The following is a 72,089-nucleotide window of genomic DNA, read 5'->3' on the forward strand; positions in this document are numbered from 1 at the left end:
CTCAAGCCAATGAAGATTAAAGATGAGAGCTTTTGTATAGAAGTGACAGAACAAAATTCATTAGGATTTACAGAAAGGTGAGAAATTGAGGGGGGGAAAATAAGAAATTAAGGAAAAGTAAAGTAGGAGACATTCCTGAAAGTTGGAAGGATTCCCGAAAGAGAAAAATGCCCCCTCCAAATCCTTCACATGCAGAAACTGGACAGAGGCTGTGGCAATCTCTGTCAAGGTTGTTTAATTCTCTGGGATACCATGAGCCAAGCCAGTGGAGGTCAGACACTGTCTCTGCCAGTTCCCATCCCAACTATGTGCTGCCCATGTACAGCCAGGGCTTACTGAAGGCCGCCACTGTCCATCTCTGTCTTGTGCTTTATTAGCTGGTGACCTTGACTGTCTACAAGCTACTAGTCAGGGGCTGGCACTGCTATCTCTGACCTTGCAGGTGTCCCGAATGCTGATAAATATACTAAGCTGTCTTTTCTCTCACAGCTACCAAGCAGTATCTGGATTCATAGAGCTCTTGTCTCTAAGATGGCCTGTGGTCTCTTCCTGGAGCAGGTGGAGGCCTTGTGTTAGAAGCCATCCTTTCTTACAACTCTGTTACAACTAGCTGCATTAGACACAGGCCTATGTGAAGAGACAAATATATAAATACACACACACACACACACACACACACACACAAGAGAGACACAGACACAGACACACACACACACACACACACACACACACACACATACACACACACACACCCTTCGGGGTTTGAGGAAGAGGGGAGGAAGCTGTTCTGCTGTCATGGGCCCAACATCCCTTCCCTCCTCTGCCCTGCCCCATTTGATGATCCTTACCTGTCATCTTCAGTGCTCTAAACATTGCTGTTTTAACCTTTAATCTTCCTTTTAACCCCGACTTCTGTACTCACTGCAACATATGTAAGTTGTACTTTTGACCACAGGCCCTTTTTCACTCTTAACCTAGAGAGAACTAGCTCCCACATCAGCTGCTAGTTATCTGCTTCTCCTCCTACTTCCTACGGTGACTTCTCAACCCCTTTGTAATGTCACATTTCAAGACTTGTTTCACACAGACTAAAGCTAAGTCCTCCAAATGGCCTACAATGGCACCTTTCTGGAAATACTTTCTCCTCGTGCCAATCAGTTGACTAACTTTCCTAATGGCCAAATCTATATGCATGCATCACCCTTTTGTGTCACCATGCTTTGCACCACAGCCTGGCCCAAGACACTGGAGTTGGTACTCTCTCTACTCCACCACACTCTTAATTTTTGGTTGCAGATACACACACACACACACACACACACACACACACACACACACACACTTTTGTGTTATGGGTCGTTTCTTTAGTGTAGACTAGTATTTTTTAATGTAAATTTAAATTGTATCACGTTTGTCAGCCTCCTTTGAATCACGTAAGGCTGTTTTTCTTGACTCTCTGTCAACTACTATTTACTTATATTCCTGACTGATTTCGGCCATTTTTTTTCCCTCCTTCCTTGCTTCTTACAATCTTTGTTACTTTCTTTGGCTTTTCCTGGGAATTCTTATTCTTTTATATATTGTATGCTTTATTTGCCATAACATTTCTATTTCGATGGGAGTACATCTTTTTTTTTTTCTTTTTTTCAGAGCTGGGGACCGAACCCAGGGCCTTGCGCTTGCTAGGCAAGCGCTCTACCACTGAGCTAAATCCCCAACCCCTCGATGGGAGTACATCTTGTTTAGACAGTTTTCTACTTTTCCTGACATTTTTTGTGAGTGTATTTTGCTTTACTTTACAGGAGTTTTGTTTTGTATTAACTAAGCATTTACGCTGAGTATTTTTTTTTAAGATTTATTTATTGTGTATGGAGCTCTGTCTGCATGTACACTTGCACACCAGAAGAGGGCATCAGATCCCATTACAGATGGTTGTGAGCCACCACGTGGTTGCTGGGAATTGAACTCAAGACCTCTGGAAGAGCAGTCAGTGCTCTTGACCGCTGAGCCATCTCTCTAGCCCCTATATTGAGTATTTTAAATCAGTTCCCTTCAAATTCAGTGATGAGTTGTACTAAATTTTCCCCTTTAGCTTCAAAATCTGAACTTTTGAAATTGACACTGTCTTTTCCTTTCGATTCTCAAATAAGTTTCTATACATATATATTATACTTATATATAATATATATATATATATATTAGGAAAGGCCACCTAAAGTAACAATCTCATTCCAATCTATATGCCTATTTCTTTTCTTTCATACATATCAAAAACTCTTCATACTATATCAAGTCCAAGTGGTAAAGACGCAGGCATTCTTGCCGGGTCCCAGTCTTAAGGAGAAGAGATTGGTTTTTGCTCCTAGCCACAGTGTTATCTGTAGACCTTTGTGGCACACAGGAGTACATAGCATGTGTGTCAGGTAAGTTTCCGTCGCTATGATGAAACACCATGACCAAAAGCAACTTGGGAGGAAAGGGTTTATTTGGCTCACGTGTCTATATCCTAGTTCATCCTCAGAGGAAGTCAGGGAAGAAAGTCAAACCCAGCAGGAAACTGGAAGTAGGAGCTGATGCAGAAACCATGAAGGGGTGCTGCTTACTGGCTTGCCCCTCAAGACTTGCTATCAGCCTGCATTCTAATAGAGCCAAGGACCACCAGCCCAGGGATGTCCCCACCCACGATAGGGCTCTCCCCCATTAAGCACTAAGAAAATGCCCTCCAGCCATGGTTCCCAACCTGTTGGTCTCATACCAGACATCCTGCATTTCAGATATTTACATCAAAATTCATAAAAGTAGCAAATTTGTGATTATGAAGTAGCAACAAAATAATTTTATGGTTGGGGTCACCACATGAGGAAGAACATGAGTGTTAAAAGGGTCACCTCATTGGAAAAGAGGAAAACCACTGCCCTACGGGCTTTCCTGGAGGAGGCATTTTTTCTAGTTGAGGGAGTCCCTCCTCTCAGATGACGTCAGCATTGATCAAACTATCATAATCCAGCCAGGATACTGTTCATGCATGCATGTACGCATTTGTGCGTGTGGAGACCAGAGGACAGTCTCGGGTGTTGCTCCTCAAACTCTGTCCATCTGTTTGAGACAGGGTCTCTTACTGGCCTGGAACAGAGCACACAGGCTAGGTTGGCAAGCCAGTCATTCCAAGGGCTCTGCTTGTCTCCCCGGGCTCTGGGATTACTAGTACCCGCCATCACTGCTGACTTTTTGGACGTGAGATTCGATTCAAAACACCCCAAGGGTTGCAGAAGAGGAAGAAAGGGAATAACTCCTATTAGGTACAAAGTGCTTTTGGATGGATGTGTTCTAGAATCGGTAGTTCTAGATGTTCAGGATGTTCAGGAATCAAATCCAGGTCCTCAAGCTTATGAGACAGACACTTTACCATCTGAGCCATCTCCCCAGCCCTTTTGTAGATCATCTCGACCACCTCCAAGTTCCCTTTTACTCCAAGTCTGGAAGATTCTATCATAAAGGGCTGTCATCCTGTGATTCTCCCTATGTCAACTTATATGACTTCCTCTTTACTGGCTATACTGATTGACCTCATTGCATTTGATTTAGTCTCTTCCCTCTCCCCACCCCTTCACTGTGGTGTGTTTGCAAGCACACATGTGCCATGGCATAGGTCAGAGGACAGACAACGAGTGGGGTCCATTTCTCCCTCTACCATTTGGGTCACAGGAATTAAAGTCAGGTCTTCAGGCATGGCAACAAATGTCTTTGCCAGCTGAGCCATCTTGCCGGCCCCTACTTTATAAAGTCCTAATTCACTTAAAATTCACCCACTTAAAGTGTATACACTATGCTTCAGTGTATTTACAAGGTTTTGAGGCACCAATGTCAATTCTAGAACATGTCCATCGTCCAAAAAGAACTTTGTACCCAACAGTAGTTCTCCCTTTCTCCCTCCTGCCCAGCCCTTGGCAAGTTCTGATCTTTTTTCTGACTTACCTAATTTGAAATTCGATGGAACTAGAATCACAGTGGGTTGTCTCTTATAACTTATTTCTTTTATTTAGGAAAGTGTTTTCAACACATGTGTGTTATAGCTATAGAAGTATTTCAATCTTCCATAAAATGATAAATTATTTTATATGAATGTCACATTTTATCTATTAGTTTGTGGGCTTTTGACTTGTTCCTGCTTTTTAACTTCTATAAATATTGCTGTAACAAATAATCCTGTACATGTTTTTGTCTTTTCTTTTGAGGTGTAAGTGTGTGTGTGTGTGTGGTGTGTGTGGTGTAAGTGTGTGTGGTGTGTGTGGTGTAAGTGTGTGTGGTGTATGTGTGTGTGGTATATGTATGTGTGTGTGTGGTGTGTGTGTGTGGTGTGTGTGGTGTATGTGTGTGTGTAGTGTATGTGTATGTGGTATATGTATGTGTGTGTGTGGTGTGTGGTGTATATGTGTGTGTAGTGTATGTGTGTGGGGTATGTGCATGTGTGTGTGTGGTGTGTGTGGTGTATGTGTGTGTGTACTGTATGTGTGTGTGGTATGTGTATGTGTGTGTGTGTGGTGTGGTGTCTGTGATGTGTGGTGTGTGTGTGATGTGTGTGATGTGTGTGGTGTGTGTGTGGTGTGTGTGTGGTGTGTGTGTGGTGTGTGTGTAGGTGTGTGTGGTGTGTGTGGTGTGTGTGATGTGTGTGGTGTGTGTGTGGTGTGTGTAAGCATGTGTGTGTGTGTAAGTGTGTGTGTGGTGTGTGTGTGGTGTGTGTGTCTATGTGCGTGCATGTGTGTGTGTGTGTGAGTGTGTGTGTATAAGTATGTACATGTGTTAGTAGGGATTAAACCCAGAACCTTCTGAATGCTAAGCATTCTATCACTAAACCTCACCCTCAGCCCTTTTCATTTTTGTTTTAAAAGAGGCTCTTAATTTTCCTGTGGTTATCCTCAAACATGCCTTACTCTCTCAAGCAGCTGGGATCATAGGCAGCCTGTGCCATATCTGCCACCATTGAAGAATCTTTACCTGTTAGGTAAGCTTTAAAATATCTGAAACAAATCCTCTTCTTTGATCCTGTAATATTTTGTTGAGATTTCTGTCTATTTTCATGAATTTTTTTGATTTGTAATTTTGTTTTCTCTTTGGTACTCTATAGATACCAGATTCATAAATAAAAAGTATTCTTTCTTCTTGTTTTTCTACAAGAGACTGTAAAATTCTCTTAACTTTTCTCTAAATAGTAACTTTCTTCAGTGAAACCTGAAGGCGTCTTTTGTGGAAGCTTTTCAGTTATGCTCTGCGTCTCATCAGAGCGAATGCTTCATCTGACTTGAACTTTGGCAGTTTGTAGGTGGGAAATTAAAAACTAAAGTCATCTGTGCTACTCTTCTTTTAACCCTTTAATGGGTACAGAATCCACACTGACTGCCTCCACTTCTCTGTTGATATTAGCAACTTGTATCTTCTCTTTGGTAAATATTGATAAAGGTTTATCAATTTTACTGATTTTTTCTAAGAAATATTGGCATTGATTTTCTGTTTTTCCTTGTTTTAAACTTCACTTGTTTTTACATTTTTTTATTACTTTTATCTACTTTTAGGTTTTTCTGTTCATTTTCTAGTTTGTTTTTTTTTTTTTTTGAGGATTTTCTCTCTAATATATTTAGTGCCACAAACTTCTAAGCTCTGCTCCATAAATTGTTTTGGTTTGGCTTCCTCTCGCTGTGACAGAGCAACTTAATGACTGGGTTCATTTGGCTCACGATTCCAAGTTACAGCCCTTCGTTCGTTTCATTTTGAGGGAGTCGGGAGGGGAGGCAAGAACTGAAGTAACTAAACCACGGCCATGTCAGGAGCAGAGAAAGAATTGATATATCCATGCTAGCCTGGTCTCAGCTCACTTTCTCTTCCTTTAGAGTCTAGGACCAAAACCCAAAGAATAGCGACACCCAGTTTCAGGCTGGGTCTCTCCGCGTCAGTTAACATAAGACAATCCCTCACACACGTGCCTGTCACCCAACCTTCTCTAAACAGTTTGTCACTGAGACACTCTTCCTTGGGGGGGGGGGTTCTGGATTGTGTTAAATTCACAATTAAAAGTAACTGTCATGACTTTGTTATTTTTATGCATTTTAATTCATGTTTATTTCATAAGACATCTCAATGACCCGTGGGTTATTTATAAATGTGCACCATAATTTCTATGCATTTAAATATTTCTTATTCCCTTCCCAATATTGAGTTCTAGCTTGGTTTTATTATAATTAAGTCATAGTTCACATAATCTTGACTCTTGAGTCTACTGAGGTCTGGCTTTACAATTTAGATAAGGTTTACACATGTGGCTGTTACAATGGATACTTAAATTTACATTTTGCTATTGTTTAGAGAAGCAGTATGTAAATATCAACCAGATCCTGGTGACTTGTTGTATTGTATGGTTTTGTTAATGTTACTTATCTCTGTACGTAATGGTAATTCTACTAATTACTGAAGTAGACACGCTCAAGTCATCAACTACAACTATGGATTTCTCTATTTTGTCATATTTTCATTCCCATGTGTGTTTTAAGGTCTGTTAGATGAGCTCGTGGTCAATGTTACCTTGGTCTAGCTGAAGTAGCATTTTTATAGCTGTTATACAGCGTACATAACTCATATTATATTCTAAATGTACACACCAGATTCTTAATTTTTTTAGTGGGGTTCATTTTTAAAGCAGTTTTAGAAATCCAAAAAAGCGAGTAGAAACTCGAGCTCCTGCACATCTTGCAAGAGTAGCTTCACGGCCCCTGAAGTCTGCTACGCTCTGCCCATTCCTATCTTCCTTTACCCTCAGAAATCACTAATATTTGCACCCTTTTTACAAGTGAAGGAATTGCAGTCTGATGTTAGGTAAAAAAAACTGCTGTAAAATGTACAAAAGAAATACAATATTTCAAGCTGGAAGACTATCAGTTTTTGCTGCTAAGACAAATATCTGGGAGAAACTAGCTGAAAGAATTATTTGTATTATCTCACAGTCTGGGTGATTACAGGCCAGGACAGTTGACTCTGTTGTTCCTCCTGTGCTCAGGTGCACCAGCATTGTGAAAGAGTATAGAGACGCAAAGGCACTCACCTTGAGGCGGTCACAAAGCAAAGTGTGAGTAAGCAGGCTTGCACTGGAGGGATGCCTCTGCACTTTACTCCACCCAGTCCTCCACCCTCTGCAGCGGTACCATTCCCACTCAGAATGCACCAGTCCCCCACAGTTGCTGTCCAACATGCCAAGTGTTCAAAATTATCCTCATCACATATCCAGAAGTAGCTCATCTCCAGGCATCTCTCAACTCATTCAAATTGATAATCAGCCATCACCCTAAGGCACTGAGACAAGAGCGTTACAGCCAGACTTACACAGTGAGATCCCATCTCAACACAAAATGCAAACAGAAGAGTGGCATGAAATGAAACCAAAGGTGTAGGAGAGCTCCAGATGCAGGCGATCTTGTATGTTTATGAAGAAACATCGACATCCATTAGCAAAATATGTGTTAGTTCTCCCCTAGGGCCTGTGACCTAGTCAGCCTTGAGTTCGGGACAGGTGATGGTACCGGCATACATTCCGCTTTGTGAAGCAGGCTTTCAGGCCAATCAGAAATTGGTAGGTGAGTCCTCTAGCCTGTGTGCCACTACTCTATCCCTGGGTATAATTTGCCAGGCCAATTATTAGCTCAAAGAGCACACAGATGGGTAAAGCTATTGTCTACTTTCCTCCCCAGTAACATGCACAGAACTTTCTAACCCTGTGAAACTGGGGAAACTGTCCCCTTAGCTCTTATCTTTATACCCATAGATTAGTGCCTCTTTCAACCCTCATCTAAGAAGCTTTCTTTTACCAGAGATGGTGATTAATACAGAAACTTACAACGGATCAATGTGCAGAGAATAAGAGACTCTCTACAGCACACTCCTCTGAATGGGACATCTGTATCTTGCCCACTCTCTAAGTTTCAGGGACCACCACAGGAGAGGAGGTGGAAAGACTTTAGAAGCCAGGGATAGTGGATATGTCAGTAAATAGTATTTCCCAGGATGACAGTGGCGTTGCACACATTAACTTGTAACATCTGTGACTACACACAAGACCTGCACAGGATCAAGCCAGCCAAAATCCTAACACGGATTGGGGAAGGGTTCATGAAGTCCCAACCCTAGCTCAGGAACTAGCTGGTGGCTGCTGGGAGAGGGAGAGTTTTCTTCAGGGATGCAGCCCTTGTAAGGGAACCCAAACTCCAGTACAGAGTCCTTTTTCATGCACATACAGGAAACATTAAGTGGTTTATTATTTTTTATTTTATTTTAAAGAACATACAAAGTTGAGAAAGAAATATAGAGTGGGCATAGGAGAGGAAGAGAAGGGAAGAGAATGAATGGATAGGCAATTTGATGAAAACACGATGTACTCGAGTATAAAATTCTCAATTACATGTATTTCTGCACCCCAAAATGAATACAGAGTGCAAGACTGGATGGAGAGAAGAGTATTGGTTTAGAGCCTATCACACTCCAGTGCCATTTAAATGAGACCTATGCACTGGAGCACCGATGGCTCTGAACTGTGGTCACTGTCAACAGTCTGTCTTCAAGACTGTGGGGCTCTGTCCCCACTCCAAGGTGTCAGTCAGCTGCCCCACAACTTAACTATATTCTGGCACTTCTCTGAGGAAGCACAGACTTGTTGAGGATTCACTCTGACAGAACTTCCTCCTCTGCGCAGACACCACTCAATCTCTAGCCCCACTTTCTCCCCAGGAGGGGAAGAAGTTAAGCATAGAGCTAAGAGTTCCAAAGTTCTAATCAGTGTTTGGTCTTTTAGGTGACTAGTCTCCATCCTAAAAATCTACCTAGAGGATACTCAAGAGTCACCTCATTAGAAAAAAAAGAAATCCCAAACAGATTTTAAAATTCTATGTTCAGCATCAGTTTCTGCAAAAACTGGGTGTGGCACACGACTAAAATCTCAGCACTCACGAAGTGGGAGCTGATCACCTTGGCTACATGAGAAGATAATGGCCATCTTGGGCTTCATGAGACCTGAAAAACAAAACAAACTTAAGGATCTGGTAAAAATAGTTCACCTGAAGCATCAAGAACCATGGCAAAACTGTTGTGTACAGTGAAGAAACGGACATTATTTTGGAGTAGGAATGAGTATGGCAAAAGGGGGCGTAACACCAGAGGAGAGTTTCTGTAGTAGAACAGAGTTGAGGGAGCATGCTTCTGGGACACTTCTGAGCACACCCCAGAGCCTGAAATCCGAGGCAGGATAAGCCATCTCCAGGGAATGTAACTCTCTGGCACCAAGCAGCCATTATAGTTTTAGTTTTGACACTGCCTAAAGAAGCACCCATCCCACACATCATCTTCCTTTGGAGCTCTTCAAGCAAGTACCACTGATCCCTACCCTGCAGACATCACCCTGCTTTAAAAAAATCAAAGTGTGTGTCTAGTCTAGGCTGCTGAGAGCAAGTCTGTTTCAGCCATGCGCTCGTAGCAGTTTTCAAACTTCTTCTCAGCTGCCTTTCCTACTGAAGACAGACATCTTCAGTTTCACTTGGTTTGTAGTTGACTCTCAGTCTTCATATTAAAACTAAATAGATTTAAAGGGCTAGGTTCAACAATCGGCCAGCTATTGGGTGCACGGTAGAGTTTCCAAGAACCTTAAAACAACAGGCCATTGTATCAAACTGCAGCCTAACCAGCAGCTAGGGAATAAAAGGGAAATCTTACACAGCTGCAAAGCTAATGTGCTGTGTGGCTGGGGAAGGCAGAAGGGGCTGCCTGTCTGATGGATAGAATACAAAGCCCAGTCATATATTTATAGCAAAGAAAATCTAGAAGTTGCTTCACAAGCAAGATTTAATACAAGACAATAAATTTAGGCCCAAATGGGAAGGTTGGTAAGTTTCAATATTCCCTGCCTTGTTCATAAATCACAATATTGATCACATATAAATTAATGCATGAATATATATTTGTGTATGGGGACATGTGAAACCTCATTTATTATGTGAAAGTGAAAAGAGAAAGCAACTTTCCTATGGTGAGCACCTAAATTAAGCCACTTAGCATCTTTTTAAAAATCTGGAATGAATCTTATCTTTGTGGACCTAGTGTACATGATCTGCCTTTCCCACTCTCAGTGGTGGACCAGCACTCCTGCTACAGCTGTTGCTTCGGGCCCTGGGAAAGAGAATTTAAGGTAATTCACAAAAAGAGAGGCTGCCAAGAGTTCCTGTTTCCATTATACTATATTCCTTTCCAGTAACCAATATATCCACGGAATGTTTTATTTGTCTTTCTCCCTTGCTGGATATGCTTCTGTAAAAATCCTACCCAGATACACTAAACCATCATGCAATAACAAGTGCATATTCTATAAGTGAATGTCTAATCGCTGGTTAGTCACTGGTATGTTTTAAAAGACTCAGTCCCCTTAAGACACCTGGAGGCAAATCTCAGTTGTAGTAAAGAATTAAAGAGCCACCTAACTGAAAAAGTAGGTAAGATCTCATTGAATGGGAAGAAAGAAAGAAGGAGGGAGGGAGGGAGAGGGGGAGAGAGGGAGAGAGGGAGAGAGAGAGAGAGGGAGAGAGGGAGAGAGGGAGAGAGGGAGAGAGGGAGAGAAAGAAACTTGGTTGGTTGGTAGGTATGGTGAAGGAGAAAATTTATTATAGATAAAAGGGAGACGGTAGGTAGAGGCAGGAACTTCTGGAAGAGTCCAAAGTGTAGGTGACCAGACTAAGCTGGACCATGTGGGGAGACAGAGGGGAAGGATAAGGGAAGAGGAACCAAGTACAACAGCCGGAGGCCAAAAACACAAAAGGGACCAGCAACAAAAAATGTCTAGATATTGGGAAGTCTCTGGAGGAAGGGCAGGCCAGCCTTTGGGCTGGAGAGTTCAGTGTAGAGGGGTATGCTAGCCAAATCACGTAACTGGTAGGAACTGAGAGATGCTGGGAGAACCTAGAGGACAGGTCCGTTTGATATGTTAAATAGGTACCCCAGTCCCTACCCCACCCCACCCCACCCCACCCCACCCCACCCCTGTATGAAACGTAACACACGTTTCATAAATTAAGACTTCTGTACACTCAGTCAAACCCTAGAAGTTTTCAACCATAGTACAACTTGATAACCTTTTAGAACTAGCACCGGTATACTAGATCAAAATATTCAGAATATGCCTCTTCCTGTCTTTCTGAGTGGTAGTGGTCAATATCTTTTAAAATGTGATTTCCTGATTTAGTCCAGAGCCCATTCTCCAAGAGCTGTCATTGCAGGCCTAGCCACCGACCAGCTGTTTCTTTAATACCTGTATATACAGGCGGGGTTGGGAATCCACGTCCCACAGCTACAAACGAGCATTTATGACAGCTAGAACTTGAAACCTTGGGATAACTGGGAAGGTTTTAGTACTAGCTAAAATTCTCCAGCTCTTTTGATCGGAGGAGATGGAAAGAGGTTTCTGCAAATGCTCTTGGGTCACTGAACAGTGAGTGGAAGCCATAAATTCCGCTTTCTTTAGTACTGTTGTGGTGATAGGGGCCAAGAGTACTACAGTTGTACCATAACAAACTGTAGGCAACACGATCTAGCAAATGAACCCAATACAGTGGGGAGATGAAAACACACTTCAAACCTCCAAAGAGCTAAGAGTTTTTCGTAGCAAAAGAAAAAAGAAAAAAAAAAAAGTACTTGAAAGTGGCTGGTGTGAAGCAAAATGAATCGACATTGGCTATAGGTGGAAAATGCTCTCGAATACTTAGCATGAAGAAAAAAACTGTAATTGTACGTTGCTTACGTGTCAAAACTGACAGTATTTGGGACGCACTGAAATAGGTGTTACATTAATAATGGGCCCACTAGAAACTTTAGGATTCCACTGTCGCTTGAATTCTCTCACTTAAACCACGCGGGAGGTCAAGGCTAACCTGAAAAGACCTAGCTGGTACTAAAGGGTAGGGCCAGGGTAAGGCTGTGGAAAGGGCAGGACAATCCCAACTCATTTCCTTTCAAAAGCCCCAAGGAATAACATTCAGCTCTCCGGGCACCAAACTAAGGAGCCAGCGCCGCCAGGGAAGTTAAGCCGCCCGTGCGTGGGCGGCCAACCTGAGGGAGGAGCGTCCCGGAGCGAAGCAACGAAGGCCCAGGAGCCACGCGGCTCAGGAAATCACCCCCGTGAGTGGCTAAAAGGGCACTCCGGCCCCGCCTCCGACGGCTCGCCAGCCTGAAAGGCAGTCGCTTCCGCACACCGACCAACGGCCCACGCCTTCAGCCCCAAAGCCCGGCTTCTCAGTCCGTGCCTTCCCTAACACCGCCCCGGGAGGAAAGACCCCGAACCAAGCCGCACGCGCCTGCGCAAACCTCCGCTCCGCGCTCTCCGCTCCTCCGCTCCCGCGCCTTCCTCCCGCCCCGTTCCCCAGGCACCTAGGTACGTCACAATGAGTGGCGTGTAAGTCGAACAATCACAGTTGCTGCCCTCGAGAGCACTCGGGGAAAGAGGAGGGCGGGGCGAAGGGAGGGACCGAAGGAGCCGGCTTCCAGGACTGGCTCGTTCTCGTCACCCAATCAGAACGGTCTGGGGCGCAGAGGGGCGGGGCCTGAGAAGAGGGCGGGGGTGGGGCTGAGGGAAAGGAGCGTGAAGGCTGCGGGACGAGAGGGCGGGCTCCCGGAGATTAAAAGCAGCCAATCAGAGCGCGCCGGCTTCATTCGGAGAGCGGCGTGGGGCGTCGCCGCCGCCGCGCGCGCCGGGGGCTGGTTAAGGCCATGAAACAAAAGAAACCCTGAGAGGGGAGCCGCTGCCGTCCCCACCCACCCACCTAGTTACCTACCTCGGCTCTGTCCCCAGCCCCTCCACCCCGCCCTCGCGCGCTCCGGCGGCCCTGGCGCTCCTCAGCCCAGGGCGCGGGCGCCGCCGCCGCCGCCTCCCCCGAGGAAAGGTGTTTGCGCGCTGAGCAGGGCCCGGGCCCTGTCCGCCATGGGGCTCGCCGCCCGCCGCGCCTGACGCGCCTGCCGCCGCCGCCGCCATTGACAGCGCGCCGCCGCGATGCCGAGCGGCAGCTCCGCGGCCCTGGCCCTGGCGGCGGCCCCGGCCCCCCTGCCGCAGCCGCCTCCGCTGCCGCCGCCCGCGGGAGGCCCCGAGCTCGAGGGGGACGGGCTGCTGCTGAGGGAACGCCTGGCCGCGCTAGGCCTCGACGACCCCAGCCCGGCGGAGCCCGGCGCCCCGGCGCTCAGGGCCGCGGCGGCGGCGGCGCAGTGCCAGGCCCGGCGGGCGGCCGGGCTGGCTCCGGAGGAGCCCGGCCGCCTCGCGACCTCCGAGACGGCGGAGCTGGAGCTGGAGGTGGACGAAGAGGAGGGGGAGGAAGCGGAGCTGGACGGAGAACTGCTGGAGGAGGAGGAGCTGGAGGAGGCTGAGGAGGAGGACCGGCCGTCGCTGCTGCTGCTGTCGCCGCCCGCGGCCACCGCCTCCCAGACCCAGCCGATCCCGGGCGGGCCCCTGGGGTCGGTGCTGCTGCCGGCCGCGGGTTTCGATGCCCGGGAGGCGGCGGCCGCGGCGGCGGGGGTGCTGTACGGAGGGGACGATGCCCAGGGCATGATGGCGGCGATGCTGTCCCACGCCTACGGCCCCGGCGGCGGCGGGGCCGCCGCTGCCGCCCTGAACGGAGAGCAAGCGGCCCTGCTGAGAAGGAAGAGCGTCAACACCACCGAGTGCGTCCCGGTGCCCAGTTCCGAACATGTCGCTGAGATTGTCGGACGCCAGGGTGAGTGCGCCGAGGTCTGTCTGGGCACGGCCCTGGGCGTGGGTGGGAGACGAAAAAGACGAGCGTGCGGCGGAAGAGAGAACCCGGAGAGTCCCCCAAGTCCACCGAGAAGGGGTCTGGGAAGAACCGAGGGTCTCCGAGAACGGGACGGGTCACCTTGCGAAAACCCACGCCGTTCTGCTTCTTCAGGCGGACAAGAAGTGTTAAGTTTCTTGGGTCACCCAGTCTGGTAGTGTTCACTGTAATCGGTGTATTCGTGGAACCCCGGGCTGGCGCGGCCCCAGAAACCTCAGTAAGGTGGTAAGGTCAGGTCAGAAGTTGTGGGTTACAGGATTGTTTCCGAAAGCTTCGAGATTGGAAGTTTGTGTCGCCGAGTGGCCTGTAAAAGCAATCAGCCAGCCTTAGAAGTGCTTGTGCTGATGAGAAATGGACCGACATGGAGGCATGTGCAAAGCTAATTCGGAAGGGAAGAGAGGCCTATCACTACCTCCCTGTTATTCAGAAACTTGGCTTTAGACGAGCACCCCAACTCTGTTGATCTTGGGTTCTCAGCGGACACATCTCTCTTAAAAGGCGATAGTGTCCGTCTTTTAGAACACTTTAGCTTGTACCATGAAGGGAAAACTGGGCATTTAGGTAGTTACGGAACTTTATGCATTTGTGCAGTTCTCCATAAATTTTCTTCACTTGTTAGCACACCCGTTCTGCAGACAGACTCCTCCCACATTGTTCAGACAAAGGATCTATGTCTCAGATTCCAGGAGTAGGTTTGTGAAGGTGGGGGAAGGGGATGCACAGAGTACCTCGGTATCCGACCTTTTTAGGGAAGGTTCTGTATGCCTCGGTGTAGTTTTTGCCCCTTTTTGCTACCTGCTGCTACTGCCGTAATACAACATGGTTGATACATACCTCTTGTTGAGGTCAAAGAGAGATGATGGCACTGCTGGTGGAATGAGCTCATTTTCCCAAGTGGTCTAAAGTACGAAAATACGAGATTGGTGACTTCGCATGTAAGAGGTGGCTCTCCTTGCAGGAGTTTGATAAGAAAAATCTTATTTGGAACCTGGACAGAAAAAAAAAAATAGCTTGTTTCAGACTGCTTGACTAATCAGTTTCACATGTCTCACTTGCCAGTGGTTGCTGATCAGGATAACAGATCATGAGGAAACTCTTTTATGTACATGAAATAAAAATGCATTTTATTTATAGATTCAGAATGAGGTGGCTTTTCATTTAATATCATTGAAAGAGTGCTTGATTTTGCTGGATAATGAGTTTATGAAAAGTAAGTAAGCTAAAAATTTGAGGTTGATTTATACAGAATTTCTGCTCTTTATTAAAAACTAACCAGTTAATAAAATGGCACACAAGTAGTTAACTATATAAAGGCAAACAGTCCCACACACAAGAACATGACCCATAGAGAATGCAGCTTTGCAAACAAAGATGCAATATTGAACAACATGAGGAAAGTGTGGAGGAGGTCCTGCTAGGTGGTGATTGGAAAATCACCCAAATGTCATTAGTGATTAGAATCTGGTAAACTGGGGGATGGAAATGACCTGAGAAGTGATTGTTGAGGCTGTGGAATGTAGAGATTTGAATGGCATGCTGGGAAAACAACATAACTTACTTCAGTGTTCATGTGCTTGACTGCTGAAGCAAAGGAAAAGATCGTTTGCTTGCTAGTTTTACCACATGACAGGTAGTATATCTTGGTAGATTTACTTTAACATGAACTTTTGTCCCTTACATTCTAAAGCACCTCAACTGTAAATTGGCAGTATTTATATACATTGAAGTGGCAAGCTTTTATTTTGTGCCATTGTGTGATGAATGTCTTAGTGTTTCTTCTTGGGCTGTTCTTACTGGTTAATAAGGAAGTGTGAATGCATGTCTTAGAGCATGGAGACAAGTTGCTAGCTGTCGTTGTACTTACTCTTTCCTAGAGCTGCCAGACTGTTAAAGCTCGTCACCTTCCTCTATCTTATCTTAAGGCAGAAAGTCTTGCCCTTTTCCTGTTTGGAGCCTTTCAACTAGTGGATCATTGACCCCTTTGCCATCCCCACACCCCAGCAGCATGGTAATAAACCTGTATTTGCTAACTTACAGAGAGCTAAGTGGCTTCTAATAGTCACAGTCTTTTACTGTGCAAAAACTTCTTGTTGAAAGTACCTGTCCTAAGTAAGTTTTAGAAAGTGAGTTGGGGGACAGGGCAGGGAGGTAGATCATTTTGAGTTTTTGTTTGTTTTGGAGGAGCTAAATGTTCATCCTTAAGAATTAACCATTCCTGCCTTCTCATTCATTACCTGAAGTCCTAATTCTCTATTTGACATCTCTCAATTAGTTTTGGAAATAATTATGTCACAGATGGAGGCATTCATGACTTCAGCTCTGAAGCAAAGAGTATAGGGTAACTGGAATTCTGAGTCACGCATGCAGTTCAGCAAAGCCCTTGGAGATAGCCTCTGGTTCCCTTGTCTTTCAAAAACAACATTGCTCTTACTTTGTTTTTGTCAGTGAGACAGGTTTCCATCATGTAGCCTGGCTGCTGGGCTCACAAACATGTACCTCTCTACCTGACCCCAGAAGACCCCTCTCCTTTTTTTAAAAGTGTTATGTGTCTGAGTGTTTGCCTTCATGTATGTATATGTGCCTGGTGCTCCAGAGAGGTCAGAGGAGGGGGTAAAAATGATTATAAGCCACCATATGGTGCTGGGAAACAAACCCAGATTCTCTGCAAGAGTCACAAGTGTTACTAAATGTTTGAACTATCTTTCCAACCCCATGACCTCGTTTCCTTTTTAGTTCTGTATGTGTGTATATGTATGTGAGCGCAGACACCTGCAGAAACTAGAGTCAGGTACCCCTGAAGCTGCCTGTTGTGGATGCTGGGAACTGAACTCAAGTCCTCTTAACCTCTGAGCCATCTCTTCATCCTTCCTCTCCGTGGACCAGTCTTAATAGTGATGAAGACTGGCGGGGCATTTGACCTCCTGTTTTACTACCAGGAGCATATATGACCTTTTGTGCGTTAAATTGGTCTTGTTATTGTTGTTGTGCTTTTTAAGTGTTGTATTTATCCTGAAACTAACCGGATAAATTAGGAATTAGAGATATAGTAATAATAAAAGAAATTTTAAGATATAGACATCAAAATAAGTTCAAGGCTGAGAAGATTGCTCAGTAGGTAAAATGCCTACTTCATGAGCATGAAGTTCTGAACTGAAATCCCTTGCACCCACGTAAAAAGCTAGATCTGGTGCCGTATAGCTATAAACTCAGCTCTGAGACTGACATATCAGGATCCTGGAGACTTGGCTAGCCAACTAGTCTAGCCATTGGGCTCCAGGTTCAGCAAGAGACCCTGTCTCAAAAATAGGGTGAAAAAATATAAAGGAAGACATATAACATCAACCTCCAGCCTCCACATGGGCATACACAGGTGTGCACACACTAAGAATATTGTAAGATCTCTTTTTATAAATGTAAAATATCTCAGTTTTTAAGTGTAGTGCCTGAAAGACATTAATAGTCTTGACATTAATAGGTTTGATTGAAAACAAAAGGTTGTTTTTTTTTGTTTGTTTGTTTTGTTTTGTTTTGTTTTGTTCTTTTTTTTCCGGAGCTGGGGACCGAACCCAGGGCCTTGCGCTTCCCAGGTAAGCACTCTACCAACTGAGCTAAATCCCCAGCCCCAAAACAAAAGGTTTTATTTGTTCAGTTGTTACTGTCCAGTAAGTCTAAAAAGAGAATTACAATAGAACTCTGAATCTATTTTTACTATACTATCAATTAATATTAAATGCTGTAAATTGAATTCCAGATAAATGTTCGTTTTCAACTACTTTTGATATGACTTTGATAGTATACATTTCTTTAACCTTAGGGGGTCTAGAAAAGTTTTTTTTAATTGTATATACTCTGTCAAAAAACAGTTATACCCCATTATACAGTTTACACACATCACTGTATAAACAGTCTATACTAAGAAAAATGTACATCATACAAAACTGTTAACAAGATAAGGTGAAATTGGTTTTTTGTTTTGGCCTGTGTGCAGATACTCTTATACTCTAGAGGTCACTAAGCTCTAGACCATTTAGAAAACTTCTTAATTGAACTGTTTTGTTAGCCACTCATCTCCAGTGACCTGTGTATTGGGAGTTGGGTCGGGGGTTGGGGGGGATCCCATTGTTCCAAGTTGTTAGTAGCGTTTGATTAGGAGAAACAGAATACTTGCTGGTCTTACTGTGCATAGATTTCCCATCGAGAAGTATATATTTCACTAAAGAAAGATTTTCAGAACAACACTAAAATCATGTCTTCCTTTTTCCAGAACCATGGGGAAAGGGGTTGTTTTGACTCCTTTGCTAAAGTACTACTGGATATTTTACCAATGCCATGTAGTTGTTAGACTTTTTCACACATATTGAACTTGAGGTTCTAAAAGATAGTTTGAATACTTAGTAGATCTAGGTTTAGGCCAGTTTCAAACAGTGTTATTTTTACTATTAGTAATATAACCTCAAAATGAAGATTTTGGGAAAAAAACTAAATACGTTTGCAGTTAAAAGTTTCTAGGAATATATGCCAGTGGTACAGCATTTACCTAACCATGCATGAGATGAGAAAGAAGAGATAGGATCCTGTTTTAGGAAACCCCAAAAAGGTACATAGATCATGGTTAAAACTACCATTGGTTTTTGTTTGTTTTGGATTTTATTTTTTTAAGATTTATTTATTTATTATATATAACTACACTGTATCTTTGTTCAGACACACCAGAAGAGGGCATCGGATCCCATTACAGATGGTTGTGAGCACCATGTAGTTGCTGGGATTTGAACTCAGGAATTCTGGAAGAGCAGTCAGTGCTTTTAACTGCTGAGCCATCATCTCTCCGGCCCTGTTTTCGAGTTTTAAAAGTGTTTTTTCTTTGTGATGGCTTCTCACTGTGTAGCCCTAGGCAAGCTTCCTGCCTCAGCTTTTAACTTAAGATACCACTAGTTACTATATAGAGATTTGCAAAATTCAGTGTGGTAATTACCTTTAAGCTACTTGTTTTTAGTCCAGGCTTGCTTCCAGTCAAACTCGAGATCTCTGGCCCAGCCTTAGGAGTGCTAGGATTGCAGGCACATTACCATACACAAACAATGATTTTCTAATACTAGAATTACCAAGTCCAAGTAAGTTAAATATACGCATAGAATAATGCTGTTTGAATAATTGTCCGTGACCTATTTTGGGAATTTTGTTTTACTCTTCAGTAACTATAGACTCCTTAATGTCAGTTTTTTTATTAAATATTCAGAATGTGTGGTTACTGCCTTTCTAGTAGTAGCAGAAGACTACCAGTCACTGCATGTAAGGAAAGCCTTACACACACATAGTAGCATGAAATAGTAAGACTTGGCTTTAAAGTAATAGAGAATTTGATACTGAAGCTTGCATTGCAGATGTAGTTGAAGTTAGGCATGAAGAATTTTGTCATGAACAGTGCTCCTCCCTCTTTATACCACATTTCATCTTTGCCTTCTCTAACTTAATGTTGACTTCATCATTGTTGCCTGTCACTTGGGATAAGTCCTTTACGCCTCTGTTTTTTCCTATTTGGAGAAAACCTGTTCCAGGTTCTGTTCTGACTAGCCCCAAACCTACTTTGTGCTGTGAGGGTGAAATTTGAGATGCCATTAGTGTGAATTCATTGTGCAATTTAAAGTATAGGATGACAAAATCTGTAAGAAGGAAGGTAAAATTTTTAGAACTTTTTAGTGCTCTGTATTGCCCAGGCTGGCCAAAACCTACTGGGCCTATGTACTGTTACTGCCTCCAAAGTAGCATAGACTACAAGTACCTGCCAGCTATGCCCCACTCATACAATTTTTGTAGTTAATAAGTTTCCTTTATATTCTGTGCAAATTCTAGATGAAATCTAACATTGTCATTTTAGTGTTTTACCTAAAATATACCAGATTTCTCAAACTTATAGTATGTACTTCTAGCAAAAGGTTAAGCTAGTCTTGAAGAGAATCTTTTACAGATAACCTATTCCTCCTAAAATTTGTATTGTTCTGTTTCTGAGTGGTGCTAGAGATCTAACCCAGGACCCCATTTCTGCTATACAAGGTCCCCTACCACTGAACCACATCCCTAGCCTGGTAATTCTGAGAATTCTATTAACATTTTCTAAAGGGTATAAACATAAGATATTTAGTTTGGAAATTATCTTAATATTTGAACTCAACTCTTCTCTAACATACTTAAGAGGGAATTTTAGAATCAATAGTTTAAGAGTGGGAAGATGGTCCACAAGGACCAGGGTTCATATCCTACACTGCTCAGCTCACAAATGCCTGTATTCCAGCTACAAGACATCCTGTGCCCTCTTGTTGCCTACTTGAGCATCTATATACACAAATGTGTGCAAACACTCACACAAATAATAAAATACATCAAAAAATTACTAATCTATAACTTTGAGCAGTTCTTTGGGGAGGGTTTGTCATCATTCTTTTTTTTAACTTTAGACAATTCTAACTTGTAAATGTATAAAACTAGAATATCTCGTGGGGCTCATAATCTAAACTTTTATCCAGAAAGAACCCCTAAAGTCATGTAGAAGGAAACTGGATTTCATATTACCAGTTAGATTGATTCCACATTTGACCCAACTTTGAGTTTATAATACTTTTAACATCGTTTACAATCTAAATGTTTCTCTTTTGGAGTTAGGAGTTTAATGGGTGTGTGCACATATATGCAGGTGTGCACCGTTTGCAAAAGCCAGAGAAGGATCTTTTAGGTGTCTTTCCTATTAGCTCTTCCTTTTTTTTTTTTTTTTTTTTTTTTTTTTTTTTTTTTTTTTTTTGTGAGACAAGGTCTACTGAACCTGAAGCTCCCCGTTTTGGTTAGGCTGGCAGACTCCTTAAGAGAAAGCTGAGATCCTCCTGTCTCCATGTCACAACAAAGTTATAAACATAGGGCTGCCATACCTGGCTTCTTCTGTGGATCTGGGGATTTCTTGTGGTACACATGCACACACACACACACATACACACACACAGACTGTGAGCATAGAGATACTCTCTTTTTAGACTTTCATCAGACTTTAAAGATATAATGCTGAAATCGAGTTCTTATAATGTGAAAGGAGCTTTTGAATAGTCTATTGTAAGAGAAAAAGCATTTTATATAATTAGACAGTATGGCTCTTCTTGCTAACTGTACTTACTATATTATGAAGCATGTGAAATTGGGGGGGTGATTTTTTTGGGGGTTTTGTTTTGTTTTGGAAAAGACTAAAGAACAATGAAAAGAGTGTGAAACTAAGATAGTTTGCATCTAAAATCTAACATAGCAGCTAAAATGCCCTCAATTAAGTCCTTTCCTGCCCTTCCCAAAGGACCTACTGTGAAAATGTGTGTAGGAGAAAGGTTTTAGAAAACTGGAGTGTTTGATGAATCCTTACTGTTTCAAAGCTAGCTCCAGTCTCTGGAGTTTACTCATGAATGTTGGTAAGTAGTGGAGGGATGAGGATTGGTTCTCAAGCTGAATGGTGTGTTAGGATTAGCTTTGGAAGGATGATCAGGATGAGCCTGGGGCCTTCAACAAGATCTGTGCTTTTACAAAACACTTAGCTGTAGAGCCCATGCGAGGAAGCTTTTTTAATATAATATTTTGTAGCAACTAAATGAGGGCAACTATTTTTAATACTACTAGTTCCTCTCCATGACAGAGGTAAATAGAGGCTTCATGACCTGTTTTTAAGTTCACTAATTGATTCATGATAGTTTGCCCACATAGTCTTCCATTTTCAATACTTACTAAATCTTCCTTAAGGAAAAGCTAAATAAACACATGTGAAGTATGGTCAGTATCTTATTGTTCCAGTGGTTGGTTGGTTGGTTGGTTTTTCTCTACATTGGTGTTTCAACTGCATTTATATCTATATAAGGGTATCTATAGAACAGGAATTACAGACAGCTGTGAACTGCCATGTGAGTCCTGGTTTTCTGGAAGAGCAGCCAGTGCTCTAAAACAATGGGCCATCTCTCCAGCCCCTGTTCCAGTTGTATTTTATTTGAACTAGATGGTAAATTATTTCCATGTGGTAGCTGTGACACTGAGTTAATGTATTGTTTTTGTGGGTTGTGTTTCATACTGATGTACTTCCTTGTGAAAGCCAAAGGTCAGCCATGGGTGTCGTTCCTCAGGAACAACTAGTTTATTTTGGTGTTGAAGTAGAGAGAGGGAAAGAGGAAGAGAGGGAGGGAGATTACTGAAAGAGCATCGTATCCTCTGGAATTGAATTTACAGTTAGTTGTAAAATGACTAATATGAGTGCTAGAAACCAGACTTGAGTCCTGTGGGACAGCTGTGCAATACTCTCTTCACCATGGCTGTAGCCCTCCAGTCCCCACCTTGTGTTTTGACGCAGTCTCTCATTGGCCTGGAGCTGCTTATTACGCTGGCTGGACAGCACCCCCAGGCATCTATGTGCTCTGAGATTACAAGCACACACCAGCACATCTGGCTTTATATGTAGGTTTTGAGGATTGAACTCCGTTCTCTGCATTACAAGCACTTTACCATTAGCTGTCTTCCATCACTGTGTGATAAACTTAAAGCCATACACACAATTTCTATTTTTAAAATTCCATTGTGTTAACTGAGGGGAGAATAGTATGTATGCTAGGAAGGCGTCCCAGGTTATTAAAGGAAAGATCTGAACAAAAAATGGAACAAGAACAGCATGTGGTTTCTTGAAGATCATGTGAGCTATTCAAGTTTAAACCTCTTCTTCCCATTTTTATTTAAAGAATGTATGCATAATTTTCCAGTATTTTCATAGGACTACCAAAAGTTAAAACGGGCATGGTTTTGAGATTTGTCTTTAAGGGCTTAAGTTTTCTTAACTCACTGTTGGAAAGTACAGTGAGTGTAATTTCTGAAAAACAAACTTGTTTGAAAAAAATCAAGAACACCAGATGTGCTAATGCAAATGGTTCTGGGAGGCCTTGTCTTGAATACTATCATTTTCTCCTTTTTCTCTGATTATTGTGATGGCATTTCATTTCAGATAAAGAATCTTTAACTAATCATCTTCCCCCAAATCTTTTGTACCTGCAAGATTAAGTCCCTTATCTAACATTGGAGATGTCTCCCTCCCCTTTCTTGTCACCTGAAGATATCAAAATGCTGAACTAGCTTTAATATCCCCCGGGGTACCAGTTTTCTGCTTTTGCGCTTCCTCCTTACTTGACAAAACTTTCACGCCTCTCCAAAATACCTTTGAAGTTGGCCTGTGCTTGTGTGTTGAGGACAGAGGTCGATGTTAGGTTTCTGTCTCAGTTACTCTCTACCTTATCTTTTGAGACAAGATCTCTCAGTGAACCTGAAGCTCACTGATTCATCTAGATTAGCTTGCTAGCTAGCCTCAGGGATCCTAACTAAGGTTCTAATACATGTGTAGCAAGCTTTTCACCATCCATCTCCTGACCCTTGAAGCTGCCTTTCATGTATTTTAAAGTGATAAAGCTCATCTCCTTCTGTGTACCCCCCACTGCTTTGTAAGCCTGTTCTTAAGTAACTATTAATTGCATCTCTTGGGCATGAGCTCCTTGAAATCAGAAATGACCATGTTTCTTATTTTACTGGAAGTAAGTCCTGTGCTTTTTAGGGGGGTGAGGAGGGCTTGACATTTGAATTGATAAAGTCAGTCACTAAGTGAACTTAATGTTCATTATTAGTAAAATGCTCTTGGAGCCCATGATTTAGCTAAAAACATCTTGACTGGTACAGCCCTTCAGACAGATTGAGAAGGCCAACTTTTGTTTATCTTTCACTAACTGCTCACCTTTAGAGCTGCATTAGTAAGCGTTCTTACAAATACTTGGCTTATAGTATGTTTTCTTTTCCTGTTTGATCAATAACACTATTCTATTTTCAGTGTTTTATAAATCTCCAAACCTCTCCCTAGCCAGAGGCCATTTGATTACTATTCCTAAGTTGGGTTTAAAATTCTAATGAACTGATACATCTTTCAAACGGTGGGGGCTTGGAAAAAAGGAAGGGGTGATATAATTAGCAGAATAACCCCACACATCCAAAGATTTTAACCCTAACCCACCATCACCACAAAAGAAACAATTGAAGTGTTTGTTTTACTTGGCATGTTGCAGGTGTGCTTAAGGGCATGGGCTTACCTAGGATTATCTGGTAGACCCAATTGTGTGCACATGAATCCCTAAAAGCAGAAAACTTCCCAGCTAGGTGTGAGCTCAAGCTGAGGAAGAGAGATGAGAAGCCTGACTCCTGGTTCTGAGGATGGAGAAGAGTTAAAAGCCAAGGAATGTAGATCGGTCTAGAACTACAAACGTAAATTCTGCCACCAGCCTAAATCTGCAAGGAAACATAACCCCCTTAGAGCTTCCAGAAAACAAAAACCTTGAATTTTAACCTTGTTATGAGACGTCTGTTATTAGATGGGTGGGTGGGTGGGTGGGTGGATTGGATGGGTGGGTGGGTGGGTGGATGGATGGATGGATGGATGGATGGATAGATAGATAGATAGATAGATAGATAGATAGATAGATAGATATTGTAAATGTATGTCTTTGAAAACAGCATTTAGTGGCAGCGTTGGAAAACTGTAGCAGAGCTACAGAGGCAGTACCTCAGTGGGTAAACATAAAGACCTGAATAGACCCAACACTCATCAAAAGCTTGGCTTGGCCACCAGCCTAACTAACTCCTGGCTCAGTGAACCTAGTCTTAAGGAAATAAGGTCAAAATGATAGAGCAGGACATGCGATGTACACACAACAACCATACATACAGGGACTGGGGGACTAAAGCAGGTCATAAAGAATCTGATCTGTAATTGAACTAAAAACCAATACAGGACTGTCTGTTCAAAGCTACTGCTTAGTTCTGATTGAAAGCCTTTCACGGTGTCTTATAGGGTACTAGATTAGAATATAGTACAGTCATATTCTTATGTGCTCTCACAGGGCAGAGATTATAGAGCTCTTAAAGAGCTGAGGACTGCTTGGGCTTTGTGGATGCATAATCCTTATCATTACTTTAGTTGCTTAAAACAATGCAAATTTATTATCTCAGTTTCTGTAAGTGGAAAATCTGGGTGTGGTGTCTCTTGGTTCTCTGTTTCAGAACTAACTGGCCTTAGGTCAAGGTGTTTAGCCAGAGGTATCCTCATATGGGGTACATATCCTCTCCTGCCTAAGGTTGCAGGCAGAATTTAGTTGGAAAATGGGGTCTCTATCTTTCAAGTCTCATTTCCAGAATTCAGTTCCTTGCCATCGTCACCACTTTCTTCCAGATGAGCTCATTTCTAACTTGTCTAAAACAAGATGGAAAAACTTTTCAAAACTCAAGATTAGGTCAGAACCTCCCTAGTAAACTGGATAATCTCTCCATTTAAAAGTGAACTGGGCCAGGTTTGGTGGTGCATGCCTTTAATTCCAGCATTCTGAAAGAGGTTCTAAGCCAGCCTTGTCTACATAGTGAGTTCCAGGACAGTCAGAGCTATATGAGAGCCTATGTCTCAGAAAAACAACAAAATTAAACGGATTTAAGGCATAATTATATCTCTAAAATCTCTTTCCAGGAGGACCTAAATTTGTGTTTGATTAACTCCAGGCAGTAATGTTCTCTCCTAACTGGCCTAGAACTTGCTACGTAGTCCAAGCTTGGCCTCAAACTCACAAAACTCTACCTGTCTCTGCTTCTAAATGTTGAGATTAAAGGTATGAACCATTACACATAGCCAAATCCAGAAATCTTGAGGCAGAGAATCATCAAAGAATTCCTTATTCAGTCAAAGCATGTAGCACACACCTAGTCCCAAGCACTCCAGAAGCTGAGAGTTTGAGGCTAGGCTAGGCTGGGCTGAGTACTGACTGGAATGCTCCATTAGAAACAAACAAAAAGGTCCACTTACCATGCTGCCTACAAATGCATTGGCTGTATCTTCTTTGAGGGAAGGATAAGCAACTCACAGCAGTCTCCTTTTTATTAACTAACGATTCCTTCAGTAGACATAGAAACACTGCTTTGATTCTTTATCATACACTACTTTCTCTCTGTGTGCAGGTGTCTGGGGCTTACATCAGGTATTGGGGTGTGTCTCAGGAACCATCCACCTTATATTTTGAGACCTTTAGGCCAGTCTGACTTGACTGCCCAACAGACCTGATCCATCCTCTTCTCTCTGCCTCTCCAGGCACTCGGATTAAACATGCATGCCATCATGCTTGGCTTTTTTCTGGGGATCTAACTCAGATCCTCTTGCTATATATAATAAATGCCTTGCTGACGGAGCTATTTTCCCAGCCCCTCTAATGCCTTTTTCTTCTTCTTTTTTTTAAACTGGAAAATATAGATGGGCTATCTGTTCTTTTCTACCACCATCTAAATGAACCACCCATTTAAGAACATAAGCAATCTTCATAAGTCTTGTGCTAGATATCTACTGTATCTTTCAGATAACTAGAAAAAATTGACTTTAAATTCAACTTCATAAATAATATGTAGACTCCGTTCTCTAAACGTTGGATCATATGAGCATAGAGCAGCCTTCTGTGAATGGGGTCATTAGCCCTGGTCCTCTTGGTGACCCTCCCCTTCCACTTCACACCAGTTCTTTGTTGCAAATACATCATCTCATAATTCTTGAAAGTAGAAGGTGATCTTAAATAACCAAATCTAGTGATGGTGACCCATGACAGAAAGAATAGTTTATATTGTAGCCCGTCATGCACATGTTCCACTGAAACACTGGGAATACACAGGATCAGTTTCGTTGATTAGTTTTTAAATGCTACTTACAACACAACAAAGTTTACTTCAACTCATTTGAAAACTGAGTTTCCTCTTCCTTCCAACTCCAGTCTCAACAACAGAGAGCCGCCCTTTCTTTGGAAGAGGTCTCTTAACCTTGCGAATCGAGATAGAAAGTCTTGCATATACCAAGGAGGGAGAGGACAAGTTGGAGGGTTTTAGCCCTTGCAACAATGATAGAAAGGGAAAATGGGTTCATATCCCAACGAGGTAAGCAGTAGGCTTTATTTCAGGGAATTTACTTCAAATTAAGTTGAAATTACAGCTCTGAAATTTGTTAGTACTGTAGTTCTTGAGCCATAAACTGGTCCAGGTTTCTGCCCTGTACCTACCTTCAGTAAAACTTTGATACATATTACCTTCATCTATAGCTGTATGAAAACAAATAATAGTTTATATATTTGAGAGTTGCAAAACTGAGGTTTGACTTGGAGATTATGAAATCATTTATCCTGCTGTAATTTAAAAATAATTAGCAATGCTAACCAAAGTCTTATCTAAACAAAAATATTAAAATAATATTTCATATTTATTTGATTTGCGTACACAATGAAAAGTAAGTCTCTGTCCCTCCAAGTCAGCTAGTTTTCCAAATGCATTATACTCCATTCTGCAGCTGTCTCAGCCTTACCTCATGCTTACCAACAAGTAATACAATGAGAGTGTCTTGCACTTATGTCAGTATTACCTCAGGATCACCTCTGCAAATGGAATTGTGGGTGCTAAGTTAATCTAGAGATACAAACTGCCCTCTGCAGATTGCCCACAGCTAAGTATGTGCTCTCATTCCACTTTTCCTGTGGTCGTAAAATGCTGACATTGACAGCTGTAGTTACTGACAAGGAGCTTAGTTACTGAAGAAAGAAGAATTCCATCTTCAGAGCAATGCTCCGCTGTAAGATGTTTCTTTTACTTGTTGGTCTCTTGGGGTTTCAGTTTATAGTGGAGAAATATGGGGGTGTAAGAAAAATTAGCTTATTATGAGATGAGTTGTAAGCATTTAAATTTTTTAGCTACTTCTGATGAAGTTTGCCATGCAGCAGTTATTTTTGAAATAAACCACAATTTATCAGTGCTCTGCTGCTTTTGTTTAGTGTCACCCTGTAGTTACCTTTTTAAAGTATCTGAATTTCAAACAAATTCAATCTTAAATACTCCATAAAACTCTTTCTTTACCTTGCTACCTAGAAAGAAATAATAGAACAAATGTGTTAGTTCTCCTTACATTAATGCCACCTTTGAAAACTACCTATTCAAGTAGTCCCTACCTTCACAGTGTGATTCTAGGAATCCCGTTGTTCACAACTCAGCATGAAGAAGCCATGCTGTGATAACTGAGGTTTCTTACAGTCTTACTCAAGATTGAACTGTCATAAAATTTGGAAAAAAGAGGTGCTTGCCTCTGGGTGTGTGTTTATTTTTGTTCATTTGAGGGTTGGGTAGGGGGCAGTAGCTTTAAAGGCTTCATTTTACTATCTCTTTTTTTTTTTAAACCTCCTTCCCCTGCTCTGAAAAAACCAAAGTATCTGTGGTAAGATGCCTGGCCTTTCTATATCAGAAGTGATTCAAAGCTAATCTATCCTGTCTTTCTACTGATCATGCATTAAATACCTGTTTTTTAATACCACTCATAGGGTCAAATAAGTGTTCTGTGTACCTGTAAGCTAGAACTCAGAGTTACTTAAATTACTGTCTCAATGAGGGTTTGGTTGGTTGGGGTGGGCTGTATCCTGTGTGATGTGATATGTGTGATGTGGTGGTAGGGATTGAGCCCAGGGGCCTTCTGCATGCAGGGTAAGCACTCTGGCTAAGCTATGCTTCCAGCCCTCCACAGTAGTTATATAGATAGTGTCTGATATGTCCGTGGATGCTAGTAAACATGGAAAGAGGACAAACCTAAACTCTTAGCAATGTTTTGCCCTTAACTGCCCATGTTTTTCGCTGAATGAACCATGGCTGTTACTAGGAATGAGTTGAGGATTTCTTTTTTCAGTTCGTGTGTGTGTGTGTGTGTGTGTGTGTGTGTGTGTGTGTGTGTGTGTGTGTTATATACTCGTGTGTGTGCAGGAGCCACACTGAGATACAATCTCACCTATTAGCACTGGGTGGGTGTGTGTGTGTGTGTGTGTGTGTGTGTGTGTGTGTGTGTGTGTGTTATATACTCGTGTGTGTGCAGGAGCCACACTGAGATACAATCTCACCTATTAGCACTGGGGTTACAACTGCACCTTTGGTGGCTTCTCACATGGCACGAGGGATTTGAGCCTGGTCTTCATGCTTGTGCATCAAAGGATTCTTACCCACTAAGGCAAGGCTGCTTCTTACAAAGCTGTAGCCCACAGTGTAGACTCACATAACTAAATGATATTCTTTGAGTATAGAATATGACCAGTTAGTATTTTACCTTTCAGATATTCTTAGGTATCTATGTCATTGCATGCTGTCCAATAAACATGATCTCAGTTCTTAGCCCCACCCCTACCCCCAGCACTTACTATGAGGAAGATTTGACTGTAAAGAGACAAAAAAAAAAAAAAAAAAAAATTTGCTGTGATCACGCAATTCATATTATTGCAGAGTAAAAACAAATCTAACTCATCTTTTACTCAAACATAACCAATACCCATTTTATTTTAATATAGTTGATTGTACATGTGGTCTTACCATAGCACTTAGAAAAGGTTTCATGTTTCACAGTAGTGTAAATTTTAATTGTGATTTCTTGATAGAACACCCTCCTCCTGATAGCCCTACTGTACTAAATGCTTCTCCTAAGATTCTGGTTGGGACTTACAGTTAAGAGTGAGGATTGTTTTCTCTTTACTTAACAGTATAGTTCTTAAGTTCTTGTTAAACTGTGTAACCAACAGTAAGATTTCTGAAAGTATAAAATGAAGAAAAAAAATAAGGAAAATCTTTTTGAGGAAGAGTTGTTTCACTTTGATGCTTGACTACTTTTTGTTTTCAGAGAATCTAACCCTGGGTTTCCATAGTAGTGTACCTAAGACCCACAGTGACAAGGATTAGGATCTCAGTTAGTTGGTGGTTATGATTCAGAAACTCCATGGTAGATTAACTTGCTTTAAATTTGCTGTGATATTTAAATTTTAATAGTTAAATATGCAGGAGCCTCTTGGGTTCATTCCCTAGCACTACACATCACACACACATACACACACACAAAAAAATAATAATAAAATAAAATAAAATAAAAAATACTGAGACAAATTAATTTTAAATTTTTTATTTTTAATTAAAATTAAAATTAAATTAGTTTTTAATTTTCACTACGGATGAGATTAGCAATATGGAACCAGAAGATGGAAATCTTGAAAGCTAAGGATTAAAGGGGACTTTGTGGTCCAAAATAATACATAACAAAGCCCCAATGTTCTAATACTGAAAATTAGCGTCTTCCTTTCCATTAATGTTACATGGCAACTCTGTAATATATATGAACATTCCCAGCGCTTTGGAAATTTAGAGGACAGACATAGCCATAGGAGAGAAGGCACATCATTGAGGACAAGACACCTAAACCAAAACGAGGCAGGAATTAGGAGTTGAGTAAAGCAGAGCTGGGATTCGAGAGGGAAGAGTTAAGTCATGGAAACAAGCAAGCATGGACATGCCATAGATTGAAGTATGTGACAGAGTTTAAAAGAGTGGAGGAGTGGCTGTAGAGTAAAAGTGGGAAGTCTGGGACCAGCTGAAAGACCCTACAGGAGGAAGTGACCATGTGATCCATGCTCTGTTGAGAAAGCATCATCTTACCAAAGAAAGCCGTGAGAAATAACTGGCGTAAGGGAAGGCACAGTTGGAGTTGTATATATGTATTGCCTGGGTTCAGGATTGTGTATCTAAAAAGCCTTAGTTTTAGCTTAACCATTAGTGATTTGCTGGACAAGAGAGGAAGAGAGGGCTTAAGAAAAAGGCCTGCCCAAATTGTAGCTACCATCTTCCACGCACCTCCTTTATGTATTTTAGGAAATAATTGTATGGTGTCATGAGAATCAATTTATTCTGGGAATCTGTTGCTTTCTTTGAAAACTGTAACTTCAGAGATTTAAGCCATAGTCTTGTATTTGACAGTTTGGAGACCTAGTTAAAGTTAGGGATTATGAAAAATTAAATGTATCTCCCGTGTTTTATTTTAACTTAGATACAGTTGGAGGTTAAGACCAAAGCTTCTAGTTTGGCTTTAGAGGTGATCCTCTAGCCATTTTCCATGAGTCTTCACTAATTTTTTTTAAATCAATCAAGAACTTAACAATAGGCAAAAATTAATTCTACATTACTTTTTTTAATGCTATACTTTTGTGGTTGTCTCCCTGGATATAACTAAGAGCTGAAGAAAGATAGCCACTAGCCATGAACATATTTGTCAATAGAATTTTACAAAGGAGTCATGTTAACGCAATAAAATAAATCAAGTAAAATTTGTAGAGTATGTGAAAATTAAAATTCCTGGACTATGAAAAGACTATAGATTTCAACATCACATGACCTTATCTGTGTCTCATATGTTAGTATTTTCCTTGCCACCAACATCTTTGCAAAGTAAAAGTTCAACCCTACAGATTTATAGTTTGCCTATAGACTATTTTGTACATCTTTTCAATGTGTGACTGAGAAAGAGAAATAGACTTGAGCTTTGACCTCCCAGGAGAGGTTCCCACTCTCCCAAAAGAGTGAGTGGCAGACAAGCACACCTCCATGACTAGCAGTGTTGCATTGAATTGGGGGGTGTCATCGGTTAATGTTAAATTTTATGATAAAGAAACTATTAAGAACTGTGCACTAAAGAGCTTTAGTTTACAGACTTTTCTTAGTTTGCCTTTATAGATAGTTTTAAAGTAAATACTGATTCTGAAATGTTTTCTTTTAACAGGTTGTAAAATTAAAGCACTGAGAGCCAAGACAAACACGTATATCAAGACACCTGTCCGCGGTGAAGAGCCCATTTTTGTTGTCACTGGACGGAAAGAAGATGTTGCCATGGCCAAGAGAGAAATCCTTTCGGCTGCAGAGCACTTCTCTATGATCCGTGCATCTCGGAACAAAAATGGCCCCGCGCTTGGAGGGTTATCGTGTAGTCCTAATCTGCCCGGTCAAACCACAGTCCAAGTCAGGGTCCCCTATCGTGTGGTAGGGCTAGTGGTTGGACCAAAAGGAGCAACAATTAAGAGAATTCAGCAACAGACCCACACATACATAGTTACTCCGAGCAGAGATAAGGAGCCAGTCTTTGAAGTCACAGGGATGCCGGAAAATGTTGATCGAGCACGAGAAGAAATAGAAATGCATATTGCCATGCGTACAGGGAACTATATAGAGCTCAATGAAGAAAATGATTTCCACTATAACGGTACCGATGTGAGCTTTGAAGGTGGCACTCTAGGCTCTGCGTGGCTCTCTTCCAATCCAGTTCCTCCAAGCCGAGCAAGAATGATGTCCAACTATCGAAATGATAGTTCTAGTTCTCTAGGAAGTGGTTCCACTGATTCCTATTTTGGAAGCAATAGGCTGGCTGACTTTAGTCCAACAAGCCCGTTTAGCACAGGAAACTTTTGGTTTGGAGATACACTACCGTCTGTAGGCTCAGAAGACCTTGCAGTAGACTCTCCTGCCTTTGACTCTTTACCAACATCTGCTCAAACTATCTGGACTCCATTTGAACCAGTTAACCCACTCTCTGGCTTTGGGAGTGATCCTTCTGGTAACATGAAGACTCAGCGTAGAGGAAGTCAGCCATCAACTCCTCGTCTGTCTCCTACCTTTCCTGAGAGCATAGAACACCCACTTGCTCGAAGGGTTAGGAGCGACCCACCTAGTACAGGCAACCATGTTGGCCTTCCAATATACATCCCTGCTTTTTCTAATGGTACCAATAGTTATTCCTCTTCCAATGGTGGTTCCACCTCTAGCTCACCTCCAGAATCAAGAAGAAAGCACGACTGTGTGATTTGCTTTGAGAATGAAGTTATTGCTGCCCTAGTTCCATGTGGCCACAACCTCTTCTGCATGGAATGTGCCAACAAGATCTGTGAAAAGAGAACGCCATCATGTCCAGTTTGCCAGACAGCTGTTACTCAGGCAATCCAAATTCACTCTTAACTATATATATATACATAAATACTATATCTTATATGGACTCATAAAGGCATGGGTATAATGGTATACCCCAGTAAACTTCCTAATGAATTCTTATGACTGTTATCAGGCTTTATTGGGATTAGGCTAAAGTTGTTAGTACACTTATAAAAGGCTGCTATGGTAACACTAAACCTAAGTGGTCTCTTGTCTATTAGTTTGGTTTGAATTATTAATACTATCTTGTAGACTCGGAGACATAGCTTGTATAGGAATTGTTAAAGCTGAAGTTCTACTTGGCTGTGTAACCTATGAGCAAAATGTATCCATCTGAGGTTGTAGTCAGTGGGTCCCAAAGCCTAGCCGCATTAAGAGTTTATGGAGGTGCCTGGCATCACAAATGACTGACACTCCAGCGCTGCCTTCTTCACACTGCCAGTTTTGACAAAAACAGGTTTGTTTTTTATTTTACAACAACTTCTGCCTAATTCTGCAGGATTGCAAGTAACTTTTTAAAGCATTGTGATTACTTACTAGTAATAATAGGGCTGATGGCAGTTTACTAGATCACTGGTTATAATTTGGGACAAAAACTGCTACATTGACTTTCATCTCGCCCAGAGTGCTCAAGGCTGCTGTGTTCAGTGGATCAGGAATACAATTGTCTTTGATTGTGAATTCCTACCCATTGCCTCTCTCAGTGAATGTGGAAATGGCCGCCTGGGTTTTCCCATTTCTGGATGGGCTTTGGGAAGCACCTATATTGGCTGAAAATTTGAGAATGCGAACATTCCATTCATTAGTCTGATCAAGATATTAATTAATATTTAGACTGTAGCTCAAAATGTGAAACATTTTTTGTTCAATCCATATTTGTCTTGCACATTATAAATATATTTTTATTTTTTAGTAATGTAGGGGATGGGGAGGGAGACAATAATGCCCTTGGCATGATTCATGAAAGCAGCTGTGACAACCTCCAATCAGTTTACTTCATTTCAAACCTATTTCCAATCACAAGGAAAGATTTCTTTAAGACACTTGTACATTTCACCTGTGGATGTTTTAACGTCATCCTCAGTATGTCCCCAAATTTGCTGGTATTGAGAGGATAAAACATTATACTGGTGGGTTTTTCTACTAATTATTTTTTGAAACGTTATTTTCCCAACACAAAAGAGCTTTTTTTCTCAGTATAACAAAAATTGAAATCTTATGTGTATTCAATAGTAAATAGACAAAATTTTATTTTTTATTTCCACTTGAAGAGTTACATTTCGTATAAAGTTTACAAATAACGGTTTTTATTTTGATTTTTTTCAGTATAAAAAGTTGCCTTGATGGCACATTATGATGTAATGCTAATGGCTTGTAGGATAGTTGATTGTCAGTATTGAATCCTAATCTCTAGCTGCCGTCTTGTAGATATGGACGAATGTCACCCAGCATGTGTTTCGTATTTTGTTGCATCGTACACTGCAACTAATAAGCCAAGGAATCGACATATATTAGGTGCGTGTACTATTTCTAAAAACCACAAACTAAGAATGATAAATTATCAATATAGTTTAGTATTTGCTAATTTTACTACACTCTTTTGTTATGTATATGTAGGGAAGTCATAGGGATTATAAATTCAATTTGAGTAAAGTTTAAAACCATATATTTTATGATAAAGGGCCTTTAACTTAAGATGGCCAAAGCACTGATATTATATATTTGCTGTAAAGAGAATTATAAGAGTTTTATTTTTCTGATATTAAAAGTTACTTAATAAAGACTTGTTTCCATTAACTTGAATGTATTCTCCTTGGTGTTTTTTCATATAACTGTTAGTATTTCATCTTAGACAAAGGGAACTACTTAAGAATGAAATTTTCTTACCAAATTTTCATACTTTCTAACTTATGCTCTTGGTTGTAACGTGAGAGAGTGTGTATGTGTGCGCACACATGCATGCTCCTGGTGTTCAATGTGTCATCTCCAGTCTACACTTACCTCTTCTGTTGCTGTCTACCTTACTCTTGGAGACAGGTGCTCTTACTGAACCTAGAACTCATTGATTCTGGGAGCTCGGCTCCAGGGATTCACCTGACGAGGCCTATTATCTCACTGCACCCGAGAACTGACGCTGCAGGTCTGCACTGCTGCGCGTGGCTTTCCGTAGGGTCTGCATTCATGCACAGAAGGCCCTTCACCATCGGCCATCTTCCCAGCCTGAAAGTAACTAACTTCTGAAAGACCATGGTTTGGCAAAAATATTACACCATTTGCAAAGTTGATTTGATGTTGATTGGAAGTAGATTGTTGCCATTTGGTTAAAAAGATAAGGTCATCTTTAAGACTGTTGTAAAGTGAGAGAGGCTCCAGGAACTCTTACCAAATACCAGGAATTTCTACCCCATTCTGGATAATCTGCAGTTGAACATCATGAGTTCAAACCTTGATGAGAACTTTATTTCCATTTTCACAACCTGGGCAGGAGGAGGCAAACGATTTTGCCTCCAGAGTTAGTTGAATTCTGAAGTGAGGCACTTCAAAATTCAGGATTTTATCAACAGAACTCTATGCAAAGTATGCAGCAAAAGGGAAAGACTAGAACGATTGGATTTAGAAAACAGATACAGACATGACGAACATACTAGGACCTACGTTACTTTGGTGGATTTCCCTTCAGAGCTGAACACTGTTCCTTCTGCTGCCTGTTTTCCTCTCCCTTAATTTTCTATTTTTTTTCATTCAAAAACCTTACAAACATTAGGGGTTAAGAGTAGTAAGTTACATCTTTTCCATGGCAGTATATTTCTACAATTTAATGATTGCCGTGATGTTATGACTGTGCCACACTTGAACCATTTACTGTTGGTTGGTCATTAAGTCACTACATAACGGGGCATTGGAAAGATCCCGGACATTGGAAATCTAATGAGATCACATTTGAGTATCTCTTAGGAACTTCCTATCTAAGCTAACCATATGGAATTATCAAAAGTTAGAAAGTAATTGAATTTTCCTGCCATTGAGATTTCTACTTTCCTAGTGACTTGTGATCCTCAGTTTTAAAGGATGCCATTCATGCAGTGCCAACACACTTCAGTACAGGAAAGTGGTCAGAGATTTAAAATATCAAAATGCTTTGGTCAAAAGCGGAGGTCATTAAGCAAAAGAAAATATCTAAAGGGATATTTTTAATTCCCTAGGCCTCCATGACTTTAGATCTCCATGATGTGTCCTGGAGCTACTTGTAACCTAACAACAAAAGAATTACAGAATTACTCTTCCAGCTGCCTTTGGATGCCGTTAAAAATACAAATCTTTGATATGTGACAAGTTCCTTGAATAGGGCTAAGGGTGCAGCTAAGACGCTGAACACAGCAGGCCTGGGCTGTATGAGGGCCAGGGTTAATTCCCAACATTCTCTAAAGTTTTGTATATGGATAAAATATATTTTCATATCTCCCTAGTCCTAACGTACTTTTTTTCACCTTCAAATCCACAATGCATGTGTCTGCTGAGTGCTCTATGTGTGTGTTAAGTTTGAAGCCACCACAGTCATCTTAAAGGCTAAATAGTCCTTAAAAGACAACTTAGACTGATGGAAGTTCGGTTAAATTAGGAATGTTCTTCAACCAGCTAAAAATTACTTGCCTATACTCAAAAGTGAAATTTTGAATTTCCTTATGTGATTCTGAGACTTTAAGAGAGAATAATTGCTTTAAACTGGGAATTAAATTATAGGTATTCCTATTCTAAATCCCCCAAGGATCATAACTTTTTGTGACATTTCCCAAGATGAAAGGCAGTGAGATTTTGACCTGATTTCTCCCCACAATTTTAAGGCTAGTTTGAGGTGTACTTGAGTCAGGTAAGAACTGCTGAAGTATATATGATAGCTACTGAATAGTGTAGATAAATGCGTTAGTTAGCTTATTCTAACAAATGTTTGTAAATTAGCTAAGCCGAAGTTTATTAGAGAGTGAAGTATAATTTTATGACCTCAATATATTCTTTAGCTATACCCAGTCTGCGTAAGCAATAGAGTCAGTAAGTAACTCAGACTTGGTGGGAAGTCCTTACATTCACAAGGTGAAATGTTCTGAAAGGCAGCTGAAAACCACAGGAAAGTTAGATCTGTTCCTTGTTTCATGTGAACTGCAAAAACTTGCTTTGACGGTGTTTTATGCATAATAATCATGGTGTTGGGAAATGGCACTTAAAGTTATAAGATTGTGGCTGAGCATAGCCCAGGCTACCCTCAAACTCAGAATCCCTCCTCTTGAGTACTGAGAATACAAGTATCCAACTGTCCTTTTGGTTTGGTTTCATCCAATCATGGCAATGGACACACACAATGGTAGGCAAGTGCTACCACCAAGCTGCGCCCACAGTCGTTAGAGCTGCTAACTTGATAGCCTTTGTTACGTTAAGGAATTTTGTGTATCTAAGCTACAGGAAAACCAGGATTGGACAATGACAAAGACTTGGTTATGTTTGGGTTAGATGACAACTGGTGGGTGCTTGGTGATGCCACACGTTCTTTACGTCTCTAGTGGAAATGCTGAATGGGAACTGGAAGATCTTACCTCAAAACTACACAGATCTTTTCCAGGTTATCTTTCAGAAAATGATGAAGGCTCACCGAATTCATATTTTGAGAGCTGCTCACATTTGAGAAAGCAATGTCCAAAAACATGCTTTTCCTGGGCTGTTCTCAGTGGCCTTTCTTGGCTGCATTTAAAACAGTGGTATAAGGTTTCATTCTCAAGATAAGAGACTCGAAGTGAGACCTACCTCTCTCTGGTCATATCTCTCCTAAACAGGTGGTTCCAAGTTCTTTTTATAAGATAAATCTTGGTGTCAGCTTATAATCAAGGCTAGCATAGAGTAGACAGGCCTTTCTTGTTCTTCATTTCTCTCCTTGTAAGTTCAGTTCTTGCCCCTTGTATAATCTCTCTCCAAGAAACACAGTTTTAAAACCTTCCTCAGGAGTATCATCTACAGCCATCCCTCTGCCACCACTACTTGGACACGCTTTGGTACAACCCTCCAAGAAAAAGATGGGACCACTTAGATCCATGGTTCTCAACTTTCCTAATGCTATGAATGACCCTTTAATGCAGTTTCTCCTGTTGCAGTGACCTGACCCCAACCATAAAGTTATTTTTGTTGCTATTTCATAGCTAATTTTGCTACTGTTACGAATCATAATATAAACATCTGTGGTACGCAGGGTATCTGATATCCACAGGGGTTGAGAACCACTGTCTCTGTCATTCAGAGATTTTTAATTTGAAGTTGACCAGCAAAGAGGACTGTACCACCTTTCGGAGTTCATCTGAGTTCTTAGCAGTTCCAAGTCCTAATAATTGAGCCCAGGTTGCCTCTGAGCTAGGCCCTACAAATCTCCCAAGACACAGTGATAGAATTCCATTAACTTCTAGCCTTGGGCAGCCCTTGTAATTCATTTTTTTCCTGCCTTCCTTAAGGAGGGTGCCTACTTCCCTGTCTTTGTACTTAAGTCTTGTTTTTCCCATCCATGAAAGCGAATACCTCTACGGACTGTATGGAGCTCAGAAGAATCTTAGAGCTGCTGAGAAGTAATTTGCTCCTCTACCTAGCCAGCCTCCTGGTTCTGATTCATTGTAAAGTCCAACATGGCTGAAATGTTCCTAACAAGCAGTGTAGAGACAGAGCAGAAGCCTTAAGTTAGGAACCGCCTCAAGCTCTGTGACCGCCATGATACAAAGAGAAGTTCCTTTGCGTAATCTTTTTAATCAGCCATGGTCCTAGGAGTGTGGGCGCTGTTATCTCCACTTCGCAAAGGATACAGCTGAGTGTTAAGAATTTAATTGGCTTAGGTAAACATTTAAATCCATAAAAATTAAAATCCCTCAAGTGTAAGTGCATTTTCAAAAGATTCCATTGAATCTCCTTTATTGCTAAACTAAATATTTTTTTCATTTAATTCTTAATTTTCTAATTCCTAGAAATATCAATCGAAAGATTAGCAACATACTTCAGTAAAATAGGGTTAATTTCTATTCTCAAGACACTAGTGGCCATGGAGGGTTTGGCCTACATTAAGGGACCAATTGGTTTGTGAACTCACTAGTTATTAAAGTGAAATGTCAGAATCAGCTGAAATTTTGATGGAATCGAGATTTTTTTTTTCCCCTTCATCCTAAAAGTATACAGGAGGAAATAAAGTGTGGCCTATCCAGATAACTCTGTTGTCTCTTTCCAGAGCTGTGTGAACTTCTGCTTCGGTTTTGGAGGCTTTAATATGTAGCTTGCCTCATCCTAGAGTGGAATTGACAGGCGTGAGGCTCCCAGTTTACCACTCTTGAGATGCTCCCATTTCTCCCACCTGCACACTTCAGTCCCTCCCAGGCCTTATCCCGACCCTCCTACTTCGGTCGTGTCACACCTGTGTAACTTAACTTTGTTGTGATAAGATACCTGAGATGGGGGCTTGAGAAACAACCCCACCGTTAAAAAGTGCAGGCTGCTCTTCCAGTGGCCCTGGGTTCAATTCCCAGCAACCATGTGGTGGCGCACAACCTCTTAGTATTCAACTTGCAGAGGATTCCATCTTCTATCCTCAGACAGCACCGGGGCACAGCGTGCATGTAGTGCACAGACATATTTATATGCAGGCAAAGGACCCATGCACAAAGTCTTGTTCTAAAAATAACTTGGATGGCGGAGGTTCAGTGCCAGAGGTCTCCGTCACTTGGTTCTGTGGTGAACCTGTGCTAAGGCAGAATGTCATTGGCAGATGGCACGTGGGAAATCCAGCATAGCTCATTAGTGGAGAGGAAGGGACGGCAGGAACGATGGTACTCTCAAAGTGCCGGCCGGCTCCTTCCCTCCTTTGCCTCACTTTCTAATAGACCATTCAACTCATCAATGGTTTTATCGGTTGCTAAGACCAGTGACTTTGTGTCCAGGCGCCTTCTTTGTAATATAAGTCAGCTAGAAACCAAGTCTCTGACACATAAGCCTCCAGGAACATTTTATACCCAAACTAGAGCCACATCTTGCCAAAAAGCTACTTAACGCCATCCATTGATGAGTCTGTCTTAAGTCTAATACCTTTAATGTTCCCTTGAATTCCTGCTGATTGTCCAGAAAAGCCTTAAAAAGCCTCAAGTAGTTCCTGAATTCTGCTGCTGCTGCTGCTGCTGCTGCTGCTGACCGTGCCAGGTCACATACTTACAAGGCTGTTTGTCTCCACTTCCCATTTTTTCTGGTCAAGGCCTTTCCTCAGATCCAGGTTTCAGCCTTAGCTTTACTGCTGGTTAGGGCTGGATACTCTGTCAGCAGGGGTGAGCAGGGGTGAGCAGGGGTGAGCAGGGACTCTCCCGTACAATGGGAGGGGTTGCCCAGTATCCCCTGCCTTCTGTCCACTTAATGTCAGCAACACATAGACACTGCTGACTTCTGAAACTGCTAGTTAAAGGGGAAGTTTGCCCCTTCCCAATTATGGTTGCTTGAACCAAAGAGAAAATGGAGACTTGACCTTGCCCGTTGCCCTGAACAAGTCCTAGATACTAGAGCAAGGGAGCATGGGGGAAGGTTCTCAATGAGCAAAACTGTCTGCCACTCTTAATATTTGAGTTAAGCATGCCACCAAATGTTTGATATACAGGCGCACGTCCTCAAACTCTGGAAGGGATGTAAAAGCCTGTGACAGGAAGAGAAGGTTCAAAATAATGAGCTACCCTACCATACCTGTGGGATCCTGATGCGTGGCCTTCACAGAGTTCCACACTGCTTTTCCTGGTCTGCTAGGGGCAGCTTGCCTTCTTGACAGCCTGAACCTGTAGTCCACTTTATGATCTGTCTCTTTCACATCCCAGATGCCCAAGAGCAGCTTACTGCTGGGATGCCTGGCCATGATGCCCTGGGGACGCCTTACAGCCGCCACCAAGTGCTGGGTAGAACAGATTCCGCTCAGGAGCACCAGGTTCCCCTAATCTGTCTGGTGAAAGGTGAGCCATTGCTCACAGAGCCAACAAAACTCAGGCACACACAAATGCTTTGCGTATGAACCTATTTCCCAGGCATCTGCTTTCCTTAGACCCCCAAGATTTTATTAGAAACTTGGGACACCCTGTGCTTTCTAGGAAGTCTCCTTTTTCTCTGGCTTTCCCTTTGGTCCTTTTTGAAGTAAGGAACTCAGGTCTTAAGAGCCACCACCTTTGACCTCAGTTATCCTTTGGGGCTTGAGATTCCTCTCAGCCAAGTCCTTCCTCGTGTGATTGATTCTGACATCCTCAGTTTGCTCGCCACCATCAAACGGTGAAAAGAACCTAAAGAACCCCCTAAATGTCTCACAGATGTGTATTGAGTTCGGGAGACAGTACTAAAACCATTTATTTGTACCTAAACTCTGTGGGCATATCCCCTGGGGCTTTGACGTTGAAGGTCCCCAGGTGAGTTTCTATCACCCAGCTCTTGAGGAACGAACTTTCTCTTACCTGGAAAGGCTCAAACCCAAGGCTGAGGGAGTGTGCTCAGGCTCTCACCCGCTTTACCTTTGAGACTGTGCAGTCCAATTCTCGTACGCGAGTCACCTGGGAACACTTGAGCAGACTGGCTTCCACCTTCAGAGGTCTCAGCCCTTCCCCCCCTGCACCATGACTGGGGTGAGTCACCTCTCCCAGCCTGCTTTCAGCAGAAGCCTGAAAGATCTCCGAAGGTATGTGTTTTTTAATCACTAAGAAGCGTTCTCTGAATGTTTTTCATAAAAAACTGCCTTTAATGGCTTAATCCCCCACGTACCCTCCCCAGAGTAGCCAATGCCGGAGAAGGCGTTCACGACTCTCCTGTGCTGTCCTCCAGCTGCTGGTTGTTGGGTTCATGGTGTTGCTGGGTCATGGGAGGACGCCGGCCAGCTTCACAGGGGTGGTATTTGTTTATCAAGGGCTTCTGACTGCCCAGTTCTGGAGTCAATAGATAGGTTCCTCTAGCCTCAGGTCCAGTTGCTTCTAGAAAAAAAGGGAAAATGGATCAGAAGGCTGAAGCTTTCAGTTTTGACCAGAAAGGCAGCACAAACGGAGACCCTGCCCATCAATAATCAGCAGGAGATGGTGAAGGCTAGAGACAGAGAAAGAGCCTCCTCCCTCCTCAGCTCTCGGGCTTGGAGCTCCTCTGTGTGTGTGTGTGTGTGTGTGTGTGTGTGTGTGTGTGTGTGTGTGTGTGTGTGTGTGTGTTGGGGGGAGGAGTCACATTTGAAGGTTCTCTGTCTTATTCTTTTATTCCACTCTGGGCAGTATCAAGAGGGACGTTTCTGTCAATCCCTGAGAGCAGTCACCTCACGTTAAAGATGGGACAGGGAGGAGACTTGAGAAGTTTCCAGAACTGAGATTCCAAATATGTGGTACCAGAATGCCAAGCTGAGGGCCTAATCACCCAGAGCCGACCAGCCCTCTGCCTCTGCACTCAGTCTTATTATGGGGGGGGGGGGGGGGGGGGAGGGACGACTCTGCCTGGTCCCCTTAGCAGGATGAGAATAGCGATGGTGGTGGCAGGGGAGGTCTTTTAGGGTGGTCTTAGTCCCACACCAGTAGGAAACACCCCAAGCTTTATCAACCTCAAGGCTTAACAAGGAATTTGGTCAGATGAGACACATTCTGACTAGCTGGAGCGAGGGGACAATGGGGGCATGGAACAGCTCAGACCTGGAAGGCAGACTATGTTGTCGTGGGACTTCAAACAGCTCAGGGGAGGGTGTTGCTCACATACAGGGCAGCCAGGCCAGCCAGGCCAGCCAGGCCAGCCAGGCCAGCCCTGTGCCTTTTTAGAAGAGGGACAGACTAACTAAGGAAACTTCAATCTGGAGAGTAACCAGGTAGAGACAACAGAGAAAAATGGCAGTCTTCAGTCTAGCTAGTCCAGATACTTAACTGCAAGGACCTAAAATGAGAACAGTTTGGCCAAATATGTTTTCTGGCCCAGGATGGAAACTCTGGCAGTGATGGGGTACTGGCTGGTCTCACCCGAAGCCCTGGTGTCAGGGCCAACCAGCTTACACAGGCAGGGGGAACTCCGGGGACAGTAGCTGACAGCTCGGTCCTCCTGGATCCTCAGGGAAGTACTTCGCCAACCACCTCACTTTATCCGGGTCTCTCCTTGTCACCCGGCCGCCTCGGCCATTGATCCTTCTTCCCATTGGCATTTGTCAACTAGAACCAGAATTCAGCCTAAAGAAACAAGCACATGAAACAGACTGTCCTTAGCTACCTGGGTCCCTGGACCTCTGCCTCAGTTTTCCTCTGGGGTTTAGGGAAAAGGCTTTAATGCATTCTTCTCACTGAAATTGAATCCTACCCTTCTGGGAAGCTATGTTAACACTGGTTTTAAAGGGACACAATCAGCCAATTTGCATGGCATAGACCATGAAAATCTAGGTAATGCAATTTTGTTGCAACTTCTTTGGCACGGGCTCAATGCAGGTTTGTGTTATCAGGAGCCTATGTGCTCAGGTAGGAAAATAAAAATGGAACCAACCAAGTGCCACTCCTGCAGCTGCTTGTTGCATGCTTTGGACCGGTTGCAGGGAGTGGCTGCAATGCAAACTCCAACTTGCTTTGGTGTCCAAATAATATGCAATTGTCTTTTCCAGAGCACAGGCCTTCTCAGGTGGCTTGTGGGCAGTGAGTGTTTCTGGAACCAACCGTTTTTAGAAACCAGACGCTGTGGCTGCCACAAAAACAAACCATTCCCAGGGGTTATATTTAAAGGTGTGTTACTTTCTAGAAACAGCCACTTCAAGCCAGAGGCCCGGATTGTTAACAAAGTAGACCCATGTCTTCATGAGCAGCCCTCCTTGAGACCTTAGAGGGGCCCAGCCGTGTGAACATGCAGCCCTCCTTTACAAGGGAGGTTTTAGGTATTGTTCAGCCCTGTGTCTCTCATAACCAGCTAGCTGCCCTGAGGTGACAACGAACCGTTCCTAGGTTCTCTAAAGTATGAGGAAATAATCAGGTTTGTACCTTGGCAGGAGAAACATACAGACCAAGGGCCTCCTGAGTGGCTTGGAAATGGTTCAAGCATCTCTCTTGCACAAATGACAAAGGTCTATAATAATTTTGTCATACTGAAGATTGGAGAGAAAAACTAGATTTCAGCAGAATGCTCTGGAATTAGCCAGTCTTTATGTTGGAATGGCCTTTCCCATCTCATAGCATTTCCTAGCTAGTCTTCCTTTGCAAGATCGGGAGTGCAAGTCCTTGGTGCCCACTTGTCTCCTTGTTAGCTGGAACTGAAATTAGAAGCCCGGGCCCCATGCGCTCCCCTGCAAGGGAGGGCCACCGGAAGCTTTCTTTCACAGGCATTAGCTTTGGTCTCTGTAGCTCAAGGCATGAACATGAATAAAAATACAGTTCTCCTGAAAGGCAGGATTTCTGGAAGTTAAGGGTGAGCAGAAGTGTTTTCACAAAGGGTCAGAGCATATATTTAGTGTGTGTGACACAAAAGTAATTGTGGACCACACAACAGGCCAGTGACCCGGGGTGTGAGCTTAGTAAGACATCTTTATGTCACAAATATTTGAGGTTGTCAACACTTTCCAGGTACAAAGCTTAGCACTATCAGTCCGTGTTGGAAGAGGCTCTGGCCAGGCTTGGCCCACAGGATCTTAGAAACTTCTGTCTTGTAGCTGTACTTTGAGGGTAAAATTTTAGTAACAGATTAAATGGGGAGACTGAGAAGGAAAAAATAATAAAAACAAAAACAAAAAACCACCCCCCAGATGCCCCAGACAAGGAGGCTGGGGATATTGACTGGCTAATGCCACCTGCTATGCCCTGGGAGTGTTTGGAAGATAGTGGCTATCCATTGTGCTGTCTTGGCAGCCATTGAATCTGAGGTACCATCAGAAGCCATTCGGTCCTCGTGAGAGCAGAGACTTTAAGATGCCGCCGTCCACAGGTTAGCTGACCGTGAACCAGATGGTGTCTCACCTGCCGGTAGCTGCGCCCGCACACATTTCCCTCCTGAGGGTCCTTTCTCGGCACAGGAAGGTGAAAAGGCCAGGCTGTCCCACATTGCTGTCATGTTTGAGGCAGTCGAAGCCCGACACTCCATAAGTTTCAGACTTTGAAGTGTTTGGATTTCGGTTTTTCAAACAAATGATGCACGGCCAAGACGATCTGTGGAAATGTTCTAGAACCTAAAACTTGCAGATGTCTGAGCCAGTCTCAGGTCTGTGCATTCTAGATAAAAGATACTTAATCTGCATCTCATGGAGTTGCCCTGAATGAATAAGATGTCTTATTAGCACTTTACATGTGGAAAAGTGAGGTGGCTCGCCCAAGGCAGAGCAGAGGAGGAAGGTTCCTCTAACTTCAATTTATCTTCAAATTCCATTTCTCTTCTTTCTTTCTTCCCTTCCTTCCTTCTTTCCTCCCTCCCTTCCTTCTTTCCTTTTTTCTTCCTTCCTTCTTTCCTCCCTCCTTCCCTCCTTCCCTTCTTCCTTTCTTTCTTTCTTTCTTTCTTTCTTTCTTTCTTTCTTTCTTTCTCTCTCTCTCTTTTTAAAACAGGATCTTTCTATGTAACCCTGGCCATCCCATAGCTTGCTTGTGCTTCTGCCAATTGGTCTAACCTTGACCACAACAGAGATCTCCCTGCCTTCCTCCGCCATGCTGGGATTAAAGGCGTGTGCCACCAAGCTGGCTAATTTCTAATTCCTTATCCATCTTCCCAGCAGCATGGAGTCCACAGAAACCACCAGAGACAGGGTCCTTCTGCATGAACAACCCCAGGGAGTCCTGCATTTCTGTGTGTTTCTTCATTGAGGGGGATCACAATCTGCACAGCGTACTGGAGGGATGGATGACTACATTAATGCAAAGTCATCCATCGGATGCCCCAAGTTAAACTTGCAGTGCAGCAACCTGCAGAGCTTGTCTGGAGTGCGGTCACGTTGAATCAGCCCTTAAGGGTGAAGGGTGTGTACAATGGGCCCAGTCCGTTTATACACTTGCCCCCATTCACGGCCATCTGTAGCGAGCTGCACTCTGTCTCACAGAGCAGAGGACTTAAGCAAGCTCACTGGTCACAGGGGAGAGTAGACCATCCACAGTTTGTTATTCCCATGTGCTTGGTTCTCCTGTCCTTTTGCAGGAAGCTCCACAATACACCTCCATGACAATGCTCAGGCCTCATGCAGAGAAATCTACAGAGACTTCCATACTGCCCAGGCTGCAGCACCAAGTACAGCTAGGCTGGGCCGAGGAAGAAACTGCTTGCAGTTGTCCCTACTCCCCACAGCCTACATGCACACAGGTTATTTTTTCATCAGACATCAAGGTAAAACCCGTTCAAAACCTGACACTACGGGAGGCCCCTCAGAAGTATCCTAAGCAAGCATCTGGGTGAGCATGGATGTGCTGACCACCTCACCGCCTCGTCTGTGCTGGACATCCTTTCACTGTGGCTGCACCCCATGTTGTAGGACTCTTCCGGTACTCAAGAGCCTCTTGTAGAAGGTGCTTTCGGGCAGAGGAGATGGCAAAGGTCTTCCTGCCAACTCCAAATGTGACTTCTGCACAGCCATGTGCTTATCCACACTTCTGGCTCAGCCGCAGTGGCCTGCCTTCGGAATAGAACAGCTGACTGAGGACTTGACACACAGTGCGGTGACAGCCTCACACTGAACTCATAGCTCTCTCCACATCTGTTTGCAGCAGGCTCCCTCACACCCTGCTGTCTCCACAGCAGCTCCCAGTTCCTCCATACTAGCACGATGCCTTCCAGTCCTAAGACGACCTTCTCAGACGGCAACACAAAGATCAGAGGTGATATGCTTTTTGAAGTTTTGTTTTTGTTTGGTCTGGGTTTTAGTTTTATATTTGTTTTGGTTTATTTGTTCATTTGAGGGTTGTTTGACACAGGGTTTCTCTGCGTGGCCCTGGCTGCCCTAGAACTCGCTCTGTAGACCAGGCTAATCTCGAACTTACGGATTCGCCTGCCTCTGCCTTCCCAGTGATGGGATTAAAGGTGTGAGTGCACATTACCTTAAGACTGAGTGGCTCAAAATAAATGTCTCCCCTTAAGAGAAAAACAAAAACAAACAAACAAAACCAAACAAACAAAAACCCCAGCAGGATGAATTCTAAGCCAGTCTGGGCCACAAAGTGAGACTTATCTCAAAACACCAAAAATAACTAGGACTGAAAATACTACTCAGTGGTAGAATGCTTTCTTAGGATGTCCAAGTCCGTGGGTTCAGTATCCCAGTACTACAGAAATAAAAATAGAATAAACTCAGAAATACCGAGGGGCCACAGAGAGGATCCACTTTGTGCCTCCAGGCCACAAGGCCAATAGTTCTTAGTAGTGAAACCAGTAAGTGGGCTCCCCTACCCAGGACACACACACACACACACACACACACACACACACACACACACACACACACACACCAGAATCCAAGAACAGGTACGAGAAGGATTATATCTGATATTTGAAACAATAGTTCTTGGTCACAATGACCGATACCAAGACAGATCGGAGGCCAGGCTGTTGCTAGGCAGCAGCTCCCTTGTGGAAATGTGTTTTGTATAAGGGTGTGGTAGCCTCTATGCACACTTGAAATCCTGACAGCATCCTTTACAGTCATTGGTAACCCTTCCTTTGTACCCTTCCAGCTTTAGTTTTCGTTGGGTTTGATGTAAGTGACTCTGTTTTTATTCCAACAACTTCCCGTCACGTCTCTTTCTCAGGTATGAAACCATATTTCATTAGTCTCGCATTTTTTTCCGTTTGACTGAGTCCCCTCCATCGTTGTGGCTGATTGAAGAGTCACTGACTGGTTTCGCTGCCTGCCATTTGGGCCCGTGCACTGTAATTTCCCCATTAGTGTTATCTTCAGTCCAAAGCTCGGCCCCAACATTGTGTTAAAGCCACGCACACACTCTTTTTTTTTTTTTTTTTTTTTGAGAGTTGGTTTATTTAAAAGTAGCCAACTGGGGCTGGAGAGATGGCCTGGTAGTTCAGAGCACTGGCTGCTCTTCCAGGGGGCCTGGGTTCAATTCCCAGCACCCACGTGACAGCTCTCACAACTGTCTGTAACTCCTGTTCCGGGGACTCCAATCCCCTCATACAGACACACATACAAGCAAAACACCAATGTACATAAGATAAAAATAAATACATTATTAAAAGTAGATAACTAGGGCTGGAGAGATGGCTCAGCGGTTAAGAGCACTGACTGTTCTTCCAGAGGTCCTGAGTTCAATCCCAGCAACCACATGGTGGCTCACAACCATCTGTAAAGAGATCCGATGCCCTCTTCTGGTGTGTCTGAAGACAGCTACAGTGTACTTATATATAATAAATGAATAAATAAATAAATAAATAAATCTTTAAAAAATAAAGTAGATAACTAAATCTTGAAATCCCCTTCAGTTGGGGACGTTTAAGTCACAGTTTGCTCATTCAGCCAAGCACAGTGTACACTCCTCCCCGGAGTCTTACACCCACGTGACAGGGTAGGACCCTAGGGGTGCAGGGCTTTCTCAACTTTGTAGTGAGTGAAGCACTAGTCCTCACAGAAGGTTACTCTCTCCTTCCCTTGACCGCAAAGGTCACCTGGCATATCACTGTTCCCTACTGAGCACTGCACACTCTTTTCCCCTAAAAACCACGTAGGGGTCCTTAAAGAGACGTGGAGGGTGGAGTCTAGCCCGAGTCAGGTGTGGCAGAAGCAGTTCCTGGATGCCCGCCCAGTTACGGTCTTGGTTCCCTCAAGAGGCCCAGCAGTCAGTAGGGCACCAGGACTTAGAGGAGGCACAGACACTGCTTCTTCTCCGAATTCTTCTAGCATTTCTGAAATCCTATTTCCAGTCACAATCTCAAAGCAAGTGCTTTTGTTTTGAAGTACATTTGCAGGGCACGGTTTGTGAGCCCAGCCCCACCCAGGAAATGCAAAACAAAAACAGGCCTGTGCTCCTTAGGGGACCTTGGCTCCCTGGGGTGTTGAAAATGACTAGGGACAGTCACAGAAGGAAAGAACCAAAGCACTGCTTACAGGGAAAGCCAGAAACACACACACACACACACACACACACACACACACACACACACACACACACACGGATGGGGGTCTACAAACACCCTGAGAAAACCACACGTATTCTCTTGACAGTTTCAGTTTTGTTCGAATGAAAGTCTTAAAAACTCATGTGAGCATGTCCGGAGCATGTATAAAACCATCTCACAGACTTCCTCTAGGGATTTCAGGACCACATAGCACTGATCTCTGAAAACAGAACGAGAAAAAAACAAACAAAAAACAGACAATGACTCAGGGCTCCGAGATACTTGGAAGACAGAGGCAGGAGGATCACTCAATCCTAGTTCAAGACCAGCCTGCACACCATACCGAGACCCCACATCTTTAGAAAGAACAGAGCAGGCTGCTTCCTCACTTGTAAATACCACACTAGTCTCATTCTCTGGTGAAGTCACAGTAAAAACAGACATGGTCCCTTCAGGATGGCATCCTCACAGAGCTTAGATTCAGAAGATAGTCTGACAGCTCTCATTGAGTGCTGACCAGGTTGGGTTGTTTAGTTGGGAACTTCCTTGGTTTTTCATTTCTGTACTTACAGGTGTTTTAGAGTTATATAAGATCTGTTGAAGTATGCAGCTTACATCACTGTATGTGGTGCTGTCCTTATATGTGTTTATATTAAACGATGTTTGTGTTTAATGTGCTAAGCAAAATAATTCACATCAACTCTGGAGTTCTGGTTTCCTTGGTCAATAGTTTTGTACCTGACTCCATTTTAAAAATCACCACCTTCACATCTGAATCACGTCTCTGCAATTATTGACCACAAAGGGGGCTGCTGGGAGGATTATGAAGTACTGAGGGACTGAGGACTAGCAAAAGGGAAGAGTGCCAGGAGTGACCTCAAAGTGATCCAGAGGGCAGAGAGAGGCAAAGGCAACAGCTAGGAAGACAGAGCCAGTGAAAGCCGAGGGTTGTAGGGTGTGTGTCTAGACTAGCATCGTTTCATACCATCCTTCCTGCTTTAAATGTTCTGATTTTACTGCTGCGGTCAATAAAGATAGTGAATTTCATATATGTGTGCTAGTGACTAGCTGATATATGATTTATATGTGACCACACACATGCATACAGAGAGAGGGAGAGAAGCGGGATGGTGCAAGAGAGGTTTCCCTAGAGAGCAACTGCACATACACCTCAAGGTACTATAAGCAGGTGAGGTCATTGCCATGGTAGCAAGGAACTGCTGCTTCTGCTGTAGTGGTTTGAATGAGAATGGCTCTCCACAGGCTAATAGATTTGAGTAGCTGGTCACCGTGGAGTGGCACTGATTGAAGGGATTAGGAGGTGTGGCCTTCTTGGAGTAGATGTGGCCTTGTTAGAGGAATCCTGTCACTGGGGTGGGCTTTGAGGATTCAGAAACCCAAGCCAGTTCCAGTGGTTCTCCCTCTTTCTCGTGCCTGCGAATCCAGATGTAGAACCCTCAACTGCTTCTCCAGCACCATGTCTCTGCCTAGTAAGCCAGGATGTCACTAAGTTGACCAGTAAGGTCTTGAACTTGTGATCTTCCTATCTCAGTAGCTGGGATTACAGGCCTGTGCTGCCAGGTCATGCTGAGCCATATGGATTATAGACTGCCCTGATAACAGCAATACTCCATACGGGCACCTCTTCTGATAGCGTACAGTTAGTGCTAAGTGTCTACTTCTATTATTGACAGAATAAGTGGACGGAGCAGTCGTTTCGACAACAAGGAAAGCTAGATTAACGATTAGAGTCATTGCAGCCATCCTAGAGCTAACAAGAGAATGAAGCCAGCAAGTCACGATTTCTGGAGGGGCACTGGTAGAGAAGAAAAGCCTCAGGGGTCCAAGGACACAGAAGGCATTTCCAAAGAACTGTGTATCCTATCACAGAGATGCTTGTTCATCCGTGGTCCTTGCCACTCCAGTCACAACAACTAGGAAACAAAAACGTGGTCCGTGTACACAGTGGGTTCTACTCACCTATAACAAAGGGCAGAATTGTGATAACCGCAGATAAGTGGAACAGGAAGGAAAGTCTTCTATTGGTAAGGCAACCCAGGCACGGGAAAAGAAATGCCATGCATTCGCTCTCATACCTGGATCCCAGCATGGAATCTCTAATTTTACATTTTAATCTGGAGCAGCTGCAGAAGCCAGGAAGTAGAGGCCATTGGGAAGAAGAGGACTTAATGGAGGGGAGTAATGTAAAGTCTGCAGAAGTAAGTAAAACAAGTAAGCAGAAATGGAGGATACTGAGGATGGAGATGTTGATATTGGCAGGGAAGGGTTGGGTAATAGGGGAGACAAGACAGTATGGTACAGTTAACAAAAGTGAATGGCATATGACTAGATACACATGAATATGTATGTACATATATATATGGCAGTCTCGATATGAGACTATATGAAAGCTTATAACCAAATTAAAAAAACATAATTTATTTGCTGGTCCAAAGGCCCTGACTTATCTCAGTTGATTGCTCCCAGTCCGGTACTCACTGAATGCCTATTCTACGTGTTCCCCATTCTCACTAATACACTTGACTAGTTAATAAGAAAAGATTATAATTTTTAAGGTTTAAAAGTAGATACTCGGGGTTTGGGATTTAGCTCAGTGGTAGAGCGCTTGCCTAGCAAGCACAAGGCCCTGTGTTCAGTCCCCAGCTCTGAAAAAGAAAAAAGAAAAGAAAAAAAAAAAAGTAGATATTCTGAACGCCTGGACAAAGCTGCTCCTAGAAGCTGTGAGTTATTACACGCAAGCTCACCACCAGAGGAGGCTCCTCCTTATGAGTTGTTGGTCAGTGAGGCTCCAGAACCCCCTAAACAGTACAGGATCTCCCCCATTCCTCTTGGTTACCCATGAGAGCCAGATGACAAGATCGTATTGCTGAGGAAACCACACATCTCAGTTGCATGATTAAAAAGAAATCGCAGTTACAGAAGATGTTAGGGGAAGAGGCTTCAGCAGACTTACCCAGCTGTGACCCCTACACATCTCTAATACCAATCTGCTAGGCAAGACGTGCCCCCTGGTGCAGTATTTGCACTATTGATATGGGGATAACCCATTACCCCATGGTTATATTTGAGGCCCCCTTCATAGGAAGAAACCCAGACCTGGTACTATACACGTGATCAAGACACAGTATCTCCTCTAAGGCTTAGAGAGTGTGGAAACATGTAGCAGCACATTTAGCTACAACCACTTTGGCTCCAGTGGGTCCCACCCATGTACTCACCCAGTAGTTCTTTCTCAAATAAAAGACACACACACATGTCAGTTAATTTTTGTTACAAGCCATGACTAGCTCAAAGGCCAGGCACTTCCAAACCTTCCCCTGATAGCTCTGGTCCTCCTGAGACTCCTAAACCTCCCCCTGCTACCCCACGCCCAATCAGGGAAGTAGCCAGTGACCCCTTACCTGAATCTCACATGACTGGCTTTCTCTCCTGCAGCTCTTACGTCCCATCCTTCCACCCCAAATCATGTCGATTTTCTGTCTTCATTTCTCCTAATTCCTAGCTGTAGCAAATCTAAAGGTCCCACCTCAGTCTGGCTGCCCAACCATTGGCTGTTAGATCTTTATTGATCAATCAAAAACCAATTGGGGACAAGGACGTTCAGCGTTTGGACACAGAGATTCCTAATTTTAGGGGCTGGATAATTCAAAACATTGGAACCAATCCCCATCAGAAACATTTGTAAGAGCTGGAAGATTAGACAGAAGGGGTGAGGAATGCCATCTACTGGGCAAGACACAACTGTTACTATTATGAATTCACAGTAGCCATAGACACCTGCACTAGGTCTGCACAAGAATGGGCATTTCAATAGTCAGGGATTGAAGGTGGAGGGGTCCTGGGGACCCAAAGCTTCACTGTCAACCTATTGACTACTGAATGATAGACTCAGGGATAAGAGTAGCCATTGCTTACAGTGGTGACTGAACAGGGCTCCAGTGAGTAGTGCCAATCCAGTAGGTATATGGCCTTGGTTACACTAGATCGTCGGTCATAAAACAAAAGTCATCGTAAAACTGGGAGATGAACTGACAGGTACGTGAGGGAGACAAGAGTGGACGCGAGCGGGAGGAGAGTGATCAGAACGTAGTGTACACATATGAAATCTTCAAAGAGCAAATTTAATAATAATAAAAAAAAATGCAGGCCAGCCAAAGTCAAATTCTGAAAAGGATTTAGCAATGCAATACCTAAAGGAATTTGAAAGAGTTCTTGTAATATCGGAGGGGGAAAAAAACCTTACAGTCAAGACGTGTTATAAAGCAATGAAAGGTGCATTTGTTGGATCCAAGAGGCCGGGATCCATGAAGTCACACCATGTGACAGGTCTCACGTGGGAGGTTTATTAAAGAAAAGGGCAGGGGAGATAACAGAGGCTGCCTCCGGGTTGGGGAAGGAAAAAGAGGAAGGGAAGAAGGAGGAACTGGACCTTTGTGGTGCATGCCCAAGAGGAGGACATGTGACAGCAAGAGTGTGCTGCCTCTTGGCAGCTAGTGATGGCGTGTCCTGCAGTATTTGGGTTCCTTGGCTTGGCCATGGAAATACCTGATTACCAACACTGTTTGTCTAAATTTGTCCATAACAGCATAGCCTCAGGGACGTACAGCAAATTTGACAAAATGAAGAGCACAATCCTAGACAAATCCCTAATTATAGCAAGGACACAACACGTTTCTCCTGCAGTTGTTGGAAAAATGAGGTCTGAAAAGGGTTAATAGCACTTAATGAGCATTCAAGGACCCTGTTGGTTAGTTCCCTCAGCCCCACCTCCTCCTCCTCCTCTAAGCTGCTTTTCCTGGGGCTTAACCCAGCAGCCAGCCCCACCCACAGGTGCTCCCTGTCCATCCCCCTCAGCCCCACCCGCAGGCCGCTTGCCCCATTCATACCTTCCCCCAAAAACTCACAGTCATCCTTACATAGACACCTTGGCCCCCACCCTGGAGACCCCACCCAAGTACTCTCACAGCCGGCTTGACCCCAGCTAACCCTGGTAGTCCCTGAGATGGAGTCTCCTCACTGGCATGGCGAGACTGAGAGCCTGAAGATTGAGCTGCACACACTTCCCACCTTGTCTGAAGTCAGTCAAGGTAGGACAACGGGAACTCAAAACAGAGCAGAGCAGAGTCAAGCCCCACGAAATACAGGTGGACTCAAAACTCATTTCAAACATGAAACCAAAGGCTACCTCCAGAGGCCGGGGTCCCATCACAAACACACAGGCAAGATGGGGGGAGGGGGAAGGCGATGTGACCACAGAGACCACCAGTCCTAGTAATGAGAACATTGCAAAGAACTCTCAAGACCCTGAACATAAAAGAAAAATGGCGGCTATGTTCATGGAGGAAAGGATGCGGAGACTAATAAAACACTTGATCGAGGACGGGAATAAACTCCTGGCGGAAATGCAAGAAAAAAAAAAAAAAGAAACAACTAAAAGAAATAATGAAGACAATTCAGGATACGAAATGTGACTTCAGCCAGGACATTGACGAAAACCCAAGCTGAAATATAATAGAAATGAAAATGTCAACAACCCAATTCTAAAAACAAACAAAAACAAAAACACCTCACTGGAAAGCCATACAAACAATGGATCATATAGAAGACAGAATATCAGGACTTTAAGACATGGCAAGGGTTGGAGATTTAGCTTAGTGGTAGAGCGCTTGCCTACCAAGCACAAGGCCCTGGGTTCGGTCCCCAGCTCCGAAAAAAAGAGAAAAGAAAAAAAAAAAAAAAAAAAGACATGGCAAAAGACTTGGACCACTTAAAAAATGTTTTTTTTAACTCATAAATGGTATATGCAAATATTTTGAGATACCATGAAAAAACTAAACCTGTGAAGGATGTCCATACAAGAAAAAGAATTCCAGGTCAAAGGCACAGACTAGATCTTCCACAGAATCAGAGAAGAAATTTTCTCCAAACGAAGAGGTGACTATTCAAATACAAGAGGTGCACAGCTACAAATAGGAAATTCCCACACCATACATAGTTAAAGCGCTAAAATACAGAGCAAAGAAAAGAAACTAAGACTTGGAAAGAACCTAAGAGCCACGTGTAAAGTGAAGCCCAACTGAATAACAGCTGACTTCATAATGGAAACTTCAAAATCCAGACGGGCTTAGAGCAACGTGCTTCTAAGTCCTAAAAGACCACAGATCCCAGAAACACTAACTGTCATCATTGAATGAGAAAGAAAGCCTTTCCATTGGTATCAACAGGTTAAGGGAGTTCATGCTCATGTCCACCAACCCAGGCCTGCAGAAAATGCTAGAAGAAATATTTAAAAATGAAGAGAGTAGTAGGCACAGCCAAGAGGCTACAGGATGATGAGAACAAAGTAACACTGTGATAATAGCCTGTCCTAGTTAGCATCCAGTGTCAACTTGATACAACCTGGAATCACCTGGCAAGGAGGAAAATGAGGACAGTCTCAACTGAGTAATTGTCCTTGTCAGATTTATTTACGTGTCTGTAATGGGCTGTCAGGATTGTCTTAATTGATGTAGAAGGACCCAAGCTATTGTGGGTTGCCCCATTCTCTACACAGAGGGCCCTTGGCTATATAAGAAAGCTTGCTAAACACGAGCCTATCCACCAGCCAGTGAGTAAGCCAGCAAGCCGTGCTGCCCCATGGTTTCAGCTTGAGTTCCTGCCTTATCTTCCTTCAATGATGCACTATAACCTGGAAATACAAACCAAAGAAACCCTATCTTCTCCTTAGTTGCTTTTGACCAAGAGTGTTTATGACAACAGAAAGCAAGCCAGGACAAGTAGTCCACACAGCAGGACTACAAACACAGCACCACAGAGTAGGACTACAAACACTCACAGCACCACAGAGTAGGTCTAGTAATGGGAACTACAGAAGGATGTTGATATTAAGTTCAAAGAAGTGTTCCATTGTAAGTTCAAAGTAACAGGTTTTTTTTTTCAAAGCCTTGCCTTATCATAGTGCACACCCTTATCCTTGGACCTTAAATATTTTTTCTTGAACACAAATTTGTCCCACAAGTCTATTTCTCTTTTTAGTGTAACTATCAAAGCTCATTGCCTTTCTTATTATACAGCCTTTACTTACTATTATGAGAGTAGGCATGTTCTATTCTTGATTCTAACTTTATTACGTCTTTCTAACAAGGCAACTCAGACCATCTCTAAAAACTTATTTGAATCAAATCACGAGTTCTATAGAATTATTATCTACTTGTCTAAATAGCACCACTACAAGATAGTACAGTCTACAGAAATCTGCTCAAAAAGGTGGATCAATATCTAGTGACTGTTATATATTCAATAATAACAGGAAAAGCATATTTTTAAAAGATATATATAAGCACACTGTAGCTGTCTTCAGACACACCAGAAGAGGGCATCAGATCTCATTATAGGTGGTTGTGAGGCACTATGTGATTGCTGGGATTTGAATTCAGGACCCCTGGAAGAGCAGCCAGTGCTCTTAACCACTGAGCCATCTCTCCAGCCTCAGGAAAAGCATATTAACAGCAGGACTCTTTACTCAAATGTAATCTCCTCGGCCTTGCCTAAAGAAGCAAATCTGTCAAGATTTACAGTCCACAGTGGAACATCTCAGGAAGATCACCTGCTTGTTTTTAGCTTCTCCTAGATTATGGCGTGCTACTGGATTCTTGGACCTTTTATTGGTAGACAGCCATTGCTGGACTAGCAGGACCATAGCCAGTAAGCTATTCTAATAACTAATGTGTGTGTCCGTGTGTGTGTGTGTGTCCGTGTGCACGCATACACTTGCATGTGTGTGTTGTTCTGTTCCTCAAAGAGTTCCCAAAGCAAGAAATACAAGTGTATAATAAGCATTTTTAAATGTTCAATATTAGCTATCAGGGAAATGCAGATTAAACTGCTTTGATATTCCATTTCGCCTGAATCAGAACGGCTATCATCAAGAACTCAGATGGCAACAAACGCTGGTGAGGATATGAGGAAAGGGCCACACTTACCCACTGCTAGTGGGAGGGTAAGTTGGTGAAACCACTATAAAAATGTGTGGATGTTTTTAAAAGGCTAGAAACAGAACTACCGTATTACCCGACTATACCACTCCAAGGCATATTCCCAAAGGATCCACTATCTCACTACGGAAATACTTGTTCATCCGTGTCCATCGCTGTTCGAGTCACAACAGCTAGGGAATGAATCAGCTAAGAACCCTGGCTGTTGTGTATCAGCTGATGGATGGGGTAATGAAAGTGTGATAAGTCTATACATTGAAATAAAAGTCAGCTGTACAGAAAAGTAGTTGTGAAATTCGAAGGCAAACGGATAGAGCTATTTGGAGGGAGAGGGTAGAACTAGAAAATAATATACTATGAGAGCTAACTCAGGCTCAGCATGACAAATGCTGTATGTTCTCTCTCATACAGAGATCCTTGCTTTTAACTTTTAGATTTGTGTGCTTAATTGAAGTCTCTGTAAAGGACAGAAAAGTAGAAAGGGCCCGAAAGATGGGGAGGAGAAGAGAACATGTGATGTGGATGAAGGTGTGTGTATGGGGGTGGTGGGGAGTGGGGTTAAAAGTTTAAGCAGGATAAGAGCAGGGAGACAGGGAAGCGGAGGGAATGAATGGAGGTGTAGGTTAACCAGAATGAAGGATGTTTACAAGCTCCTCACAGAAACCCACTGCCTACTAAGCTAATTCAAAAATGTAGTTTTAAAAACAAAATGAGTTTGAATACAGGTACCATGCACATTGCCTCGCCTAGAAGACTTGGCCAAACTCTCTAAGAGTCATTGGCCAGAGAATTTCAGAAGCCTCCAAAACGTCACAAGCTATCACTCTTGCTTGCCCACAGTAACTAAATGCTAAGACTCCATTACTAAAAATACATTACACATTGGCTACAAACTATAGAGAAGTCAAACTATATAGAAGAACCCTGAAAACATTTTCCCTCCTGGCTAGATTCCATAGTACTATAATGTACTATGCAGTCTACTCAGGAAGAAAAGGTCTCAGCTCTACTAATGTTGAACCATGAATGCTGTAATACTGGCCTCCCAAGCAAGATATGTATACTGGTATGGTAATGTCTGAAAGGTTATGGGGATAATTATCATTTTACTGATTGATTTAAGGCCTGCTCCACCAGGGGGAATTCATGCCTGGTACTGGAAACTTGGTTGAAAGCCCATGGCTAGGGAGGTGATAAGTATTGAGGTCTCTCCACGCCCCACCCTGCCCCACCCTCAGCACAACTAGCCACTTTGTTCCATATCTGCCAGCTATTTCATATGGTTGCTGCAATATGCCTGCCAGTTATTAACACAGACAAATAACCTGACTCAAAACAAGGCCATGCTGACCACATATCCTGTTATGTTGTGTATGTTACGAGGGTTACTAATCTTAAGAAAGTCTACAACCATAAGCTTCACTTAGGACCCATCAAATTAAAGGTCAATGTGAATCATTATGTCTAAAATGGCTTGAGTCAGGGCAGACCCCTGCCTCAACACAAGACAGTGCTTCCTATACCCTCGTATGAGCTCATGGTGGTTTTGCGGTTTTAGCTTTTATAAGCTGGCCCTGAGAAATGTCCACCCCAGCACTCTGTGCTGTTGCTCTGGTGGACCAGTCTTGGGGTGTGTGCTTCAATAAACTATACGTGTGGATGGAGGGATGAGGGACTGACAGCAGTGTGAGGAGAGAGGAGAGGAAGGGAGCCAGAGTAAACGGAACGCGCTGTGCATATGTTTAATAAAAATTGTAATTTTAAAAGTAATCTCTGTATATTAGTATTTTGAAAAAAAAACATTTTTGGGTGCATTTCTTTTACCGTATATATATATATTAGTACTCTGCCTGTGTGTGTGTATGTGCACTGCATGGGTGCATAATCCCCATGAAGAGCAGAAGGAGGGACTGGGTTCCCCTCGTACTGGAATCGAGTATGGTTATGAGCCATCAGGTGGGTGCTGGGAATTAAACCCAGGTCCTTTGCAAGAACAAGTCCTCTTAACAGCTGATCCAGCTCTCTAGCCCCCACAAATTAAATGTCACAAGTAAAAGTAAACTGTGGGAGAAAACCCTCATGATGTTTTAAGTGACTTCACACCTCTAGACTGGGCCACACTCAGAGCTCCCCCTGTCCATTCAGCCCATGGGCTGCAGGTCGGATTTGCCTGTGTGTCCTCAATCCAGTTGCCCAATAATGATATTTGTTGATGACCTTGTGTTCATACCTGAAATCCTGTGTAGCCTTGAAAATGCATGAACTCAGGGCTGGAAAGATGACTCAGCTGTTAAGAAGTTTTGTTGCTCCTCTCAAGGACCAGAGTTTTGGTTCCTATCACTCGGGCAGCTCGAAACCACCGGGACCTCCAACCCTAGGGTGTCAATACCCTCTTCTGGACTCCAGAAGCACCTACACACATGTAACACGCACCCTTGCACGTGTGTGTGTGTGTACACGTACGCGCGCGCGCACACGCACACACACACACACACACACGAAGGCATGCACACACACGAAGGCATGCACACACACGAAGGCATGCACACACACGAAGGCATGCACGCCACAAATAAAACTAAATCTTAAAACAAAAGAAAATGGATGAATCTCAGTGATTGACAGTGAATGAGCTCTGTGCACTAACTAGCATGGGTGAATCTCTAAAAGGCACTCTTTATTTAAGTACAAAATGTGACATGAAACACCCATTTAAACTGCAAACAAGTATGGTGAACTGAGGCATGTGGGAAGATGTCATCACTCAATGTCACTGAATAAAATGAGGGGATGGGAGAGGAGTCTCGAGGAACGTGAAACCCCACTCACGCGTTCACTTTCCCTGCAAGCAAAAGGCTACACACAGGATGCTTGCAACCCTCACACCCTGCTTTTCTGTCGACTAACATGTCTACTCACACTCAGAACAACTCATTTAAATAAAAAATAAAAAAACCTACCATACACACAAAGTGGGGGCCAGAGAGATTGCTCAGTGGTTAAGGGTACCTGCTTTCAAGTCTGACAGCCTGAGTTCAATCCCCAGGACCCGCATGGTGAGAAGAGACAATGAATTCCCAATGGTTTTCCTCCTCCAGCCTCTACCTGAGCATCCTGGTGTACATGGGCTCCACTCCCACCCCACCTCGTGTGTGTGTGTGTGTGTGTGTGTGTGTGTGTGTGTGTGTGTGTGTGCACAATTTAAAATTTTTAATTTGAAAAATATATTTAGTCTGATAACTGAAATTTAAAAAAATAAATTATTATTTTCTCCATATAAGTAAGAAAATGACTGACACGCCCCCCCCACCCTCACCCCCTTCAGTGCTAAGCAAATCCACAGCTGGTACCTGTGAAAAGTGTTTGGAATCAGAAGCTTCACCTATGGCTGTCTGCATAGCAGTGGGGTAGGATTGGAGGATCAGGAGAGCTAAGGAGGAAGTCTACCCAAGATGCACTTCCTTTCCCTTTTTCCTAATTATAATAAGTGGTCCTGTGTTCTCCCTCCCCTCTGGTGGTGTCTGTGCAAAGTCTAGGTCAGGGGTCCACAGTCCCCGTCTTTTCTACTCCAGGCTGGAATGGGACTGTGGAACCCAGGACAAGCAGGATCCCTGTCTGGTTGGGAGCCAGTGACGAGTTCAGGGTGGAAAGTTCTTCAGGCATCTTAAGGAGTCTAAATGTTAAGGCCCCATGGTGATCTTTCATGAAGCGGTTCTGAGACGATCTTAGTTTGTTCGTATTTCTTTATTGGGAATGGATTTGGATGCATATGCTTTATTGGGGTGAACCACGGATTACATAATTTGGGGAAGTAGTGAGAATCTCCAGGACGGGAAGGTCATTGGCTGAAGGCTAAGGCTACTGAGATACCTCATTAGCATGGAGAGGCGCTCCAGGGGCTGGGCTACGGGACTGACTGCTCCTGGTCAGCTTAGTTGAGGGTCCTGGTTATGTGCTCCACAGGAGGGAGGGAGGGAGCAGCCCGACTCCTACTGTCTCAGATCTCCGGTTCTCAGGGTGGTTCTCAGGGTGTCAGCATGCTCCACCAGACCAGTCCCGCGATCGCCTGGTGGCACAGTCCAGGTGCCCTACGATAATATTCCTGTTGTTTGTTTCAAAACAGAATGTGTTGCTTTAAAGGTCCTCAAGATGCATATTTGTTAGCAGAAATCCTGGAATTCCTGGAAAATAACTATACTCCCTGGCTAGTGACATTAAAGCTATAGAAGGGAGCCTTTGGTCTTGGCTGCCATTGAACAGCTCTCGGCAGATGACGCAGTAGCTTGGTTCAACTTCTGACTCTGTGCAACCCTGGGGAGGTCAGTTCTAGCTTCCCTGCTTCTGATGTTTTGTGGATTAAGAATCCTTCTTACCTCCAAAGCTTTGTCCCCACCTCCCCACCTCGGGTCCCAAAAAACACCACCAGGTAGAACAGCCCAGTCAGCACCTCACCTTTCCTTTGAGGTGTTGGGGGCAGACGCCCGGGTAACAGTGTGATAGAGGGAGAAGAAAGAAAAGAAAAGATGGGGAGGGGGAGGGGGAGAACCCACAAAGGAACTCAACAAATCAAGCAGGGCAGAAGCACTATCTGCCGATCCGAATGGGCTGCCAGCTGCCTCAGCCCAGTTCTGCCAGGGACGGCAGGACGCTGGCTCGTACCGCCTTGAAGTGAGTAAGATAACTCGAGTTCCGTCTCCGTGTGGGATCGCACACTGCAAGGAAAAGTCAGGCTTGATTAACCCCAATCCTCGACCGCCTTGCAGAGACCGACTGTTGAAACGAGGCCCACAGTCATTCATCTAGACCTCTGCTGGCATGGACTCACTTGTCCAGCTGTGAAGACATCCTCCTGTCCACAGTGTGTGATTCTGCCTGGGCGGACAGAATGACAAGGTCATGTGCAGGGTCAGACAGCACAAAGGTACCGGGTCCAAGAGGAGTGTCCTGGAAATAGCCCCTCACGTCCTTCCTTAGGACACAGACTGGTTCTACGAGAACCTACTGGCTTGTCATCTTCTCCTGTTCCTTTTTGTTTTTCCTTAATGAAAAATTCAGTTTAGAACATGAGGCCTGAGTCTCGTCTGAGCGGCCACACAAAATCTCTGGCCTCCCAGAGCTTATATTTCTTAGTCTCTGTTGAGTAGTTCGAATCAGGATCGAAGCCTCTAGGTCACGGAGCGAGCTAAGTACAGCACTGTCTATACATTTTTATTAAGAAAACCTTCACACGTGACCAGAAAGGACAACGGTGTACAGTATTCCATCATAGTGGGTCGTGCCCACCTCCCCCAAACAGATACATATTTTTTGCTAGCCTATTTTGAAAGCAAATCCTCCTATTGGCTTCAGAAACAAAACAAAAATGCCCTGAGTTTACTACTAAGTCCAGTCTAGTAGCATACTCTATGGCTCCCGAACTTCCTTTCAAATTCAATCAGACCCTCACAGCCAGGCTGCCACACGCAGCTCAAACCTGTCTCTTACAAGGGGACCAGGGAGACTGAGTGTCCTCTCCGGTCTCTGGAGTCTTTTTTCCTAGCTGCCTTTGGCTTCTTTGGGGCTTATGGAATGGGAGAGAAGACTGAGAGATACAGGCTGCACCAGGTGACACCTTCTGGGGGTTCCCCTCCCCCCAGTGCAGACTTCATCCCCCCTCTACAGATCTTGGCTATCTAAGCTTCGCCCATCACGAGCAGATGACAGAAAGAGACGCTGCCCTGGGGCCTGGAGAAGCGGCTCAGCGGTCCAGAGCACTGGTTGCTCTTCCAAAGGACCCAAGTTCGATGCCCAGCACTGATATGGTGGCTCACAGCCACCTGGAACTCCGGGGTAACTCCAGTTCCAAGGAATCTGATGCTCTTTTCATGCCTCTGTGGGCACTGCACACATGTGGTGCTGAGACATTTATGCAGGCACAACCCCCCATACACATAAAAAAAAATGTGTGACACTTTAGTAGTGTCTTAGTTAAGGTTTCCACTGCTGTGAAGAGACACCATGACCAAGGCAAGTCTTATAAAGGACAACATTTAATCGGGGCTGGCTTACAGGCTCAGAGGTTCAGTCCATTATCATCAAGGTGGGAACATGGCAGCATCCAGGCAGGCATGGTGCAGGAGGAGCTGAGAGTTCTACGTCTTCATCTGAAGGCCACCAGAAGACTGTCTCCCAGGCAGCTAGGAGGAAGGTCTCAAAGCCCAGCCCCTCAGTAACACACTTCCTTCAACAAGGCCACACCTACTCCAACAAGGCTGTCACACCTCCTAGGCCAAGCATATTCAAACCACCATGGAGTAATTGGTTACAAAATTACCACAAACAGGGGGCTGGGGGGGGGGGGATTGACTCTAGATCTAATGAAGGCTTGAGTGATGAGGGTCCAGTTAGACTTTCCCATAGTACACACAATGGGACTGAGAGCCAGAAACAAGTTGACAGGGAGGTTATAGTCACCTGTGTTGATACAGGGCACTTATGCTCTATCAAGCCATTTCTGGAAAGTACTGAAAAGGTGTATACCAAATCTCCAGAAAATCCTTCACTTATCTATGCCCCAAATGAAGTATTTCAATGGCCCGTAGCTGTACAATAGCTGGGAAGACCAATGGCCAGTTTCGGGGCATTTTCCCACTGCCTGAAGAGATGGCAGGTCCTGAGCCAGCAGGCAGCTCATGGTCCTGTTAGAGGTCTGGATCTCAGGTCAACCAACTGGCAGCCCGAGCCCTTAATCTGGCCCTTAGATCTGTTTGGATTGGCTTTCAGTGTTGGATGAATTATTTGAATCATTTGCCAACATTTAAACACTGGGAAACAGCGATAAAAATACAGATTTCCGGTTTGCCTTGAAATCACAGATCTGGTGGCACGACGTTTGTTTTTCCTCCTGGCAGCAGGCTGCCAGACTCCTTGGCTGCTGTCTGCTCTCCGCTGGCTGCTGGCTGAGGCGTCATCTCCCTCCACACAGGCCATCTGCCGGTCCCTTCCCAGAGTCCCCTGGAGCAGTGAGTGGACAACTGTAACCAACCTGTTCTCTTAACCGAGCTGAAAGGAAATATACGTTTATATATCTGTCCGTCTCTCCCCAAAAGCTACAAAACTAAAATGAGTCGAAAGAATTGTCATGGTCTAGGGGTACAGCTCAGAGTGCGTGCTTAGCCCCAGGTTTGATCCCGTGCATGCATTGGAGAACTGTGGTGCAGTACATCTATGGTCCCCGGCGCTCCGGACACCAAGGCAGTAGTATCAGAAGTTCAATGTGGTCCATCCCTGGATGGACCAAGTTGAGTGTGTTTGTCTCAAAACAAAAGGCAGAGGTGCCCAGGGAGAGAGCTGGTCCTTAAACTGCTTGCTTCTCCAGCCAGAGGACCAGTGTCCAACCCTCAGCAGCCAAGGGGTGGGGGAAATGAAGGAAGGAAGAAAGAGAAGGAAAAGAAAGAAAAAAGACAAAAGGAAGGAAGGAAGGAAGGAAGGAAGGAAGGAAGGAAGGAAGGACGCAAACAAGGCAGACCAGCACAAGGCACGAGCTTATAATTCCAGGGATAGGGAAGTGGACACAGGCAGCTCCCTAGGGCTCAGGGGATGGTACTTGATGAAAGCAGTGACAATGGCGCCTCTCTCTCTCTCTCTCTCTCTCTCTCTCTCTCTCTCTCTCTCTCTCCTCTCTCTCTCTCTCTTCTCTCTCTCTCTCTCTCTCTCTCTCTCTCTCTCTCTCTCTCTCTCTCTTTCTCTCTCTCCCCTCTCTCTCTCCTCTCCCCGCCCCCCACACACACACCCTGAAGCTTCACTTTCTAGAAGTAAAAAAGAAGAGGGATTTTCAGTTCTACTGTTTCTCTGCAGCTCCGGCTGGCTGCAAGCACCTGACGTAAACGCTTTCTGCTGCACCCCACTACCCAAGAAGAAAGGTGGCCTGATTTCTCTCGAGGAAACTGAGGCAGTGATAAGCATCCATGAGCTGATTACAAGGGGCTGCTTGGAATGTGACACCCAGTGCTCCTGACCGTCTTCGGGCTTGCACACATGCTGGGGCCAGGGCTTCAGGATTTGTCTAGCCGAATCCCCCGATGCTTATGTGGCAAGGACAGTTAATACTGAGGAAAGGCCAGCACAGCCAGTCACTCCATGAGTCTCCCTGAGTTTCGTTCAACACAGAAAGGAAAACCAAGAACCGGAAACAGCTCAAAGAGCAGAAGCCTCTGTGGAAACCTCTGGCTGGGACTTCTGCTACCTTGTGGGACTTTCCCACAGGGTAACCATCTCTGCTGCCATCCCAGCTTCCTGCCCCCTCCCCCCACCGGTGTAGATCCTGCCACAGCCAGGTGCATCCACAACATGCTTGTCTTAAGGGGTGTCCCGCCCATAATGAAATCCCAGGGCTCGCCTATTGTAGAGCCTCTCCCTCTCAAATGAGCGCCCCACACCTGGCAGGGGTGAGTAACCACTTTCCCTTTGCGACCCCGTTGTGGCGTGAAGTGTGCTAACACCCAGACGTCAGAGTGCCACGGGCCTGGTGGTCCTAGGGAAGCTGACTGCTTGATCCAGATTCTGGGAGCACCAAGGCCTGGCTTACTTGCTGCTCTTCAAGAATGAGATACTTGTGGCCCTAAAACGACATTTCCGAGACCTATCTCTGCAGAACTCCCGCAGCCGCCTTGTTTTCTGCACCGCGCCCCGCAGGTCTCAGCCTCCGCCCGGAGCATGAGCTGCAGCGAGCATAGGCGGCGCTTGCTGGGACCTGCTGGGCTTCCTCGGGGAGCCCTGGGTCGGGATCCTGTCTGTAAAGAGCGCGGGCCGGGAAGGAGACGCCATAGGCAGACATCCTGCGCTTTTTGCGGGACAATGGCGACGCCCAGTGGTGACTGCGGGGACGTTCGGAGCTCCAGAACTCTGCCCTCCTCCTGGGCAAAACCCTTCCCAGGGAAAGGCTGCTGTTCCTTTCTGGGGTCCCACTGTCCAGGAGTTCTTAGATGGCCCTGAATACCAACACCTGGAGGCACTAATAAGCAGCCATGCACGGATTTCAGGGATCTTGTGTGTGATACCTCAGGGCCGTACATCTTCAAGGCTCTGGAAAACCTGTTCCTGCGAACTTGATTTGCCTCATGAGCATCGCTCTTGGGGCCTTCTTCCCGGCTGTTCCTGGGCAGCTGTGTGTGGAGAGCCGTCTTCCAGCAATGGTGACAAACTCCTGATCCCTTGCGCAAGGGTTACCTCCTATCTACAGCTCGCCTGTCTGTTCAAAAGCTGGAGCCCCAGAGCCCAGACCGCATCCCTCCTGTAAGTGCATGATTAGACCCATCTCTCTCAAAAACCAGGCGACATCCCATTTCCGGGCTTTACACTAAAGATCTCCTAAGGAAGGTGTCAGCTGGGGTTTAGTGCACCTTTCTAGCACCGAGCCCATTGCTGAGAAGTTCGAATATCCTTTCCTAACGTTAAACCTAAGAAAGCATTACTGTGTTTTATAAAAACAAAAACAAGAGGTTTTTTTTTTTTTTTTTTTTTTTTTGGTTCTTTTTTTCGGAGCTGGGGACCGAACCCCGGGCCTTGCGCTTCAAAAACAAGAGTTTTAAGACGGTAGTTGCCGAAGATCCAACAGTGAGTCACAGTCATGAACTGACAACCCATATATGACAGATGAGGAGAGCCTCTAACCAAGTCAAGTACTGCCAGTCACTTATCTGTGGGGAAATTGCCTGCTATAGCAGGTGCCATCGGCTGAGTGCCCTCCCCACCCTCCAAACCCCACCCCACTCTTTACCCACACCTCTGTCCCACAGTCATTTGTCCCTCTCCTCCTTGTTCTGAGCAGTTCTTTTGATTGACCCTCAGTGATATCAACCCAGGAGGGCCTGCCCTAACTTTGCCCTGAGCATTGACAAAACCATTCTTTGAACCCATGTCCTAAGTCTTCCAGCCTTGGCCTTATCCTCAAGCTCTGCATCCAACTGTAGGCTTCCTCAATCTGGCCATCTTCAGATCCTCCTGAGGTCCCCAGCACTGGGCCGGTTCTGACTGGTCACAGACTGGTTTGAGGAATGGATAAATAGACTTTGAACTAATTGCTTGTGTACCACAACCTAGATAACCTAAACAATGGAATTTGTGCTCAGACACTGGAGAGGTGAGAGGTCCTGAGTCAAGGTATGGATACCTGGCGTGGGGGCCAGGGGGTGCTTTCTCGCCTCTGGTGCTGGGGGTCAGTCCCTGGTGATCTGTCTTCTTGACAGTGTTAAAAAGTCAAAACTCTGTCTTTCTCCTTTTCCCACAAAGATATTAACCATCCTGATACAATTTTATCTGCAAAAATGCCATCCCAATCAATGTCACATTCACAGGTACCAAGGGATAAGACACTAACGCGTCCTTTGTGAGGACAAACCTGACCTCAACAACGAAGGACAATTGGTTTGTGAACAGGCTTTGGATAGTCACAGGACAGGGCAGCAGGTTTATGGGGGTCACTGCTGAGACTTGCTTGCTTCTCCCATGACTCCTCCTCCTTTTTATTGGTCCATCGGTAATGCTTTGTGGTCACAGTAATGACTGTGTTTACTCCGGGCTTAAGTGCCTGTGTTTCTCCCTCTCATATTAGGTGTAAAACGGAATGTTAACTTGGAATATGGCCTCTCCCTCTTGGGCAGCGGTGAGGCCGTTTAATGTCAGAATGAGTCAGGCTGACCTTGCCTCTCTGTCGAAGCTCACCCTCTGCCCGTTCTTCAGGGCTCGTTAGAGTCAGGCCTCAGCTCCTGGTTCTGGCGATTCCTGCATTCTCGAGCTCCGGGTGCCTCTTGAATCCCTGAAATGTTCATGAAACTCGACCCCGTACCTTTATCTTTGTTTAGTGGTTTCTAAAGCTGTGTTAAACTCTAGGAAGTCCTCGTTAAAACTGGGGTAGAATGATCTTTGTGAGTGTGTGGAAAAGTCCTAATCCATTCATCCAATCTTCTGATAAGCACAAAAATATGAGGGTACAGTTGTTAGTCAATGATGCTTGTGGCTATGGAGATATTAATTTTCTCATTCACAGAAATAAGTGGAATTGAGGGATAAGAGAGGATAATAGAGGGGTGAAAAATGATCAAAGTGCATACATTATATGTGGTTAAGAGCACTGAACGCTCTTCCAGAGGTCCTGAGTTCAAATCCCAACAACCACATGGGGGCTCACAGCCATCTGTAATGGGATCTGATGCCCTCTTCTGGTGTGTCTGAAGACAGCTACAGTGTACTCACATAAATAAATACAATCTTTAAAAAAAAGAAAGAAAGAAAGAAAGAAAGATAGAGAAAAGAAAGAACTTGAAATTGCCCACGACCTGGAAGAGATAACCCCCCTGTTGTCATATTTATACTCTAAACAAATGCAAAGAGCTTTGGAACTATAAGGACAATAATCAGGTGTTCTCAAATGTTTACGGGAGCCCGAGTGTCGGGAAACGCATCTTGGAGGGTGCGTTTCAGCTTAGACTTGAAAGACACAGGAGATTGCCCGGAGAAGAGCGAAAGGAGGTCCCAGCAGTGGATCCAACAGAAGCAGGGCGTAACTGCCTGGTTTTGGCTGTCAACTTGACACAGGCTACAGCCATCGGAGAGAAAGGAGCCTCAGCTGAGGAAATGCCTCCAGGAGATCCAGCTGCAAGGCATTTTCTCAGTTAGTGATCAACAGAAAGGCCCAGCCCATTGTGGGCAGGGCCATCAATGGGCTGAGGGTCCTGGGGTCTTCAAGAACGCAGGCTGACGAGCCGCAGCGTGAAGCAAGTCAGTAAGCAGTGTCCTGTGCTTACCGCCTCTGAGTCAGCTCCTGCCTCCGGGTTCCTGCCCTGCTTGGGTTCCTGTCCTGACTTCCCTTGGTGACGCACAGCGCTGTGGAAGTGTAAGTCAAATAAACTCGTGGTGCTTCTTCGCGATGGAAACCCTAAACTAAGACGCATGGTTTCCAGATTGGGCAGATTAGAATGAGCCAGGAAAAGAGAAGTTACCAGTGAACAAGGAAAGAAAACAAATCAGTGCCGTGTGTTTGTTTGAAGGGAAGTGGTTGACCTTGTCAGATGCCTATGGGAAATCTGGGAAGGACAAGGATGCGTCCACGCACTGGAGAGAAAATGGGTTCTTGCTGACTAAGAACGAGCAGCAGCTATGTCAGAATGGCCAGTTGGAGCGCTCGTGGGGAAAGACTGAAAGGGAGGGGAAACAGGAAAAGCCACATAGTGAAGAGTTCCTAGTTTTCTCCAAAAGGAAGCCTAGCCAAGGGAGGGACCGGAGGAAATTCAGTGGATGGGACCGCACCAGTGGAAGTGCTGCCACAGAGAGGGAAGACAGGAGGCAGGCACAATCTCGAGGTGGGGGCGGGGTGTGCTCAAAATTAGCACTGTGTTCCCAGGTGCGGGCCTTGATAGAAAGCAGACAAACCATTTCTTGTGATGGAAAGAGCTATGGGTGTGCAAAGGGTGCCGTGGAACTTGGACTGGAGGTTGGCACTTCGAAAGTTTATGAACATCGTGATGTCTCATTTGGGGCAAGTAGGAAGTCAATGTGTGTGTGTGTGTGTCTGTGTGTGTGTGTGTGTGTGAGAGAGAGAGAGAGAGAGAGAGAGAGAGAGAGAGAGAGAGAGAGAGAGAACGAACCAGAACCAGAACCAGAACCATACAGAATTGAATGAATTCACAGCATTGTGGTCCCAAGTATGATATTAGATCAGCCAGAAACTTTTTCCTCAAGGTCCGTCCAGCTGCCTATGTGTGGAAGAGAGACTATTATTGGTTTTGTTTGGGGGGGGGGTGGGAGGGTGCAGTAAAGGAAAGCAGTGAAGAGTTAAATTTTATTTTAATATATGAACTGCAGAATCAGTTAAACTGAGGAAAATGAAGAAGACAGCAGATAAGGAATGGAGGGTGTATGCAATAGTTCATGAAGTCACAACAAATCTGGCCTGAGAAGATGTGTCTGTGAAGCAGACGCAGAGGTGAAGGCTCACACAAACGTGGGTACCAGTGACAGGATGGAGGTGTACCAGCAGGACTGGGTTGCTGGGACATGGTAGGGGGCTTGGGGAGGAAACTGAAGATTAGGAGGGCTCAAGGGCCGGGATGTTGGATAAGGTGCTCTCTCGTTCACTTTTGAATGTGGTGCAGATCAAGAGACACGGAGGTAGCTAGCTCAGCAAGTAGGGGCGCTCTCAGTCAAGACCGACAACCTGGGTTCAATCCCGCCCCAAAGGGTGGAGAGCTGACTCCTGAACGCTACCCGCTGACTTCCATACACAAGCTGCGGCACACACACACACATGCGATGAACCTTTGTCTTTCTTCGTGTTCTCGTGATGCAGTGAAGGGTTAGCTTTTTCCCCCTGGGTTGTTCTATACCCTTGTCAGGGCTGCACGCTGCTCAGTGGGATCTGTTTCTGAGGTGTCAGGAAATGGCCCTCTGAGAAGCCGTATTTCCGTGGAGGCTTGAAAGATAAGAGATTTCCCAGAGACAATCAGAGGTGTGGGCATTTCCAGCTGTGAATCTAAGCTGATAGGGAAGCTGGGGCAAGGTCAGCAAGACTCATGTTGACCTTGACTTGGTCTCACCAATACCCAAGAGGGAGAGGCCATTGACCTGTGGGGTCTGTTCTCCACCAAAGCTATGTGTTGGTTACCGTAGCTCCCTAGAATCTGAAAATCATACGACTTGTTTTCGACCCTGACTATGGTGTCTCTCCATGTATGAGATTTTCAGGTTCTCAGCCCTGTGCGGCTTCTAGCACACGCGTCTCATTGCCCCTGAAGTGATTAAAAGTGATATTACATTTCTAGTTCATGTCCGTATGTTCACTGCCAATATCAAGACAGTTTCAGTAGACAGAGTTTATATGTGGTGATTTCTTCTAGACTCAATCATTCCAGGAGTTTTAGAGAATACATCCTTTGGGCCAGTGAGATGCCTCAGCTAGGAGGAAAGGCATTTGCTGTCAAGTCGAAGGTCCTCAGGCTGATGCCAAGAATCCACATTGTAGAAGGAGAGAACAGGGGCTTGAAAGCCATCCCTATTTCCATATATACGCTGAGCACCTTTGCAAGAACACAAGCATGCACACAGGCACTTGCACACTCACACGCTCATGCACATCTGAATACTTAATTCTCCAGCAAAACTACCCAGTATGTGCACTTAAGGGAAGATTTAAGAACCACGAACCTGATTTTTTTTCTGAGATGCAAGGTTTTTCTTTGTAGCCTTGGCTGTCCTGGAACTAGCTCTGTTGACCAGGCTGGCCTTGAACTCATCTACCCCTGCCTCCTGAGTGCTAAGTGCACCATTACTTAGCTAAACCTGATTTCATTTATTGGATATTTTTTATTTACACTTCAAATGTTATGCCCTTTCCTGGTTTCCCATCCATAAACAACCCCATCCCTCTTCTTCGATGAGGGTGTTCCCTTCCCCAAACACCAACCCCATCCTGCCTCCCCACCCTGACCTTCCCTACACAGGGGGTGTCCAGCCTTGGCAGGACCAAGGGCTTCTCCTCCCTCTGGTGCCCAACAAGGCCATCCTCTGCTACATATGCAGCTGAAGCCATGGGTCTGTCCATGTGTACTCTTTGGTTGGTGGTTTAGTCTCTGGGAACTCTGCTTGGTTGGTATTGTTCTTATGGGATTGCAAGGCCCTTCAGGTGTTTCAAACATTTCTCCAACTTCTTCAATGGGGACCCAGTTCTCAGTTCAATGGTTGGCTGCTAGCATTTGCCTCTATTTGTCAGGCTCTGCCCGAGGCTCTCAGGAGACAGCTATATCAGGCTCCTGTCAGCATGCACTTGTTGGCATCAGCAATAGTGTCTAGTTTTGGTGTCAGTATGTATATGGGGTGGATCCCTAGGTGGGGCAGGCTCTGAATGGCCATTCCTTCAGTCTCTGCTCCAAATTGTACCTCCATATCTCCTTCTATGAATATTTTTGTCCCCCCTTTTAAGGACTGAAGCATCTACACTTTGGTCATCCTTCTTCTTGAGCTTCATGTGGCCTGTGGATTGCATCTTGGGTAATTCGAGCTTTTGGGCTAATATCAACTTATCAGTGAGTGCATAACACGTGTGGTTTTTTTGTGATTAAGTTACCTCACTCAGGATATTTTCTAGTTCCATCCATTTGCCTAAGAATTTCATGAACTCATTGTTTTTGATAGCTGAGTAGTGCTCCATTGTGTAGATGTACCACATTTTCTGTATCCATTCCTCTGTTGAAGGACATCTGGGTTCTTTCCAGCTTCTGGCTATTATAAATAAGGCTGCAATGAACATAGTGGAGCA

At 44.2% G+C, this 72,089-nt stretch overlaps 1 protein-coding gene across 1 annotated transcript; it reads left to right on the forward strand.

The window, feature by feature from the left end:
- The first annotated feature begins 13,562 nt into the window (after nucleotides 1-13,562).
- Mex3c (mex-3 RNA binding family member C) lies at nucleotides 13,563-34,530 on the forward strand. Its single transcript, NM_001107377.1, is given in 2 exon segments — nucleotides 13,563-13,778; nucleotides 31,534-34,530. Coding segments are annotated over 2 exon segments (1,395 nt in total). The 5' UTR covers nucleotides 13,563-13,609; the 3' UTR covers nucleotides 32,760-34,530.
- The last annotated feature ends 37,559 nt before the right edge of the window (nucleotides 34,531-72,089 follow it).

This window comes from Rattus norvegicus, chromosome 18 (assembly GCF_021556685.1).
Source record: "Rattus norvegicus strain SHRSP/BbbUtx chromosome 18, alternate assembly SHRSP_T2T, whole genome shotgun sequence".
In the NCBI taxonomy this organism is placed as follows: Eukaryota; Metazoa; Chordata; class Mammalia; order Rodentia; family Muridae; genus Rattus; species Rattus norvegicus.